This window comes from Pinus tabuliformis, chromosome J, assembly GCF_031772625.1.
Source record: "Pinus tabuliformis cultivar Carrire ecotype Pingquan chromosome J, CPIR1, whole genome shotgun sequence".
In the NCBI taxonomy this organism is placed as follows: Eukaryota; Viridiplantae; Streptophyta; class Pinopsida; order Pinales; family Pinaceae; genus Pinus; species Pinus tabuliformis.
The window spans coordinates 1,084,144,046-1,084,216,134 of NC_142295.1; positions in this window are offsets into that span (position 1 = coordinate 1,084,144,046).

Consider the following 72,089-nt stretch of genomic DNA (forward strand, 5'->3'; position numbering starts at 1 on the left):
TCATCTATATACACAATTAACCAATCAAAATAAGGTTTCAAAACATTATCCATGACTCTCTGGAACTTTGCAGGTGCATTTTTCAGTCCAAATGCCATGACATTCCACTCATAATGACCTACTGGGACATTGAATGTTGTTTTTAATTTATCTTCTTCTTTCATAGCAACCTGCCAAAACCCATATTTTATGTCAAATTTTGAAAATATCTTTGCCCCAACGATTCTTTTCATAAGATTGGATTTGTGTGGTATGGGATAGGTATCATCTGCTAATACTTCATTTAGGGTCTTGTAATTTATGACTAGTCTTGGAACTCCCCTAATTTGATCAAAATGCTTACTTACATAAAATCCATAACAATTCCATGGAATTTGGGATTCTCTGATAAGACCCCTTTTTAGGAGTACTCTGATTTATTCTTCATGTAAATTTTGGTATTGGGATTTCATTGGAATTTCTCTACTCTTGCAAGCCTTTCCTATATATGAATCTTTATAGGGTAGTTCTACAAAATATTTTTTCTTTTCCCAAAATGTTATAGGATATTCTGGATAGACTTCTTCTTTGAATGTTTTCCTCAGGCTATAGTTTTCATGTTTGACCCTTTCTGTTTTAAGTTGTTCTTGAATCTTCATATTACTTCTCATGTTTTTCAGCTCCTTTATTTTCCTTTCTTTTTGAGCTATTGTCTCATTAACTTGAACCGTAGTGGACAACTAAGGAGTTGAAATAAAAGGAAGGACACTTTTCTTTTCTCTTATGTTTTTTTGTTGTAGATCTAGAACTATGATGAAATATCCAGCTTTTCCCTCCTTAGTTCTCATTGACCCATTTGGTTCAACAACTACCAAAAAATGTCTTCCCGGTATGCAGTGTATGGGAATTTATGCAACCAAAAGTTTTAGATCCAAACGTTTCTTTCCAAAGCACAAATTTCCTTTGGGGACTGCATACTTCATATTCATGGATTTATTTCCAAGATCAATTATAGAGTGGTTAGTGTTGTGCCAATATATTGAAGGAATGATTTCTTTGTGTAAGAGATTCAAATCTGATCTTGAATCAATGAGAGTTTTTAGCTCAAAATTCTAGCCTCTAATTCTTAATGTAATATGAATATGGAACTTGTGATGCTAAATGGCCAATATTCTCATTGCATTTAGTCCCTCAATATTTGATATATGGAACATATTAATATTGGGATTTTCTCCCAAATCAAGTGCATCTTCTAATGGAGGAGTTTTCAAGATAGCAATTTGATCCTTTAGAGTCCCAATTGATGAGCCTAGGCATTGCAACAATAATGCTGCAACTCCCAGGGCTACCAGCTTTACTTATCAACCCGAGGCTCGTATAAACTTGGAGATGACAGTGCTATATGCACAAGTAGAAGTGAAGGTCCTGCCTGTTGTCACTATTTGTCTCGCAAGAGACCCCAAGGGTTCCAAGCCAAACTTTTATAGGGTCAAAAGAAGCTTAATTCTTTGATGGAAGGAGAGCAAACCTATTCTAAGAGAGAGCTACTCTACTGTAGTAATGAAGAAAACAACATGAAATACTAAACTTACACCATAACCTAACTAACCAATTAAAAATCTATGCTAAGCAGAATTGCTAAATTAACACTAACCTAATGTTAATTATCTAAGTTGTAGAAGTAAAGAGCATCAAAAATAGACTAAGGTGTAACAAAGAAACTTAGGCTAAATCGGGTTTCAAGCAGAAAAAGCAATTGGAGTTGAAATTAGGGAAAGGAGGACGTGAGGGAGCAACAGTGCATAAGACCCATTGGATCAATCGGGTGAAAGGAAAATGAACGGCGGAGATTGGATCACAGGAGGTTACGTAGATAGATGGGAGAACAGGGTTAATGAACATGATGAATGGTGGAGATTATATCGCGGCGGTTGAGTGAATAGATGAACGAACAAGGTTAACTAGAGATGAATGGCTGAGATTAGATCACAGGCAAAAGAAACGTGCGGAAATGATGGAGCAGGTTTAGAGGGCAATAAGCTATTTATCAAGCACCCTCAAAGCTGTAAGTGATTTTCTAAAATTTTGCGCGATTGTAGCACGGAGAAACCACTCTCATAGCGTGCCCTCAGGCAGATAATGATTAGACAGAAATGCACCCGATATTGCACGATAGTCATTGGATCAGACGGGGCTGATCAACGGTGGAGATCACCTGAGCTAGTTGGCGATCGGGAGAAGCGAAAACCGTCGGATTAGGCAAGCCAAATCAACGGTGGGGGTTTAAAGCACCTAAAGGTGTGGAGGTGACGGAATGGCCATCGGATCAGGCAAGGCAGATCGATGGTGGGGACTTAAAGTTCATAAAGTGAGTGGTGGACTCCACACGAGGTAGCAGTTGGAGAAAATAGTGAATTAGACAGTGATTATGAAGGTTTGTTGGTGATCGAACGTCGATGAAGCGATGGATGAGGAACGTGCTCGAGGTGGTTTCAAATGAAAATGACAGAGAGAACCAATGCGGGTAAACAAACAACTAATTTAAACAACGAACTCCATAGCCCATGCGAGAACCACAAACTGTGTTTTTGGGGTTGTTGGAGGGTCCCTTCCTCAATTCATGGTCCTAGAGGGAGGAGATGAGGCCGAGACACCTGCACATAACCTTATAGTGATCTTTTTCCTTTAACTAACATGTGAACTGAAAGAAGGCATAAATGAAAGTAAACTGAATCACAACGTAGATGAACAAAACCATAAAGCTACTTTAGCAAATAACCAATGAAAAACCATGAATCTATTTAAGCAAATGAACAAGTAAACTAGAAAGCTATTTAAGCAGGTAAATAGAACCAGGAAGCTACTTAAACAAATGAACATAACAGAACTCTATGCTAGCATAAATTTATAGTAAAGAGGAGCTGTGGCTACTTGGGTTGGGCCCTAACCCAAGAGCTTTAGCCCTCGAAGTTAACTTAGAGCTGGGTTAAACAGAACTCATTCTTATTGTAGAAACCATGGAATACAGAACAAACTGTCGCCAATCTTTGCAACTGAAGAATAAAACAGAGTTTTACAATAGAAGTCCCAATCCTAATGAGGTCCTAAGCCTCTCTATTTATACATCTGAAGTCTCTAACAACTTCCTTCCCATTAAGGAGGCTTGGCTCCCAACTTAAGATAAATTGTTTTCTGTCCTTTTCACATGCTCGACTATCTTCTAGTCTTCATAGTGATGGTTGTGTGCACTCCAAGTTGATGGTGCAATATCTGAATGGAGGGGTCGTAAATGAGGAGAATTTACCTACTATAGTTACTCTCCCTTGTCCCATTCTGGTTTTACCCAAGGTATTTTCCATAGTTCCTTTCATTTATCCTTTTATCCTTTATCTTTGTCATAGTTCCTTGCATTCATCCCTTATTCCTACATTATATGCACATTAGACCATAAAGCCAAATATCCAACTATAACTCATTTCATAAACCAAATATAATCAAAAGTATGCTATAAGTTGTGGGAATAGTTGGTTCGGCTAAGCTAGGAGGTGAATTAAGGCCAATTAAGGCCCATATAATTACTCAATAATGAGGCTCATCATCACCCCCTACTGAAAGTGTTGCTCATCCTCTGAGAAACTTAGTCAATGTCCATGTCCTTCATGGCTCTGGTATCCTCTTTGACATCCTATTCTTCTACTGTGGTCTCTTCTTCTTGTTTATAGAAGTCTGCTTTCCTTTCTACTTCTTCCCACTGCCTCTATTCCTCTTCTTCTTTTCTCCCTTCTAGCATCCCTAGGAGTAGTGATGGACTGAGTTTTATGCCTATCCAATTGACCTTCAACCTTTGCATTGATTGCTTATACATAGGTGTCCTGTTGAGTGCCTCTCTCAACCTTTGAGGGAAGTGATATTTTCTGATCTTTAAGCTGTGTGGCAGTGTTTCATCTCCTTTAGCAGGCATGCATATTATCATCTCTTAGCAGCCTAAACATATCCTCAAAATGTGAAATTGCTTGCTCTTGGGCAACAAGCTATCTAAGTGATAGCTAGGGATTATTTTCAATTAGATTCTAGGATTTGATTGTTCAACTCTGATGAAAAGAGGTTCATTTTGCTCTCTGGCCAATATTCTTTTTGTCTCTACAGCCCTTGACTTCTCATGGTTCATCCATGATGCCAAAACCATTAATTTTAGGTCTCCTAGCCCTGCATTAGGATCCCAAATATTCATATATGTGAGGGCTATGTTATGCAAGTAAACTCAGCCATTTTGGCCCCATCCTTTAGTGCACTTTGATCACAAAGGTCAATAAACTATCTGCAGTCCTGAAATGGAATGTTGCTCCTTTGTGCTAGTGTTTTAATATGAAATTGTAGCCATTGTTCTCTAAGGAAAAAAACATACGATTTTGCTGGCATCCTACACTGGGTGGCCTCCAAGGAGAGGCTGGCCATACATGATAGCTGGTTTTCCTTTTCCTATAGCTGTCCTCTCTGTTTTTCTTATCTTCTTCCTTCTGTTGTTCTTTCTCATTTCCATCAGTTTCTTCTTCTGTTTCAACATCCTCCTCCTTGTGTTTTAGCATGTTCCTCTGTATTAATTTCTTCTTTATTCATCTCATCCCATCTAGCTCTTTATCTTCTTGTTGTTTTTCCTCCTTGTCACTGACAGAAGGACTAACATCATAGATGAGGGTTTTGATGTCATCCTCTACTGGTAAGTCGTTGAAGACTGACCATTTTATAGGGATCCTGAGATTTTGGAGGGAATCCTTAATGAGGATCCTGATCAACCCATGGTGAACTAACTGCTAGGAATTTCCTTCCTTTACTTTGCTGATGGAGTTTATGAGTGATTGGATCAAGAAATAGGGTATGCTAAGTCTTTGGTGCATTGGTGTTTCTACCCCAAATCTTAGTTCTTCAATCATTCTCAAATGGTTGCCATAACAATACTGTATCTATGGACTCTTGCATTCTCTTTTGCCTTATTAAAGAATTTCCTTTTTTCCACCTTTTCGCTTATAAACCAACTACCTCTTAACCTTTACAAATTTTGATCAAATGCCGAATATGAGTGAGTGAGTGGGATACTTACCTGTGGCCTTGATGCCATGTTGCAGTTGTCAAAGATCAGAGGTGTTGCTAATGGTCAGTCTTCTTCCTCCTCTACTGCCTGCTGATGGTTTATTAGCTTTTGCAGGTGTCTGTGACTGAAGATTTGATGTTGTTGTTGATGTCGTGGAGCTCTTGGATCTAATGATGCTGCTGCTGTGGAGCTCTTGGATTTGATGTTGCTTCCACTGTGGAGCTCTTGGATTACCACTTGGCAATTTTTGGTGCCTCCCTTAGAATTTCTTGATCATGTTGTTGGATGGTGCTGTGAGGATGTTGTAATGAATGAATAGAGGGAGTAGGAGTGTATGTGGATGCAGGGATGATGGTAATGGTTGAGGTGATTCTACTAGAAAACAAATTCTTCACCTGAATTGAAGCAATGGAGTGAAAAACAATAGAATTGATAGAGGGATGCATGGTAAGGAGTGGAGGAGATGAATATCTTTGAGGCAAGGTTCCCTCTGGATCTTCTCTTTGCTCCTTGATTGTCTTTTTCACCCTTTGCAAATAACAATTATTTTTTCCATTTTATTATATATATATATATATATATATATATATATATATATATATATATATATATATATATATATATATATATATATATATATATATATTAAAGAAACACCTATGCTGCTTCAGAGAGGTTTTCACCCTAGATATATGCCCTGTGTTCCTCAAGGAAGGTTTTCAACCAGGGATCTTCTTACTCTTTTTCATTTTTCTCATCCTTGGGCTGCCCTATGAGGTTTTCAACCCAAAGATGGGACTTAGGCACCTCATGGAGGTTTTCACATGAATCCTTATTCTTTTGTTTTTTCCCTTTTTAGCGACCTGATGAGGGAGGATCTAGAACTTGCTCTACCATCATCACTATTTTATTGATACTGTCAATGAACTCTTATTTTGATAAAGGCCTCTTGTACATTTTCAATCTGTGTCCATTAACTAGCAATGGAATGGTTTCTTCATCAATAGTTCTGATTTGCACTGAACCATTCTCATGGCATCTTTCCACGACATAAGGTCCGAGCCATCTTGTCCTTAGCTTGCCCTTGAAGTCTTTAAACCTGGAATCATATAACAATGCCCAGTCTCCTTCTTGAAATTTCTTCTCCTTGATGTGCTTTTCATGCCAGATCTTCCTTTGAAGCTGAACTATCTTTGTATGTAGGAGGGCCTAAATTCTGAATTCATCCAAGCCATTCAAATGTAACAACCTTTCATTTTGTTCATGACTGAGATCTAAATCTAGTTGGGCTACCATCCTCAATGTGTTATATTCAAATTCAATGGACAGCACAGCCTTTTTACCATAGACCAGCTCATAGGGTCTAAATCTAGTGGTGGTCTTCCATGTTGTATTATAGGCCTAGGTGGCCTCAACTAGTCTCTCTACCCAATCCTTCCTGTTGTTGCTCACTACCTTGGTTAATATGCTCTCCAATGCCCTATTGATCACCTCCACTTTCCCATTATCTTGTGCATGATAAGAAGTGGAGGTCCTATGCTTGATTTTGTGATGGCTGAGCAGTTATTCAATCATGTTGGAGGTAAACTGGCTGCCTTGGTCTATGACTAGCTCTCTAGGGTACCCATATTTGTAGAATACATTCTCACTTAGGAACTCAACCACCTTCTCTTCTTTTGTTGCCTTAATTGCCTTGGTTCCAGCCCACTTAGTCAAATAATCAGTGCACACAATGATGTGTTTTTTTGCTTTGAAGGAGGATTGATAGGCCCAATGAAGTCCATGCCCCACTTGTCAAATGGCTCGAAAATCACTTGAGGTTGTAGCGGAATTTCATCTCTTGGAGTAGGTTTTCCCATCCTCTGGCACCGATCACACTAACTAATATACTTTTTCACATCCTGATGAAGGGTAGACCAATAATAGCCTACTTGCAACACTTTGAATGCTATCCTTTTTGCTGTAAAGTGACCTCCACAAGGTCCATCATGATAGGTCAGGAGGATGTCAAAGACTTCCTCTTCCCTTACACACCTTCTTAAGATTTGATCTGGGCCAAGTTTGAATAGATTTCCCCCAATCTAGGTGAAGAGGGTGCTCTTTCTGACTATCTTGCTCTTTTCTTTGGAGGGCAAGTTTGATGGGAACTGTGCTGATACGAGATAGTTTGCTATATCAGGAAACCATGGGGAGAGAACTGAAATAGCAAGCAAATCCTCATCTGGTAACTGATCATCCACCATTCCTTCTTCACCTGCAGGCATATTCATTTTAGATAGAAAGTCAGTAACAACATTTTCCTTGCCAGGCTTATCAACAATAGTTAGATAAATATGTTGTAATAGAAGAAACCATCTTATGATTCTAGCATTCACATCTATTTTGTTCATTAAATATTTGATTGCAGCATGATCAATATGCACAAATGTGTGATAGCCTGTAATGTAATGCCTAAATTTGTTCAATGAATGTACAACAGCCAGGAGTTCCTTTTCGGTCACCATATAATTTAGCTCAATCTTTAATAGGTTCTTACTAATAAAATAGATGGCATAGGGCAATTTATCCTCTTCCTAACCTAAGTTGCTCCTATGGATTTGTGTGAGGCAACAACATGAATATGAAAAGGGAGGGACCAATTCGGGGCTCTAAGGATTGGTGTAGTGGTTAACTTACCCTTTAGAATGTCTAAGGCCTCTTGACAACTCTTTTACCATATAAACTCAGAATCCTTGGCCAACAATCCAAACAAAGGAGAGGCCAACTTGCTGAATTCCTTTATGAATCTTCAGTAGTATCCATCCAATCCTAAGAAACTTCTGACATCTCTCTGCTTTTGTGGAGGTGGGACCCTTTGGATGATTGCTATTTTGTTTGGGTCCACCTATAGTCCTTGCTAAGATATTGAATGACCTAGAAAAGTCCCTTCAGTAATTAAGAATTCACACTTTTCTGGACTGAGAGAGATTCATTTCAATGCATTTGTGTAATACCTTGCCTAGGTTAGTGAGGGCTTATTGGAAATCACAGCCATAAGGTGTAAAATCATCCATATAGATTTCCACAACATCATGTACTAATTCAGCAAAAATACTTAAGACTGCTCTCTAGAAAGTGGCAGGAGCATTGCATAGGCCAAAAGAAAGGACCCTATAGGAAAAAGTACCCAAGGATAGGTGAATGTGATCTTATCTTGGTCTTTTGGGTAGATTTGGATTTGGTTATACCCACTGAATCCATCTAGGAAAGAAAAGAATTTCTTCCCTGCCAGGCCATCTAGCACTTGGTCAATGAAGGGTAGGGGAAAATGATCCTTCTTTGTGGCTTTGTTCAACTCCCTATAATCAACACAAATCCTCCACTTACCATTTTTCTTGGGAACTAACACTAAAGGAGAGACGCACTCATTGTCTGAGATAGGGTAAATGAATCCTACATCTAGCAGTTTTTGCAGTTCTTCTTTGACTATGTCTTTAAGAGCTAGATTCATCCTCCTTTGTGGTTGCCTGACTAGCCTACAACCTTCTTTGATGTATATGTGGTGAGTACACACTGAGGGGTGTACTCCCTTCATTTCTTTATAACTCCAAGCAAAGGCTTCTAGGTTCTCTCTCAACATGTGGCATAGATTTTCCTCTTCTAAAGCAAAAAGAGATGGGTTAATGTTCAAAGTCTTCTCTGGGCCAAATTCTATGGTTTTGACACGGAGTGGGTTGGAATTGGCCAAACATAAGTCAATTGGATGATTGTTCTAGGCTTCCTTTACTTCATCTTCTAATGCAAGTGAACTAGGAGTTGGACTTTGAAGCAGGTGTTCAATTAAGTCATCCTCATCTTGCTGTCCTCCTCCTATGGTTGTTTCAAAAGCATAAATTTGGGCAGAATAAACTTCATCTTCTTCCTCCTCCTCTAACCATAAAGGTAAATCATGCTCTAGGGTAGGTTGAGCAGGAGGGTATAGGACTAATTGTTTGGACATATGCCCATTCTTGATGGTCATATTCTTAGCTCTGCAGCTAATGTACGCATCAGTTGTGGCCAACCATGGCCTCCGCGGGATGAGAGGATAACCAGTGAACTTAGCCTTAGGCTGGAGAACTAGGAAATCTGCAGGGTACTCCTAGGAGTCAATGGAGACCATCACATCCTCCACAATTCCCTCAGGGGTGACTGTGGAATGGTCTACAAGTTGCAGAACTATTGTGGTCTTCCTTAATGACCCTTGGAAGTTGAGCTTGAGCATGGTGTCCTTGGTCATCACATTAATGGCAGCCCCAAGATCAATCAGAGTGTGTGGGAAAATGGTGTCATTGATGTGCACATCTACTACAGGGCTTCCAGGGTCCAAATATTTTGGACATATTACTTGCCCCAGCATTAAGTCAAATAACTTCCCAATGACATTAATGGTAGGGGCATCCCTTTTTCTTCTTCCTGGATGTTTGAAGCAATTCTCCTTAATCAACTTATTGTAAATAGGAACATCTTTGATTGCTTGGAGAAGGGGGATCCTTACACATAGATTTTTCAATTCTCCGAGAAGTTCAATTTCTTCTAAGCTAGGCTAGAGTGGTTGGGTTAATCTTTGAGGAAAGGGTGGATTTACTTTAAGGTTACTTTCCTCTCTTTCTTCCTCAACCTCCCCATGTGGAGAGGGAGGTTGGTTGTCTGGGAGAATTCTCCCAGATCTTAGGTTGATCTCCTGGATTTCTACAACATAAGATGGGTATGATGTTTCTCCACTGTATGCTTGTTAAGCCTACCTATTGTTTGGGTTTGGATTTGGCTAGGTAGGCATCTGGGGTTGCTTATGTGGAGTAGTGTGTAGGAGTTGTGATTGGGTAGGTGGTGGAGGAAATAGGGTTGGAACATTGTTGAATTGGGGCCTCCACCCCTGAGGTGGGGTATTCCACTGATGTTGTGGCTGAACATAAGGTTGAAATGACTGGCTGGCTGGCTGGGGTTGATACTGAGATGCATAGGACCAAGGAGGGGGTGTAGACCAAGAATGATGATTAGGGGGTCCCCAAGAAGGTATAGTTGTGGTTTGGTTGGGGTTGTAATATGCATGGGATGGCCCTTGCATACCCTACTAGTATGGTCTAGGCCCAAGAGGTCTCCTTTGGTTGATGTAGCAAAGCTGCTCAGTGACCCCTTCAGCTCCTTGATATACAACTTTGAGTCCAGGTAAAGAAGGACACTTGTCTGTGGAGTGGTTTTCTTCACAGACTAAGCAAATCTTAATACAATTTAATGGACATTCATTCCTAGGATGCCTCCTAGTGCATCTAGGACAAAATATGGCCAAGGCTCTCTTTGCTTCCTCTTTCTTCCTTTTGATGTTCATGGTGTCCAATTGCAAGGCAAGGGTTTGCATCATGTCACTTTTGAAATATTCCATCATATTTCCAATTTCACCTTTGATGGATAAGTTAGAGGATGATGTACTAGCCATAGGTTGACTACCCCTACCCTTTTTCCTGGCTGCCATAGAATGTTTTCTAAAGACAGTCTTAATATCCTCATAGGGAAATTGGTAGACATCTCCTCCTGCTATCATATTTAAGGTATCCAAAAGATCTTCCCTTACTCCGCTAAGCAATACTAGCTTTAGTGACTCAAGGTCAAGTGTGCACCTGGCCCTTTTGTAACTAAGCTGGAATCTTTCTTCATAGTTTTCTAGGGATTCATCCTGGCCTATGGTCATCCTAAAAATATCTTCTTTAGTGTCCTTTTACCTACAGCAGTCCCTATATTTGTTGTTAAAATTCTGTTGCATCTAAGCCCAAGTTGTGATGTTATCTCCAGGTAAACCCATGAACTAGTGCAATGTTGCATCCTTGAGGGTAGATGGGAATAGTTTTAACTTTTTCTCATCATCTGTATAGTCATAGGTTTGGCATATAACATAAAATTCAAATAGGAAAGTGTCAAGGTCCTTTGTGTTCAGACCATGGAAATTAGGTAGAGCAGAGGGGCTTATATTATTCATCTTGGTGTCCCCATTGGTTTCCCTGATGGGGAAGGCACTTTCAATTCTCTCTCTATCTCTCTTGTCATTTTGGTTTCTAGCCATTGGTTCAGTAGGAATGGGTTCTTCCTCTTCTTCTTCTTCTGTAGGTTCCTCAAATAGGTAAGGTTGCTCACCTAAAGGGTCTTCCAATTCACCGTCACTGAAGAAGAGAGAAGGTTTCCTATTGGATGCAGTGGGGGTATTTGACAAGAATTTCCCTGAAGTGTCCCTAATCCTACGAGGCATGAAAGGAAATGTTTTTGGGTTGGATTTTGTAAGATTTTGTTAAAGATAGAAAGTACTTGCAGAATGGAAAGGAAAGAAGATAATGATAACTAAAAGAAATAAAGAAACTAGACTACTTTTGCATAAATAAACTAATGGAATAAAGTTGAAGACTAGAAGTAGAAGAAAAGAAAGTTTGGACACTAGAAATAGAAGAAAGCAATAATTACTTCTACCTAGACACCTCCCCGACAACGACACAAAAAAGTGATGAGCGTAGGCATTGCAACAATAATGCTGCAACTCCCAGGGCTACCAGCTTTACTCATCAACTCGGGGTTCGTACAAACTTGGAGGTCACAATGCTATATGCACAAGTAGAAGTGAATGTCCTACATGTTGTCATTGTTTACCTAGCAAGAGACCCCAGGGGTTCCAAGCCAAACTTCTATAGGATCAGAAGAAGCTTAATTCTTTGATGGAAGGAGAGCAAACCTTATCTAAGAGAGAGCTACTCTACTGCAGTAATGAAGAAAACAACATGAAATGCTAAACTTACACCATAACCTAACTAACCAATTAAACAGCTATGCTAAGCAGAATTGCTAAATTAGCACTAACCTAATGCTAGTTATCTAAGTTGGAGAAGTAAAGAGCATCAAAACTAGACTAAGGTGTAACAAAGAAACTTAGGCTAAATCGGGTTTCAAGCAGAAAAAGAAATCAGAGGTCGAAATTAGGGAAAGGAGGACGTGAGGTAGAAATAGTGCATAAGAACCGTTGGATTAGTTGGGTGAAAGGTAAATGAACAGCGAAGATTGGATCACAGTAGGTTACGTAAATAGTTGGGTGAATAGGGTTAATGAACAGGATGAATGGTCAAGATTATATCGCGGCGGTTGAGTGAATAGATGAACGAATAGGGTTAACCAGAGATGGAGGACTGAGATTAGATCACGGGCAAAAGGAACATGTGGAAATGATAGAGTGGGTTTAGAGGACAGTAAGCTATTTATCGCACACCCTCAAAGCTGTAAGTGGTTTTCTAAAATTTTGCGCGATTAGCCTAACTAGGTGACACGTAGCATGGAAAAACCACTCTCATCGCGTGCCCTCGGGCAGATAATGATCGGACAAAATTCCATGCGATATCGCGTGATAGCCATTGGATCAGGCGGGGTTGATCAATGGTGGAGATCACCCAAGCTAGTTGGCGATCGGGTGAAGTGATAGCCATCAGATTATGCAAGGCAGATCGACAGTGAGGGTTTAAAGCACATAAAGGTGTGGAGGTGACGTGATGGTTTTCGGATTAGGCGAGGTAGATCGACGGTGGGGACTTAAAGTTCATAAAGTGAGTGGTGGACTCCATGTGAGGCAGCAGTTGGAGAAAATAGTGAATCGGACGGTGATTGTGAAGGTTTGTTGGTGATCGGACAACGATGAAGTGATGGATGAGGAACATGATGGAGGTGGTTTCAAATGAAAATGACAAAGAGAACCAGTGCAGGTGAACAAACAACTGCTTTAAACAATGAACTCCATAGCCGATGCAAGAACCAGAGATTGTGTTTTTGGGGTTGTTGGAGGGTCCCTTCCTCAAGTCATGGTCCCAGAGGGAGGAGATGAGGCCGAGACACCTACGTACAACCTGATAGTGATATTTTTCCTTTAACTAACCTTTGAACTGAAAGAAGGAATAAATGAAAGTAAACTGAAGCACAACGCAGATGAACAGAACCAAAAATCTACTTCAGAAAATAACCAATGAAAAACAATGAATCTATTTAAGCAAATGAACAAGTAAATTAGAAATATATTTAAGCAGGTAAATAGAACCAGGAAGCTACTTAAAAAAATGAACAGAACATAACTCTATGCTAGCATAAATGTACAATAAAGAGGAGCTGTGGCTGCTTGGGTCGAGCCCTAACCCAAGAGCTTTAGCCCTTGAAGTTAACTTAGAGTTGGCTTAAGCATAACTCATTCTTATTGTAGAAACCATGGATTACAAAGCAAACTGTCACACGTATTTGCAACTCAAGAATAAAGCAAAGTTTTACAATAGAATTCCCAATCCTAATGAGGTCCTAAGCCTCTCTATTTACACATCTGAAGTCTCTAATGACTTCCTTTCGATTAGGGAGGTGTTGCAGGGAAAAGTGTCTATATAGAACTGCTCTATCCCACTAAGGTGTGACAGCTGCCTTAGAAACAAACAGAGAAAAGCTACTTTCATTTTTCCTTTATGAATTATAGATAGAGAGGAACAGAAAGAACAACCTCCGTCTTGCGCTAATCTCCTGATTTGATCCCTCTCTTCTTTGATAGTCTTCAGCTACCTGCTCCCTTGCATGCCCAGCTTCACAAAGTACCTGTAAGATCACAGAAGCATAGCACAATACAAAGACATGGATCTATAATCATAAACAATCTAGGATCATATGTAAATTGACCATACAAATGTAGCAAGCATCAATGACATAAAAGCATGGAGGAAAACTTGAATAGCTTTTATTGATAAACAAGAAAAGAGCCAAGAGGAGTTACAACCAGTTGTTCTGACCCAACATCAACCTCCCAGCAAAGAAGCCCCTCTTCACCTCAAACAAAGCTTATATTACCCAACAATCAGATGTTTGCCTCAAGAAACCAACAACAATTCCTTACAACATGCAAAATTCCAACCTCTGGATCTCTGAGATGAGGGATCCATATATAGATATCTGTAAGGGGGATGAGTCAGCTTGTGATTTGATTAGTGTCTTCCCTCTGATAGTTCTTGCTTCCACTTGGAGATTGATGGCCTCTTACTCATCCTTGGTCGAATTCAGTGAGGCAAGTGTCACAGGAGAAGATTCTGGAAGCTTCCATTGCCTCTACACCTCGCGGAATGACACTGCCATTTGTCATTTCTCGCCCATCGCACCCCACAGAAGGGATTTTTGAAATGCAACGCACCCACACAGTGTATTTAGGTGAGATGCAACGCACTTAGCCAGTGGAGCAGCTGAAATGATCTTGTTTTGACCAATTCTGAGCAGTTTTTCATGGGGAACTTCTGGGAGAAGCTGTAATCTGTTGACCTTGTTCCTTTAGGGGTTAGAACAACACTTTTAGGGACTTAGGAGCCCTTGGTTTATCGACATTTCATGCTTGGGGTTGTAGGGCCCAAAAATGTCTATAACAGTTGCCCCCTAAAGCATGAGGTCGTTAATCTTTTGATGTCGGGTGAAATGCTTTATTATGAGGATCCGAAGTTCTTTCAATGCTGGGAGGAGACCTGTAATAAGATATAATACAATACATTATCTTCATAATATTTTCATGATCTAGGTGAGGTGGCCATTCCCATGCTCAGCTTTATAAATTCATTTTCATGTACATAGGACAGACAATCGTCTGAATGTAGACTGATGATTCTGATAGAGCCATCATCCTTTTGATTGGATGATTATCTGTGCGGTAATGATGTACATTTGATGTCTTTATTTTCCCTGAATATATATCACAGCCCGGATGGATGAAACTAGATCCGGAGTCTTCAATCTCGTTCGATCTTCACTCGGAGTACAAGTCGATCCATGTGAGAAATGTTCTGAAGTCGAACATGGAGAGACATCGCTTGATTACCAGCCAATGATGTAAACTATTAACAAGCGCGAGAGGAATCACCGATAATGATAATGACCCTCAAGGTACTGCAGTACAATTTACGTGGTGTGAATAAAGGACTTGGCGTCGAACACCACGCAAAATCTTTCGGTCGAAGGCCATTGATGTAAACCTATCGCCAGAAGTAAGAAACTTTCCATTGAGGCATGCAAGCTTCAAAGTACTGAATGGGGTGTTCCTAGATCAACTTCTTGGATAATGAGCTGATGTCGACAAGAAGTGATCTGTCACAGGAGGGCCTTAATGAATCCCACATCAATGACATGGAACAGAGCAAATGATTTTAATAGAGGTGAAAACGATCTGGTGATATAAGGTTCAGGGTGGCGGTCATGAAAGAATGGAGTATAATGTATGGTAGTGGGTGAGACACAGGTGAATTCTCTGAATGACTTCTCTTGAACATATCGGCGACACTGTTGTGATGGATTGGTAGCATTAACCCCAAATGTGGATGGTATGATGGGACCATGGTGATGTGACCGGTGAATGAAACAACCCAACCCGACTCGGACACGGAGTGGAAGTGTCATGTTCAAGAGCGACTTGCTACCAACAAAGTTTCTTCAAGTTTTCTTCCCAATTTTCCCCAGTCATTGCTGACCAATACCTCTTTATTTTTTTTCAAGCTTGAGGAGGATAACATATGCTTGTTCTATAATTTTCCCTTCAGGCAAACCCATCTCTATGTTTTAATGAGCCTAGCGATAGTGAAACTCGTTCTCGTCTATAGACAAGTTTGTCGCTATTACACTTTTAATGAGTTTAACGACAAAGATAACTCGGTCCTTTTCAATTTTAGAGAGTCCGAAAAGGAACGTAAAGGTAACTCCAAAATTCCTTTTTCGTCATCTAATCCCTTAAGTCCGAAAAAGTATAAAACAATACAGAAGGGATGAATTTTCGATACTTTTAACGAGCCGAACAAAACAAGCACTCGATCTTTTTTTGTAATAATCCCTTAGGTCCAAAAAGATTAAAATCTAGAGGAGGGATAGCACTTCCTGTCCCTTTAACGAGCTGGAGAGGCCAATGGCTCGACAATTTTTTCATATTTTACGAGTCAGTTGAAAAGAGCTTAAAGGAGACTCGTCTTTTGAGGAACGAGTGATAAAATGGGTAGCAGCTGATTCCAGGTAAGGTTTGTAATTTTCCAATCACGACAGTGTTACAAGGATGGCTAGTGAAATCACTCTTCACAGATGTTCCTCAAAATGGGTAAACAATCAAATGGGGGTGAATGATCGGCCAATGAAAAAGTGGAGGTGACGGTGCAAACACGGCCAAGGCTTTAATGGCTGAAGTACTACATTCACGATGGTTATTTACCGGGGGGAATAGTTCATTTTTTAACGAGATTAAACGCGGGAGGAAACATTTGCTCATGGCTTATGTTTATTTTTTAACGAGCTTGAACTATGTGCTAAAACTGCTCGATTAATCTAGTCGTGTGATAAGAATGTCTCATATAAAATGGCAACTTTTAGAGTTTTGCCCCATATCCTTTCTTTATGCAAGTTAGGAAATGACCAATCCTACGAGTTTAAAGGGTTAGAGGACCTACAAATTTAAAAAATAAATAGTCGCTCTTCGCTTGCACGCCAAAGGATTGCATGCCCCCAGGTATAAAATAGAGTTTCAAGGTTACCCCTTCTTTAGTCCGTTAAAACATTTGTTTTACCGAGAGAGGCCTACCTCTTACAGGTTACCAAAGATTGTTCTATTTACGGCGTAAACAAAACACCTCTTCGGCGATGTCTACCGAGATAAACAAAGGTGAGCGGCGATGCCCGCCAACTCACATAACTTTGACAAGAGGATCTTATTCCAGTCCAACTCCCTCTTCCAATCACGGACAGGAGTACGGAGGTCATATACTCTCGCGGAAACCTACCCTATACTTGAGGTTTTCCTGTCGAAGCAGACCAGGGTGCATGCCCCCTGGGTTTCAGTCATGTCCCCCCTAATCACTTGCGCTCATCGGGTGGACGGACTGGAGATTGAGACATTTCTTGCGTGAAAAGACCATTAAGGGATGGTATATGACTATTTGCTATGTGTGATCCGGGAAATGAAAGCTGGTCTACGAGCTTGACCACTCTTCCTTCGTGCGGAAAACACATCACTCTAAAGAGTGATGAGACAATGGCTCTCATGCAATAAATATAGTCTCGTCCAAGGAGTAGATCATAATCTAGGGGTCCTTGAACTACCATTACGTTCATGTGAACGGTTTTCCCTCTCAATGTTATGGGCACATTGGGAAGGATCCCTAACGGTCAACTGGTTCCTTTATCAAAACCTATTAGATTTCTCATCTCAGGCAAAAGCGATGGCGAACCAAGCGCTTTCCAAGCAGTTGAGGAAAGGATACTCACAGAAGCCCCCTCATCTATGATGGTACCAGCCATAACCATTCTATATATTTGAACAATGATTTGGAATGGTATACTAGCTGGTAAATGGGGTTTGCCTAGTTGATTCCAGTCGAAGGAGACAACTAGGTTGCTTGGAGGTGGGACCGAATAGACAGCCCGGTACGACTCTGATGAACTTCCTTCTTGCGGTAAAGGAATGGGTAAATTGCCCCCATGTTCGTTGGAGTTTGTGCTTATGAAAAGAACTTGGACGGTGTCGTCCTTGTTCTCTTCAGTGACTGTATCATCTGAATATGGAACCTCTGAATCCAAGACCGGGTCAACTGCCGCCTTGACCTTTTGACTTTCGTCTGGTATGGGTTCAGATGGTTTATCTTCAATGATAGATGCTTCAGCTGACCACCTGAGCGGGCCAGCCGGATTTTCAACTAGTGACGGACTTGGCAAGAGTTTTTTATATCCAGGAGGAAGTCGTAACGGTGAAACCAGACGATCATCCAAAACTCTTTTAGCTTCGTCTAAGAAGGGATAACGGTGGACGGCATGATCGCCTTCGCACAGTTTACAAGGAAATCTAAATTTTCCTTTTTGTCCTAGGGCTTCACTTTCACTAGTTGACGGTGTCTTTTCAACATGATCATCAGAGGTTGACGACACCGGGTTGTGCAAGCGAGGAGACCAGTCCCTTAAGATCCGAGGGATTCAAGGACAATCTCTGTGATAGTGGTCTCCTTTTGCAGATGACACATGGCGATTTAGGCCTGGTCGGTGCAGTGTGTGGATTTTCGCTAGACGACACTCGTTTGCCCCCATTTGCTTTTGGCTCCTTCTTCTTCTTCTCTTTCTTCTTCTTTTCCTTCTTCTCCTTAGGTAATTGATTTTTGGCTTTACCAGCCCCATCAAGCGAAGAGGAAGGAGAAGAGGAAGAATTAGAGGAAGTCGAAGGTTGGTGGGTAACTCTGGACTCATCTAGTTGCTGATTCGATTGTTCAGGAATTGCGGTGTTCTGAATGACAGAGGTTGAGAAGAGCCATACAGGCAAACCAATTTTCAGTCCTGGAAGCGACAATGTGGCCATATGGGGTGCACCAACATCTCCCCAAGAAGAGAAGGGACTAGGATTTCATCCAAGGGGAATTCCTTGGTTGGTGGGTTCCATTTTCTCAACCCAAGATCAACGTAGGAAAGGGTAATGAATATTCCGTTTAAAATAAATTTTAGACGCTTTGACACAACTTGTTTTTTCAATTTTTAAGAGTCGAGAAAAAACAAAAGATGACTCTAGTCTCCTTCGATTTTTAATGAGCCTGAAGTGACAAGTGCTCAGATGGTCCTTTTCTATTAAGGAGTCTGAAAAGGAATGAAAGGGATTGCTCTGGAAATCTAGGTAGAGGGATTACCAAACCAATCGTAAAACTGCATAATACTTTTTACGGTACGGCAGTCAATCTTCCCGAATGCTGTGTTCAGTGCATTGCAATCGATAGGGCGGCAGACACGGCTTCGTATGGATAAAGGATTAAGCCTATTAGGGTCTCCCAAAATATACTCGACGGTACGTGGGAGAAAAAGTCCGTACTGGCACTTATCGTCTCAAAGTGGAGGAATCACCCAACCATCAGTGAGAACAACAGATACCAGGCTTTACGACACCGGAATACGTCTCTAGCCTAGACTTCTAAATGTTGTGCGTTAAGTTCCAAAGCGTTGTTAGATTCATTGAATTTATTTTAAGTTGATCTTGTTTATGAAGTTTGCCTTTCAGGTTCACCACGAGATGTAGATGTAATTCCTAAAATTCAATCTAAGATGATAAACAAACTTTTTATCTTCTTTGTGCAATGAAAATCCTAGCTACTAAGGGAAAGAAAGACAAAATCTTTTCACAAAGAGCAAAGAGCACACTCTAAATGAACTTTCCTAAATCAAGCCAATCAGACTGTCTATATGCAAATGCACATGCATGTATTTGTTTTCGACTTTCTTAGTATATGAATGCTAAAAAGAAAGTTGATGCACAAATTTGAATTTCTTTTCAAGCGACAAATATCAACAAGTTTCTTTTCGAAATCAAAAAATGGAGACGATCACAACACTTTACGATTTTGAACTGAATACTTGTTCTCGACACTAGAAAATTACAAATTCAGACCAAAAGCAATAGTAACAGGATAATCGACCATCAACAGCAATCAAACTCTTTCCTACGATTGAAATCGACACTTGCGACAGTTTCAAATCAAACGACGACAGTACGATTACGCTACTTTTGCAAAGGAGAACTATAAATGACTCAACAAACACAAAAAAACATTTACAGTTCTTTTGTACAAAGGAGGCGGAATAACAGCAAGGAAAAGGGGTTTCAAACAGACATATACTGATCACAGGTAGCAAAATTCAAGAATAGAACTGGAAAGAATGAATCACAGAAGCCACAACTGCACAGAGCTAGTCTGATCAGCGTACTTGTAACACAAATAATTTGAAATGCAGCGCAACTTGTCCACTCGGGAAGTGTGCTGAAGTTCAGAATCTCTAAAAAGTACCTGCGCTGGGCCAGAAACGAGACTCTGTTCGGGTTCCGGGTCACAGTTTGCAGTTCAATTCTTGGGTTTTGGCCGAGCAAAAAGCAATCAGTAATGCAACAATCAGGGGTAGATCTAAGGAGGATCTAAGAGCTATCACAAGGGCAATCAGATAGTTTGTGAATCAGTTGTTTAAATCATAAACACATCCAGTAGATGGATTGAAGCAGCAGTTATCTACTTTGCATTTGTTATGGCAAATGCAGTTCGAATGCTACTTGTAAGTTTATGAAACAGACAACAAAGAATGATAAACAAACAAACTAATTTGCTCCCCAGTGGAGTCGCCATTTTGTTACAGGGAAAAGTGTCTATATAGAACTGCTCTATCCCACTAATGTGTGATAGCTTCCTTAGAAACAAACAGAGAAAATCTACTTTCGTTTTTCCTTTATGAATTATAGATAGAGAGGAACAGAAAGACCAACCTCTGTCTTGCGCTAATCTCCTGATTTGATCCCTCTCTTCTTTGATAGTCTTCAGCTACCTTCTCCCTTGCACGCCCAGCTTCACAAAGTACCTGTAAGATCACAGAAGCATAGTACTATACAAAGACATGTATCTATAATCATAAAAAATCTAGGATCAGATGTAAATTGACCATACAAATGTAGTGAGCATCAATGACATAAAAGCATGGAGGAAAACTTGAATAGCTTTTATTGATAAACAAGAAAAGAGCCAAGAGGAGTTACAACCAGTTGTTCTGACCCAGCATCAACCTCCCAGCAAAGAAGCCCCTCTTCACCTCAAACAAAGCTTAGATCACCCAACAATCTGATGTTTGCCTCAAGAAACCAACATCAATTCCTTACTATATGCAAAATTCCAGCCTCTGGATCTCTGAGATGAGGGATCCATATATAGATATCTGTAAGGGGGATGAGTCAGCTTGTTATTTGATTAGTGTATTTCCTCTGATAGTTCTTGCTTCCACTTGGAGATTGATGGCCTCTTACTCATCCTTGGTCGAATTCAGTGAGGCAAGTGTCACAGGAGAAGATTCTGGAAGCTTCCATTGCCTCTCCACCTCGCGGAATGACACTTCCATTTGTCATTTCTCGCCCATCGCACCCCACAGAAGGGATTTTTGAAATGCAACACACCCACACAGTGTATTTAGGTGAGATGCAATGCACTTAGCCAGTGGAGCAGCTGAAATGATCCTATTTTGACCAATTCTGAGCAGTTTTTCGTGGAGAACTTCTGGGAGAAGCTGTAATCTGTTGACCTTGTTCCTTTAGGGGTTAGAACAACACTTTTAGGGACTTAGGAGCCCTTGGTTTATGGACATTTCATGCTTGGGGTTGTAGGGCCCAAAAATGTCTATAACAGGAGGCTTGGCTCCCAACTTAAGATAAACTTTTTAATGTCCTTTTCACATGCTCAGCTGTCTTCTAGTCTTCAAAGTGATGGTTGTGTGCACTCCGAGCTGATGATGGAATATCTTAATGGAGGGGTAGTAAATGAGGAGGATTTACCTCCTATAGTTACTCTCCCTTGTCCCATTCTAGTTTTACCCAAGGTATTTTCCATAGTTCCTTGCATTTATCCTTTTATCCTTTATCTTTGCCATAGTTCCTTGCATTCATCCCTTATTCCTGCATTACATGCACATTAGACCACAAAGCCAAATATCCAACTCTAACTCATTTCATAAACAAAATATAATCAAAAGTATGCAATAAGTTGTGAGAATAGTTGGTTTGACTAAGGTATGAGGTGAATTAAGGCCAATTAAGGCCCATATAATTACTCAATAATGAGGCTCATCACCAATCTCTTGTCTTGCCCAATGATCTGCTATGTTAGCATCCTTTTCTTCCTTCTGAGTTTCTAGATATTTCATTTTTTGTTTGATCTCACTTCTTTCTTCAAAATATTAATTTTCTTTCCTAGATCATTCATATTTAAAGGTTGTAATATTTCATTTCTATGATCTCTCATGAATGATTTAGTATTATTTTCAAAAGAAGCATCAACAAATAAAGGCTTCTTACATGATGATTATGCCATTTTGTGATCTCTTGCCATTGTTTTGATAAGTGTTTCTAATAGGGTTATCTTGATTTCTCCTTCTTGTAGTGATTTTATTTGTGCTAACATTAGTGCATCTCCATCCTCTTTGACCTAGGCCATGCAAACTTTTATTTTTCCTGTCACATCATATTCTTCTTCTTCATCTTCACTACTTGAACCACTGTCATCTTTAGTACTGCAATTGCAAATTTCCGGATCTTTGCAATTGCAAGAGTCTGCAATCATTAGTGCTTCCTCTTCTAGATCAGACAATTCATCAGTATTGTAATCAAAGTCAGAAGTTTCTAAACTAGAACAACATCCTTCTTGTAGTAGGTGAACTTCTTCTATTTTAACAAAAGGAGAATGGGGACAATGGTTTGTATCATGTTCATTAGAGCCACACATATTACAATGGAAAATTCTTTGTTGTTCTGCTTTTTATTTCCTTATTTTTTCTTCCTTTTGGGCTTAAAATTGTCCTCTATTTATTTTTGAAGCTTCCCCTTTTCAACACTTATTTGAAAGTTGACCTGCTTCCCCACAAAGCCAACATACTATTTTTTGGGTAGCTTGATGTTTGTGGGTCTTTAACTTAATATCTTCTGGGGAATAGTAATGGGTTCTTTCTACTCTCCTATATCTTTTTCATGCAGAGTTATATCTTTTAGGATAAGACTTCTTTTTGGCTCTGAATCTTTGGATTTTCTTCAAGATTTTCTTAGCTTTCTTCTTTCTTCTTACAGGATCATCTATAGTTAACCCATATCTTTCACAAATGGACTTGTTGTCAGGAAGCCTAGACATATTTTGAATTGACTTTCTCACCTTCATATTAGTGCATAGACCTACTAATGCACTATTGATCAAAGAATAAATTTGTCCCCAGGTGTACAATTCATAGGGATGCTTAAATACATCACTTGTTTTCAGATATTCAACAAACTTGCTAGGAATAACAACCATATAAACATGTTTCCATAAAAGGTTATTACTATCTTTAACCTCGTAAAGTCTTTGAGTCCATTATTTGAGGAATTCATCATAGTGAGACATTTTCTTGCATTTCAGATTCATGAGGATTAGAGCATGTTTATCAGATTTCTTTTTTTTTCCCACACCAATGCTCTACAATTAAAGTAGTAAGGGCACCTATCATATTGCTTATGGGGCTACCATCTTCATGGTAAACTATGTCACCATTTTCATCTTTTGTAATTTCCTTTTCCATTTTCTCTATCATGGTAGGAGAAGATTCTACCTCCCACCATTTGAGTAGGGAACTTGTGAAGCATTGGATAATTACTTTGAATGCTTCTATTTCACTTTTTCCTTTGGTGCACATGATATTATAAGAAACAAGCATTCTATCTAAAACTTGTTTGATTTGTCCCACATACATATCATCAATATATATAGATGCCTTTCGGATTAATCACATAATCATGAATTGGTCGACGTTTCGAACCAACTAATGTGGTCCATCTGAGGATGGACCACATTAGTTGGTTCGAAACGTCGACCAATTCATGATTATGTGATTAATCCGAAAGGAATCTATATACATTATGGATCACAAAATTCTTATATCTAACATATCATCAATGTTCCATTCTAGATACCAATCATCAACAAAGGTTGGGGATTCAGGCGTTTTTAGTTTTCCTTGTAGATGATGTGTTGCTTCTCTAATAGGTAGGACTTGGGTAACTAGATAATGTTCTTCTTCTTCTGAAGAGGTTCAATTTGTTTTTTTGCAAACATTGCTAGAAATATTCTAATAGAATTTTCGGGGCTACAATTGAGAGATGAGGAGTAGCATGGGGGATGAGATGAGAGATGGGAATTTTTTCTGTCTTCTTTTCAGGAAATTTTTTCTTTATACTTTCAGTCTTCTCATCTATCTTTACTAAAATTCCTCCCATTATTTCAAAAGTAGTCTCTAAATTTTTATCCAACTCTTTGTAATTTTCCTCTGATTTTTCTCTTGCATCATAAATGGTCTTTTTGGTATCCTTTACTCCATATTTGATCTCTAATACTGATGGAATCATTTCATTTATATAATATGCAATAAAATTTGTTGATACTTGAAGATTATCAGTATGCCTTTTGCAGGCATAATCATTTGTAACAAAAGTATTTACTTCCATACCCCTTAGAGCAGTATTAGTCCAATGCAGCTGCTCACTAACTGTCTGGATTCTACCTTTTGTTCCATTCAAAGGGGTTTCTTCACTCAAGACCAATGGGATTGTCTTGGACTATTTACTCTCATGTTCTAGGATGATTCCTTCAAAAGGGGGAAAGTGGATTTGGACTCTATTTTGTTTCCATCTAAGCTCTTCCATTTATGTTTGGGGATAGGACTTCAATTTCTTAAGCTTCTTTTCTGCCCTCCATTATTTGAATAGAACCATTCATTTACTTATATCTCCATTCATAGAAGGAGATCCAACATTTATTTTCTGACATAAAAATTTTCCAATTTTCTAACAAAACCTTTTTCTATTCATTTGATATGGAAGCATTGAATTGTTATTCTTGTGGATGAGTATATAGATCCCAATTTAACATTTTCTTCAACCATTTAGAATTTACTTTCCATGTATAACAACCTCTCGTTAAAGAACAAAAATCATTTCTAGAATTGCGGTCTTCTACATTCTTGGGGGAAGTATATTTTTAAATCTGCTTTGTGTAATCACATCATCTCCTAGTTTCTTGTATCCTAGACCATATCTTGGAATACCAAGTTTTCTCAAATTTTTGAACATTTCTGTAAGCCTAGGATCTTCCTTTTCAAATGAATGCATCATTATCATATGATCATCATGGGGAAAACTTATATCTGCGCATCATGGATGTGGACAAGGTTCTTGTGTAGTTGAGCTAGGAGGAGGAAGATTTGTTCTTGGATTGTGGTTTTGATGTTCAAAAGGAATAATATTCTCACCACGATGGGTTGCAAAGTTCTGTAGAGAGACACTACTAGAGCAATCGGGACAAACAACAGAATATGAAGAATAGTCAAGTGATTTGGCTAATGCAACGAATTTATTATTGGCGCAAGGTATTTTTACAAAATGAGGAAATGAAATAATATCAGAGGAGGGGGATTCTTTAATGAGCACATAAGTAATAAATTGTTTCTTTGGGATTTGAGGAACATCAATGACCCAAGTCTCTCGGAAGGAGAGATCTTCCCATTTTATAACTTGGTGTTCCATCTTTTGGTTTGAGGGATCTGTTAGGACCATTGTGTTGGATTGAGAATCCTAACTTAGAGTATGGAGGATAGCAAGACACATGGTGTTAGTATGTCTAAAACAATGTTGGGTCTGGATGGAAATATTAGTTCGCTTGGATTTCACATCAAAATCAATAGTTTTGATCTGTAACTTAAGAATGTCCCCGAGATGTTCATCAAAAGCATAGATTGAGAAATTTGGGTAGCAGTCGAACCAGAAGGGACCATTAGACAGTGGGGCTACTATCCCTCCAATCAATGAATTTGTAAACTTATGATGTGTGAGATATCTTACAATACATAGAACGTAGACATTGATGCATCTATGAACTAATGCAAAACTCCCAACCATTATACACCCAATATGTAAATAATTTGTGCCATGCTTTTGGGCTTCTCTCTGGATTTGTTTTGGATCAATAAGTGATATGGTTTGGGTGACTTCACAATTCTATTGTATTTGTGACACAGATTCTTTTACTATGACTCTGCTAATAACTTTCAGATGGAAACAATTTAAATCGGCATAGACACTAGATGGAGAGATGACTGGTAATTTCCATGCAACTTGAGGTTTATATTCAACTACTTCTATCTTAACATCATTCACAAAAGATTTACGACAACTATCAAATAGACTATCAAGACCAGAACTAGAAGATTCTTTAAATTTATTTATATTTTTAAAAGAGATTGATCTAAAGTGTTTCTCCATAACTTTATCACAACAGTTAATATGTACCTGAATTTTTGGCTTTGATACAAATTTGACCAAATAATCAATTAAAAAAACTTATTATAAATAATCTAAATTATATATATATATAAGAAAATAACATAAATGTTACAACTAACATGATGATATATTATTATTATTATTATTTTAAGGTCATAGCCAAGCCAGACACCAAATTGGTGTATGAGACCCCCTTGTTTGTGGGACAAGGGACCCACCTCCGTGCAACTATTTGACAATGAATAAATATAAATATTAGAAATAGAAATAAACAACAAGGAATATAACAAATTATATTATATAATTTAAAGGAATTTCTAATATTTATTAATGTCTATTATTCTTATACCAAAAGGATAATTATTACTATTATTATCCAATTTTAAGGTCACAACCAAGTCGACACCAAATTGTTGTATGAGACCCCTTGTTTGTGGGACAAGGGACCCACCTTCGCACAACAATTTGACTGATAAGTCTATGAAGGCATACATACTCCACCCCCCTCTAGTTTTGAACTTGTGACCTCCTGGGAGGAAGCACATAAACTGATTAAAAAATCAAAGTATCAAATATTATCTAAAATTACATAACTACATATTATTATTATGTATATGATTAATCATAAATTAATATTTCACATCAGAAGACAATTAATTAAAATTGTATTTTAGAGTTATTTATATTTATGTAAAGGAGATCTTTAATATTAATTGTAAAACTTAATAATAAAAACTAGGATCATAATAAAAAATCAAACAATTAATATGAGACACATATATATATATATATATATATATATATATATATATATATATATATATATATATATATATATATATATATATATATATATATATATATATATATATATGACACACACACACACACATGTATCTCTCTCTCTCTCTCTCTCTCTCTCTCTATATATATATATATATATATATATATATATGAATGAAAAATGAAATATAAAGGAAGACAAAACAGGGTGGATTTTCAAGAACGAAAAAATTACAAAGAAATAATAGGAATCCAACTCTTACTAATTTTCCACCCCTAGTTTCAATTTAGGTTGTTGGCCAACCTCTCAATTTCTATAGCCTCCCTAAACTTCCTATGATGAAAGTAATCAACCTTGGCAATCACCACATAATCCTCAATACATACGTGGTGTTTATTTTTTTCTGCATGCTCAACTAAATTTTAGGAGTAAGACCTATTATGTTTGACATCCACTGCATGCTCATGCATCCTCTGATTTATTGAGTGGCTAGCTTCCCCAATGGATGGTGTTAGCTCCACTATGCAGTGCTATCCTTCTAAAGCCATGGAGGAGCTCCAGTCTGTTTGGTTGTGTCCAAAAGAGGGTTTATACTCGCCATTTTCCCCTCTCCTCCTGTCCTACTTTCTACCCGCCACCTCTATTCCTCTATTTTTCTCCTAAACCCGACAGATTAACCCTTTGGCCTTAGCCCTAAGCGCAAAACCCCAAAATCACCATGAAACCTTACCCACATGACCCCACGCTTTCATAACCCATTGCCTCATCTCTGTCGTTGATCTTCCCCACCGATCTAACGGTTCCTGTCGCGCCCAATAAAGAAACCTGTGTGATCATTCCTCCACCATCCGATCATTTCCATGAAGATCCGATGGCATTCACTCTCCCCGCACCCATAACCCGGTTGAATGTTAGCGCGTGATGAGGAGCGGTTTTTCTCTCTCATCTGCCGCTACGTGTCGATCGCTGAGTGGCATCGCACACCCCCGCCCTTTTACCACTCTACTCCCAAAAGCGGTGCGATCAATACCAAAACCACCCGACCAGTCTGCCCCCGCTCGTTAACGCCCACACAAATCCACCGCCCGAACACCGTTAGATCTGGCTGCCTAAGATCTAATGGCCCAAATTCAACCCGCTCCCACCTCGACCGACATCCTTTACCGAGCCATCTCCGCTGTCCATTTCCCTAATCCGATGACCACCCTTTATGCTCATCCATATCGTCCACTCGCCCATGCAGTCCACGTCCTTTGAGCACTCCGTTTTCCCGAAGGAGGAAGGTGACCAACTTGCCAGTATCAGTCACAATAAATCCTCAACAACCATGTTTAACAGACAGTATGGCTAAGGGAGAGAAAGGACAATCACGACCCTGTAACTGCATTTATCAGTTATGGAACTTCACTAGTACGAGCACTCAAACTGCCTAAGAGGACATCACAACACCTGAACAAATTAGATTCACTCACTGAAGCAAGCAAGCATGTTCAGAGACTCCATCAGGCAGTTAAATGTAGTTGGTGGTCAATTATGACCCCTCCATACCTAAGCGGCCAAGTGCCCTTGTAATGTAAAACCTATAAAGACCCAGAAGCAATATGTAATCCAGGTTGATGATTGGTATTTTGATGTAAGGTTCAACTTCTAGAGACTATAGATATTTTGTCACTTGCAACGTCTCGTCTACATTTTCAGCTAATACAAGCTTCTTTTGCTATTAATTGATCACTTTCCATTTTCCTCTATTCTAAGTTGTTCCTGATATGTTGTGTTCCTGATCTTTAATGTTTCGCACTAGAAAGCTATCATCCTATCTATGTGTTAGATTGTTGAATGCATCATTGAATAGGTTATTCAGGTTTCTTTCTATCTAGTGTGAGAGAGCTGTCATCCTGTCTGTGCATTAGTAGATTAGATTTACAGGCTTCTTTACTGGTTGCAGCCGGCCATCACATGGTCTTGTGCATCTGCTGGTGTGGTCAGTATTCTCCATATTCACCCAATATCTAAACTATGAGCATTTGGTGGTCTAAATCCTTGTAGTCTGGGGGTGCTCACGCATGTCTAGAGTGAAACAAAGTAGAAGTGGTTATCTGGCTTGGACAAGCATCATTCCTTCCATTCATCCATTGCAACAATAAGTTGAATTTATATGCTACCAAGCATCTCCGAGCTACAACCTAGGAGAGTTTCTTGGAGTGATAACATAATTAGCGTTGTTTCCGGGGAGATGAGATTGAAGCTTAGCTTCCCTGGGAGAACGACACAGATCCAACTTTGATGATAGAAAAAGTCTGGACACATTTCTTATTGTAATCATCTATCTGGCGACTCTACTCGAGGACCAACCTTTTGGTGACTCCACATTACAATTCTAGCTCAGTTTGTGAGGCATACTCGAAGAAATCCTAAAAAATTACCAGCTGACCCAGTGCCTGACCCTGAGAAGATTGTCAAGCAGAGAAAAGTATCACAGAAAGGAGCATCAGGATCAGGTAAGCCTAAACAATATTTTGTATCTCTGCAAGAGAGGCTTGTAACTAAGCATGTACATGTTGAAAATATAGAGCCTGGTACTATTAGTAAAGAAATATTCTCAGAGATTCATGAAGCTCCTTGTTCAATAAGTTCCCCTTTGGATCTCAATCCAAAGAAAACTCCCCCTATAGTCCATCAGTTTCCTTCTGCCCTATAATTCATTTCTCAGCCTTCTGTCATCCAAACGACCAGTACCCTTCCATCTACCCCAGTCATGGCAGGCCAGCAACCACCTACCAAATGGAAAGAATCATAGCCGCTAGATATGGACCCTTGGTTTTGCCTGTTCCTTTGAATGCCATGCTTGTAGGAGAATATAAAAAATATATGCCAAAATTCACTGGTACAGAGGGAGTAACAGCTGAAGAACACCTTGAGTCTTTTTATAGTTATGATGATAACCTGGATGTCAGTGAAGATGATGTGTGGATGAGAGTTTTTTTCCAAAGCCTTGATGGAGAGGCTAGAAAATGGTTCAGAGAGCTGACCCCTAAGTCGATAGAAGACATTGAAGCATTAGATGATGTGTTTTTAAAGCATTGGGGGGATAAGAAAGACCTACTATACTACCATACTGAGTTTGGCAACCTGAAAAGGGAAAATGGGGAATCGTTGTCTGATTTTAATAAAAGATTCAATTGTATGTATAGCAAGATACTAGCTGAGGTAAAGCCTACCCCCACCTCTGCCAAACTCACCTATGCCAAGGCTTTTGATTCTGATTTATGTCTGCTATTAAGAGAAAGAAGATGTGCCACTCTAGCTGCATTGCAAGATGCAGCCTTAGAGGTGGAATCCAATATCATGGCTGTAGAGAAACTCAAAGTCAATGCTGAAAGAAGAAGGCCGAGAGGTGAGGCTTCTTCTTCTTCTTCATCTTCAGAGCCTAAAATAGATAAAATGACTAAAATGATAGAGTCATTGGTTGCTGAAATATCCAAACTGAAGGTTGAGCAGAGTTCTGGGAAAGCAAGGCTGCCTAACACATTTGCTCCAAGAAATCCAAACCCAATCAGAAGAGCAAATGAACAATTGCAGAACATACAAAGGGGCAAAGAGGCCAGTGAAGAACAAAGGGTTAAGGCTCTGTTGTGGCCAGCAACAACCCCCCCCCCCCTTTGTTCAAACTAGTATCGACCACGATGCTAAAATGAATGGGGACCCTTAGTTACATTTCAAAAAAGAAAAATAATAATAATAAAGATTTCTTTTGAAATTGCAAGCATCAGCTTAGAAAAGGTTTCTTGGACAACTTAAGCCTAAACCTGTGTTCATAAAAGCAAATATTCAAGGTCGCAGCACGAAAGGGTAAGAAACGCCCGCATTTCCCTTCTAAAGGCCAATATGCACATCATCTCGGAAAAAATAAACCACGTCGCATCGCAATACGTTAACATCCATAGACAAAACCTTACGAGTCCGCTGATTTGCGATATTGCGATGGTGCGATCGCACAACGCAGAAATGAGGCGCGGTACGTTAGCAAACATTGAACCATTGCGATCCGCGATGTTGCGATGCTGCGATATGCGATATTGCGATCGCTACCGTTTGCGATCGCGCGGCATGCAGGATGCGTTGGCAGGTCATAAAAGCACCTTGATACGACTCCTTCGGGCACACCACCCAAAGAAAATCCACTTACTATAACCTGACTTGGAAATTATTGCGCTTTTAATGTTAGTAATAAATTAGTTGTCAGTTATTAAGTGGCATAAAGACGCGTGCCTTAATGCGGATTTACTTCACGTAAGGTGGCGTATCTGATTTATCTCTTGCATTCAAAAACTCTCCCATCACCTTTTTGATCAATCTTTCTATTTCTCTCATAACCTGTAGGAGCGAAGTGCGAAGGCAAAAAATCAAACAGAAACGATAAGCAAGATGGGGAAGAAGAACAAAGCTCAGAGCTCAGAAACAAGAGAAAAGACCAAGGAGATGGCGCCCCTTTACACAGATACCGCATGCAATAAAGATGCAGGAATTTCCACATGGGAAAGCATGTATAGACTGTTGGAGGAAGAGAACCCTAGAATAATCAAGGCAACTGCTGTTGTCGCAGATGCACCACGCTCTTCAGAAGCATCCCTGGAAGATCTAGCGTGCTCTTTCCTCCACAGAATAGCATCAAGGCCAAAGATCCTACCGTATACGGACATGATCAAGTGGGTTTTAGATGACGCAGAGCTGCATCATAGGCAATTCAAAGTCAAAGGACATGGGCTCGTAGGATCGTTCGCGGCTCAAGACCTGAAGCTCGTGTATCACCTTCCCGAACCTCAAACGATCTACAATGCAGATTTTGTTAGGAAGTTCGCAGCAGAGAATCCGGACCTATTAGACACTACCAAAGAATGGTCGAAAAGGGATGAACCACTGAAGAAAGATAAGAACGGTATGTATAGCACCGGTTCCCTTACTTCTCCGTATTGTTTTGCTGCAACCATGCTCTGTAGGCTATTCGGTAAGCCTGATATCAATAAATTTCCATCTGAATGGCTACCGTTAATTGATGCTGCGACTAACTCCGAGGTAATAGATTGGGCCAAAATCCTCTCTGACACTCTATACACGGCCATTCTTTACTATCGTTCTAAAAGATCCTTCTCCCAAAGGTTTTATCCCCCTTTTTATATGTCTGCCTACATAATGGACTCTATCTGTTATGTGTCTAAATTCCCCACTATGGGCTGGCAATGGACTACCCAGGACCCATTGCCCATTCATGTCTACCATAAAGTCTTGTGGGATTCTCAGTTTGCCCCCCATTTTTACCAGATTTGCCACGGGTTCATACTGCCCATCCATAGAATGATATATGATAAAGACCCTCCGAGATGCTCTCCCGAAGCACAAAACGACATCACCTCTGTAGCAAGATGGTTTGGAGAAGAATGGTTTACCTACATTCGAGTTTTTGGAAGCACAGTACCTCCGCATGTCCTACCCTTATATATCCCAGATAAATTGTTGGCTCGAGAAATCGCTTATCAGACTTGTTCTGAAGGTGGTTTAACTAAGGACCTGAAGAACAAAAAGAAGGCCATTTGGCCTCAATTCCCAGTCACGTGTGGGGCCTTCTCTTTATTCGATGTGGGACACGCTTTTGGTGAGGTGGAGAATGTGACGTGTCTCCAACTATTTAAACTCCCACCAAGGCCATTCGACCCAAATAAAGTCGCCCAGGAATTTACAACTAGCGTCAGGATAAGTGTGTTCTCTGGACAGAAAGATCCGTTTGACGACCTCTTTCAGAGTAAGAACTCGATCAAAGAAGTTTTGGAAGAAGCTCAGTCAAGGTTGTCCCCAGAAAACCTCCGGAAATTCAAGTTGAATAGAGAAAGAAGGCTGGCTAACATTCCACTGGAAGTGCTGCGGATAGCTCCCAGAGAACTGACTCCAAGCGTCAGCCTCAGTGAACACTCCAGTGCCTCCAAACCTGATTCCAGCGCCGTGCAAGAAATGTCTCCAGATCTTGAGGAGTCTGTCCACAAAGAAGACAAGAACGAAGAAACAATCAAAGACACGGCTCAGTCAAGTTCGATGGCTCAGCAGCAAGTTGTCGTCTCGCCACCAAGCGGAATTCCCCCTCCCGTCACTGAAGCACCTCTGGTTACAGCAGAACTAGATAAAGAATGGGAGACCTTCAATGAACTAATAAATCTTGAAGGCCAAGTCCCACAAACACCTGTGAGCAATACTCAGGTGGTGCAAGAGGTCTTCTCAACCATAGTCAGTGATACCGTAGAGACGGAGCATCTCCCTATAGCTCCATCCTCAGAACTTCTACTCGGCGTAGAAGAAATCCCTCCACTGGACGTATTTTACAGTCCACAGCACAAGGTCGTTGTGAGAAGACAAAGAAAGAAAAGGAAGCTTGAAAATGCCCTATCATTGTCGGCCAGAACTTTCTTAAGGAAAGAGAATTTGACTTCCTCCCTGCTGAAGAAGAATGCAACGATTCAGGAGAATAACCCGAAAGGATGCTATATCTCGAAGAATAAGAGGTCTCATCACGAGCTGACTTATCATGATCACAGATATTATAACTTGCTGACTTTGCCAAAACTGTCTACCAAAACAGGGCAACGACTCAAGATTGTTGCGATCAAAAGACAAGGGGTCTCATCACGAGCCAGCTTGTTCAGCAAAAGTATAAATCAAGTGAATGACAGTGTCATAATTTGGCCACCAAACCAAGACATTGTTCTTTGAGGATTTGTCTAAAAAAAAAAAAAAAAAAAAGCATCAAGAAAGGTATAATTCTTCTGAAAAAGTTGCAAGAAACTGAGGTAGGATAAAGGATCATTCCTGGATAATAGGTAACCCTGTCGAGGCTATGGACGCCTGCTGGCAGCAGTGGCTCTACCTGTGACAAAGGAACATTCTTTAAAAAGGGGCTGATACATAGAGAACACTTTATTTTTATGTTCTACAAGACCAAGTAATAACTGATCTAAACTCGAAAACAACCTGGGAATGCAAGTAATTGGAATAGAATGGGGCGAAGACAAAAAATCATTGACGCTTTAAAGTATTATTTGTCTTATCCTTTTATAATAAAGTTCGAATTCCCTGAGAAATTTTTTCGAAAAGGGTCTGAAAACGTCAATAGAAAAAGAGCAGAGATAACTGGTTCTCCCAAGTGAATCGCCAATTGTTGTGGCCAGCAACAACCCCCCCCCTTTGTTCAAACTAGTATCGACCACGATGCTAAAATGAATGGGGACCCTTAGTTACATTTCAAAAAAGAAAAATAATAATAATAAAGATTTCTTTTGAAATTGCAAGCATCAGCTTAGAAAAGGTTTCTTGGACAACTTAAGCCTAAACCTGTGTTCATAAAAGCAAATCTTCAAGGTCGCAGCACGAAAGGGTAAGAAACGCACGCATTTCCCTTCTAAAGGCCAATATGCACATCATCTCGGCATTAATAAACCACGTCGCATCGCAATACGTTAACATCCATAGACAAAAGCTTACGAGTCCGCTGATTTGCGATATTGCGATGGCGCGATCGCACATCGCAGAAATGAGGCGCAGTACGTTAGCAAACATTGAACCATTGCGATCCGCGATGTTGCGATGCTGCGATATGCGATATTGCGATCGCTACCGTTTGCGATCGCGCGGCATGCAGGATGTGTTGGCAGGTCATAAAAGCACCTTGATACGACTCCTTCGGGCACACCACCCAAAGAAAATCCACTTACTATAACCTGACTTGGAAATTATTGCGCTTTTAATGTTAGTAATGAATTGGTTGTCAGTTATTAAGTGGCATAAAGACGCGTGCCTTAATGCGGATTTACTTCACGTAAGGTGGCGTATCTGATTTATCTCTTGCATTCAAAAACTCTCCCATCACCTTTTTGGTCAATCTTTCCATTTCTCTCATAACCTGCAGGAGCGAAGTGCGAAGGCAAAAAATCAAACAGAAACGATAAGCAAGATGGGGAAGAAGAACAAATCTCAGAGCTCAGAAACAAGAGAAAAGACCAAGGAGATGGCGCCCCTTTACACAGATACCGCATGCAATAAAGATGCAGGAATTTCCACATGGGAAAGCATGTATAGACTGTTGGAGGAAGAGAGCCCTAGAATAATCAAGGCAACTGTTGCTGTCCCAGATGCACCACGCTCTTCAGAAGCATCCCTGGAAGATCTAGCGTGCTCTTTCCTCCACAGAATAGCATCAAGGACGAAGATCCTACCGTATACGGACATGATCAAGTGGGTTTTAGATGACACAGAGCTGCATCATAGGCAATTCAAAGTCAAAGGACATGGGCTCGTAGGATCGTTCGCGGCTCAAGACCTGAAGCTCGTGTATCACCTTCCCGAACTTCAAATGATCTACAATGCAGATTTTGTTAGGAAGTTCGCAGCAGAGAATCCAGACCTATCAAACACTACCAAAGAATGGTCGAAAAGGGATGAACCACTGAAAAAAGATAAGAACGGTATGTATAGCACCGGTTCCCTTACTTCTCTGTATTGTTTTGCTGCAGCCATGCTCTGTAGGCTATTCGGTAAGCCTGATATCAATAAATTTCCATCTGAATGGCTACCATTAATTGATGCTGCGACTAACTCCGAGGTAATAGATTGGGCCAAAATCTTCTCTGACACTCTATAGACGGCTATTCTTTACTATCGTTCTAAAAGATCCTTCTCCCAAAGGTTTTATCCCCCTTTTTATATGTCTGCCTACATAATGGACTCTATCTGTTATGTGTCTAAATTCCCCACTATGGGCTGGCAATGGACTACCCAGGACCCATTGCCCATTCATGTCTACCATAAAGCCTTGTGGGATTCTCAGTTTGCCCCCCATTTTTACCAGATTTGCCACGGGCTCATACTGCCCATCCATAGAATGATATATGATAAAGACGCTCTGAGATGCTCTCCCGAAGCACAAAACGACATCACCTCCGTAGCAAGATGGTTTGGAGAAGAATGGTTTACCTACATTCGAGTTTTTGGAAGCACAGTACCTCCGCATGTCCTACCCTTATATATCCCAGATAAATTGTTGGCTCGAGAAATCGCTTATCAGACTTGTTCTGAAGGTGGTTTAACTAAGGACCTGAAGAACAAAAAGAAGGCCATTTGGCCTCAATTCCCAGTCACGTGTGGGGCCTTCTCTTTATTCGATGTGGGACACGCTTTTGGTGAGGTGGAGAATGTGACGTGTCTCCAACTATTTAAACTCCCACCAAGGCCATTCGACCCAAATAAAGTCGTCCAGGAATTTACAACTAGCGTCAGGATAAGTGTGTTCTCTGGACAGAAAGATCCGTTTGACGACCTCTTTCAGAGTAAGAACTCGATCAAAGAAGTTTTTCAAGAAGCTCAGTCAAGGTTGTCCCCAGACAACCTCCGGAAATTCAAGTTGTATAGAGAAAGAAGGCTGGCTAACATTCCACTGGAAGTGCTGCGGATAGCTCCCAGAGAACCAACTCCAAGCGTCAGCCTCAGTGAACACTCTAGTGCCTCCAAACCTGATTCCAGCGCCGTGCAAGAAATATCTCCAGATCTTGAGGAGTCTGTCCACAAAGAAGACAAGAACGAAGAAACAATCAAAGACACGGCTCAGTCAAGTTCGATGGCTCAGCAGCAAGTTGTCGTCTCGCCACCAAGGGGAATTCCCCCTCCCGTCACTGAAGCACCTCTGGTTACAGTAGAACTAGATAAATAATAGGAGACCTTCAAAGAACTAACAAATCTTGAAGGCCAAGTCCCGCAAACACCTGTGAGCAATACTCAGGTGGTGCAAGAGGTCTTCTCAACCATAGTCAGTGGTACCGTAGAGACGGAGCATCTCCCTATAGCTCCATCCTCAGAACTTCTACTTGGCGTAGAAGAAATCCCTCCACTGGACGTATTTTATAGTCCACATCACAAGGCAGTTGTGAGAAGACAAAGAAAGAAATGGAAGCTTGAAAATGCACTAGCTCAGAATGCTAAACACCTAGATGTCTTGTGGAAAGATCCGAATAACAATCCAACATAAAATCTCACGAAATTGTCTCAAATTGCGGGAGCATATGCTTCTGCAACTATCGACAAGGCCTCTGAAGTTCAATAGCTTCTAAAAGAACGTGAAAGTCAAATACAACTGCTGCAACAACAGTTGCGACAATCCAATGAGAACGCTGAAGCCTCCAAGAAGCTTGAAGAGTTACAAGAAAGCTTTCGCCAGATGCAGGTGAGCCTCCAAAGAAGTATTGAAGAAAAAGAAAAACAGCTGCAGACGGTGCAAGAAATGCATAAGGATGAACCCAGGCTGATAGAGTTTATTTCAGAGTCCATTGGCTTGAACGACCAATTGTCACAGCAACAGGAGGAAATGGTACGCAAAATATCACAGTGGAGGGAGTTTTGTGAAATAAGCGACAGGATCACCAGCCAAGTAATGGAACTACAGAATGACTATGACCAGGCCAACAAAAGAATAACAGAATACCTGGTTTGGCAAAATGACGAGGAAGGGAAAAGAGCAGGGGCACCCAAGATTAATGAAAATCATAAAGAACTGCTCTTTAACAAGTGGGACGAGCAAATAACACAGGCGGAGTAGGCGGCAGAGTCAGCGGCAACACAGGCGACCATACTTATCGATTGTGTAAATGAAAATTTACACAGGGCCAACTTAGTTTCAGAATCCACTCCGGGGTACCTACCAATCGCATCGCAACTGGAGGCTGAATGGAAGCAGAAAGCACAGGCAAATGGGGAGACAATTCGAGCATTATCGAGGCTAAACTGGGAAAGTTACTGGACTTACTTAGTTAATCCCCACAGCCAATGCATGACAGTAAGGTGCATCATGAACACGGCCGAGAAAGTAGCTCCAGCTCTTATGGACGCTGTTTTCACAGCCCAACTAAGCACGGAAGTCGGCCAACCGACTCTTCTCAAGCCCATGCTTGAAAACTGCAATTTCAGAGACCAGATTAAGAAGTAATTTCAATTTAGAAAGTTGTTTTTCTTTTTGTTTTACAGAATTAGAAAAGGACGGTCATTTGAGAGCCGTATCCTAAAATTTTGTAATAATACTATTATTAGGATTAGATAGTAGTATTTTAACCCTTCTCATTGCATTGGAGAAGGGTCCAGATATTTGTCAAAAACTTGTCCTCAGAACATGCACTTCTGCACCCTCAGAGGAGGTTTTGATGAATGGAAGGATCGTGATTTATTTATGTTTGCATTCTTATGTCTGCTACTGATGTTGCACTTCTGTACTCTTGGTAGATGTTAGAAGCAAGTAGAAGTAGATCGTTATTGTTTGAAGTCTAAGGGTAAGAATTAGTCATCAATGGTACTTTTATCTCTTGATTAATTTCTGCTTGTATTCTTAAAACGATATACAGCTGATATTGTTTGCATGTTAGTGTATGAATATATAAGTTATCATTTGGCACTTCTGTACGGTGGATTTGTCTATTCATGTTTAATATGCGAATGATTTGATTATGCGATGTGTTGTTCACAACCGCTCTGCCTAACTTCTTATGCAGAATGGTTTATCTTTATTGATTTATATTCTGATATCAGTTGAATGATCTTTATCACCAGCTGCTGTTAGAAATCTTTCTAGATCGCATGATAAAAGAAACATCCCGGGTTAATGTAAATTCTGTGTGTTGTTTTCATTTGATTATGGTAATTTAGGCTCAAGTTTGTAAGATAGATTTACAGTAGTCTTTAGAACGTTTCTTAGAAGTAACCTAACCAAAATTTCACACACACACACATACACATCCCATGCATCGGGAAGCTGGTCCCGTTATCCCCAGTCGGACCCGCTACTCCAAACGGGCAAGGAGCCGCTAACCAGGTTCCGGACCGAGTGGGTATCCCCCTTGTTGTTGACCCAACCTCGGGGCACTCAACAGGCTCCTTTCCAGAATGTAGTCATGGAGGAAGAAAAGCTAAACGAAGAGGATGAGATTCACTGCATGGAAGACAAGGGCATTGCTGCCTTCTTGACATTGGCTGCCTACGAAGAATCATTACTTAAGGACCAGACCAGTCAAGAGTGGGACAGAGAAGCTGTTCTACAGACTGAATATCAGCAAAGATATAACTTCAGTTCAAGAACAAGCAATGTCAAAGAGAATCCTGCCCAAAGAGCTACTGTCCCCACAGAGTAGCAGAGCAGCAAACAGAAGAGACCATCAGCTGATCCTATCATCCTCAAAGCACCAACTCAAGAGGTAAGAGGTCCTGACAAGTCCCCTTCCCCTTTCAATTTTGAATTAGAAGTCCAGAAGTTGAAAATATATGTGCCTTTGATTGAACTTGTAAAGAGTGAGGTTTTTAGAAAGCCTATCCTAGATGCCCTCGTGCTGAAAGCCATACAAGCCTCCACTGACTATGTGAATTTACAAGATGATAAACCTGCAATTGTGTTTAGCCCAATGACTAAACCTGCTGATGATAGTTCTCCATCATTTTATGTTTCTTTGACCATTCATGACAAAATACTCCACAATTGTATGTTGGACACTGAAGCCAACCATAATCTGATGCCCAAAGCTGTCATGGAAGAGTTAGGCCTTGACATCACTGACCATATCATGATTTATTCTCCTTTGATTCAAGGGAGGTGAAATGTCTGGGGTTGATTAAAGACTTGGCTATCACCCTAACTCAACTGTCCATGAAAAGCATGATGATGGACATTATGGTAGCAGATGTTCCCCCTAAGTTTGGTATGCTACATTCTAGAGGGTGGATTAAGAGGTTGGGTGGGACATTACAAAATGATTTATCTTATGCCACTATCCCGGTTTTTGGAGGAGAAAGCATAAGGCTATAAATGGAAGCCCAACTGGCCTACATCATCAGTGATGAGAAGAATCCCACTAATCATCCTATCTACGTTGTGGACACTGATTTCGGAGCATGTTTTATCCAAATTAAAGAGTCTCATAAGGACCTATTGCAACTCAAGAAACCAGTAGGCCAAGCCATGGAAGAGGAAGGCCCACAGACTTGGGATATGTTCTTTGATGGAGCTTGTTCGAAAGAAACTGCAGGAGCAGGAGTGGTGCTAGTGTCTCCAAAACAAGAAAGCACACATCTGTCTTTTAAGCTGACTTTTCAGGCCACCAATAATATAGCAGAGTATGAGGCTCTGATATTGGGCTTAAACACTGCCAAAGACAGAGGAATCATAAATATAAAGGTGTTTGGAGATGTTGATCTCATCATTCAACAAGTGAACAGAATGTTCCAAGCAAGGCACCCAAGGCTAAAAGCATATAGAGACGAGGTATGGAGACTTAAAGACTCTTTTGATAGATTTTGTATCTCATATATCCCTAGAGTAAAAAATCAGCTTGTTGATTCCCTTGCTGTGTCTGCTAGCATGTTCATCCCTCCCATGCCCCCTAGATTGGCTTACGAAGTCCAGATAAAATAAAGACCATCCTTGCCTGATAATGTCCAGCACTGGAAAGTCTTTGAGGATGATGATGAAGTAAGCAATTTTCTGCAAGTCATCGATGAATTCTCTGAAACACAAATTGATCAAGAGAATGAAACCTTGGAAGAATGTCCCCAGCCCAAGCTAAAAAACCGAATTGGCCATGACAACATTGTTCAATTGCCTAGCAATTACATACCTAAAGGTCTAGTGCCTCTAGAGAAGCTGTTTGACCAAAACGTTGTGCCTCATAAGATTGCCCAAAAAGAAGATCAATCTGCAGTCCATAGGCATAACATAGGGAGTTCAGATCATCCAAAGTATATAAACTTGTGCAGTCATTTATCTGCTGCCCAAAGCTCTCAATATTGCACCTTGATGAAGCAATTTGCTGATGTTTTTGCCTGGGAATACAATGACCTCAAAACGTATGATAAAATGATCATCCAGCATAAGATCCCTTTAGAGAAAGACACCATCCCTTTCAAGCAGAAGCTGAGACCCATTAATCCTCTGCTCCTCCCTTTGATTGAAAAAGAAATTATGAAGTTGTTGGCTGCCAAAATTATAGTCCCTCTAAGATATTCGAAGTGGGTAGCCAATTTGGTAGTGGTGAGGAAGAAAAGTGGAGAAATCAGGCTCTGTGTTGATTTTAGGAACCTAAACAAATGCTCTAAAAAAGACAATTATCCTCTACCCAAGATGGAGCATTTGCTGCAGAAAGTCTCAGGAGCCAAAGTGATGTCTTTCCTGGATGGATTTTCAGGATATAACTGAGTTGTTGTGCATCCAGATGACCAAGAGAACACTGCTTTCACCACTCCTTGGGGCACTTTTATGTATTCCAGGATGCCTTTTGGACTGATGAACGTTGGAGATACCTTTCAGAGAGCTATGGATATAGCATTTGTAGGTGAGAAGGATAGGTTTGTCCTTATCTACCTAGATGACATAATAGTATACTCCAGCAGCCATCAAGACCATTTGCAACATTTGAAGAAAGTGTTTTTGAAGTGTAGAAGGTTTGGGATATCAGTGAATCCCAAGAAGTCACAATTTGCTTTAGCAAAGGGTAGGCTTTTAGGACACATTGTTTCTGTTGCAGGTGTCAAGATTGACCCAGAAAGAGTGAAAGCGATACAGACATTGTCTGTCCCAAGATCAAAAAAGGACATACAATCCTTTCTGGGCAAAATAAATTTTGCAAGGAGGTTTATTCCTAATTTTGTAGAATTGGTAAAACACATCACCTCCATGCTAAAAAAGGGATCATAGGTAAAATGGACTAATACAGCAAGAAAATATTTCGAAGCCATCAAGAGAGCCATTATGGGAGCTCCCACTTTAATCAGCCCAGACTACAGCAAGGAATTCCATATATTTTCATTTGCCTCAGGTGACACCCTTGCAGCAGTTCTATTGAAAAAAGATGACGAGGGTTCAGAGCATCCAGTGGCATTCTTTAGCAAAACATTAAGGGATGCTAAACTAAGGTATGATATCATCGAAAAATAGGCTTATGCTCTTATCAAATCCTTGAAAGCCTTCTGAATATACATTCTGCACTCTAAGGTGATTGCATATGTGCCCTCTACTTCAGTAAAGGATGTCCTAACTCAGCCAGATGTTGATGGAAGAAGGGCTAAATGGATTGCAAAGCTTATTGAATTCAATACAGAATTGAAGCCCACCAAGCTAGTCAAAGGTCAGGGTCTTGCCAAGCTGATGGCTGAAGAAAATTGCAGGATGCTAGACATGAATTGGATAGGCACACACTCAGATGATAGACAGACAGGGGAAGAAGTAGTTGAATCAAAGCATAATCAGTTGTTGGTAGAAAATCTAGCTTCTTGTGAATGGTATTCTACAACAACTCAATTTTTGCTGAAGCTAGAAGTTCCTCCAGGCCTTAGTCCTAGCCAAGCTAGAACTATTAAGCTCAGGGCAACCAAGTATTGCATTCATGAAAGCTTGCTATATTGGAGGGATCCATATGGAATCCTTCTAAGGTGTCTAGACAAAGAACAATCCATGGAGGTCATGCATCAGTTTCATTCTAGCATCTGTGGAGAACATCACTACTAGAAAACCACAGCCCACAAGATCCTCAGAGTTGGGTATTATTGGCCCACCTTGTTTTCTGATGTCTTTTCATTTGTTAAATCTTGTGACAGGTGCCAGAGGTTTGAAGGAAAACAACAACTGAAGTCATTGCCCTTGAAACCAATACATGCTAGTGGCCCTTTTCAGCAGTGGGGTTTGGATTTCATAGGAGAAATTAATCTACATTCCAGTGGCCAACACATATGGATCATAATAGCTACTGACTACTTCACTAGATGGATTGAGGCCATCCCTACTAGGAAAGTTGATCATCAAGTGGTCATGAAGTTCTTGATAGAGAATATCTTCACCAGGTTTGGCTGTCTACACAAATTGGTTACAGACAATGCGCAAAAGAGTTGGTGGACATGTGTGACTCAATGGGCATAAAGCTAGTTCATTCCACCTTATATTACCCTCAAGGTAATGACCTAGCAGAATCATCTAACAAGAGCCTGATTAGGATAATCAAGAAGCTGCTAGAAGACAGTAAAAGGAACTGGGATTCCAAGTTGAAGTATGCATTGTGGGCTGACAGAGTGACTACCAAAAAATCCACAAGGGACTCTCCATTCAAGCTGGTATATGGCACTGAGGCCATATTCCCAATTCAGTTGACCCTCCCTGTGGAAAAATTCTTGCAGGAAGAGCAGAATGAGGAAAATGACATGGAAAAAAGGATCAGTGACTTGGCAGAAGTTCATCAAATCAGAGAACAACTGGTTGAAAAGTCTGCATCACACCAAAATGGAATCAAGGAAACCTTTGACAGAAAGGCAAAGATAAACAATTTTCAAGTTGGGGACTTGATTCTTAAATGGGATGCACTGAAGGAAAAGAAAGGCAATCATGGGAAGTTTGATGCTCTGTGGACTGGACCTTTTGTCGTCTCTCAGATCCAGAGGAACAACACTTTCATGCTGCAAAGTATGGAAGGAGATATAATTTTTGATGGCCCAGCTAATGGGTGATTCTTGAAAATTTACGTTGTTTAAGGTTTTCATGCCTTAATGTTGTAAATATGTTATTTTTACCAAGTTTTAGTATAGGCTTAATTAGAATCCATGCCTAATGGAATACTAAGCAATGTTTTTAATCTTGTTTTTATGTAGAAGGCAGTGGTCTACGGTTCTTGAGACCTCACAGGGAGGATCTCATCCCCAAAAGGAGCTAATGTTAGCTCTGCTATGCAGCGCTATCTTTCTAAAGCCATGGAGGAGCTCCAGTCTGTTTGGTTGTGTCCAAAAGAGGGTTTATACTGACCATTTTCCCCTCTCCTCCTGTCCTACTTTCTACCCGCTACCTTTATTCCTTTGTTTTTCTCCTAAACCCGATAGATTAACCCTTTGGCCTTAGCCCTAAGTGCCAAAGCCCAAAATCACCATGAAACCTTACCCACATGACCTCGCTCTTTCATAACCCATCACCTCATCTCTGCCATTGGTCTTCCCCATCGATCTAACGGTTCCCATCGTGCCCAATAAAGCAACCCGTGCGATCATTCCTCCACCATCTGATCATTTCCATGAAGATACGACAGCATTCGCTCTCCCTGCACCCATAACCCGATTGAACATTAGCGCACAATGAGGAGCGGTTTTTCTCTCTCATCCACCGCTACGTGTCGATTGCTGAATGGCATCACATGCCCCCGCCATTTTACCGCTCTACTCTCAAAAGTAGTGCGATCAATACCAAAACTGCAGTCCGCCCCCGCTTGTTAACGCCCGCGCAACTCCACCGCCCGATCACCGTTAGATCTGGTCGCCTAAGATCTAACAGCCCAAATTCAACCCACTCCCACCTCGGCCAACATCCTCCATCGAGCCATCTCCACCGTCCATTTCCCCGATCCGACGGCCACCCTTTCCGCTCATCCATATCGTCCACTCGCCCATGCAGTCCATGTCCTTTGACCACTCCATTTTCCCGAAGAAGGAAGGTGACCAGCTTGCCAGTATCAGTCACAGTAAATCCTCAAAAACCATGTTTAACAGACAATATGGCTAAGGGAGAGAAAGGACAAGCACGACCTTGTAACCGCATTTATTAGTTATGGAACTTCACTGGTACGAGCACTCCAATTGCCTAAGAGGATAGCACAACACCTGAACAAATCAGATTCACTCACTGAAGCAAGCAAGCATGTTCAGAGACTCCATCAGGCAGTTAAATGTAGTTGGTGGTCAATTATGACCCCTCCATACCTAAGTGGCCAAGTGCCCTTGTAATGTAAAACCTATAAAGACCTAAAAGCAAGATGTAATCTGGGTTGATGGTTGGTATTTTGATGTAAGGTTCAACTTCTGGAGACTATAGATATTTTGTCACTTACAGCGTTTCATCTTCATTTTCAGCTAATACAAGCTTCTTTTGTTGTTAACTGCTCACTTTCCATTTTCCTCTGTTCTAAGTTGTGCCTGATATGTTGTGTTCCTGATCTTTAAGGTTTAGCACTAGAAAGTTGTCATCCTATCTATGTGTTAGATTTTTGAATGCATCATTGAATAGGTTATTCAGGTTTCTTTCTATCTAGTGCGAGAGAGCTATCATCCTGTCTATGCATTAGTAGATTAGATTTACAGGATTCTTTACTGGTTGCAGCTGGCCATCACATGGTCTTATGCATCTTGCTGGTGTGGTCAGTATTCTCCATACTCACCCAATCTCTAAACTGTGAGCATTTGGTGGTCTAAAGCCTTGTAGTCTGGGGGTGTTCACACATGTCTGGAGTGAAACAAAGTAGAAGTGTTTATCTGGCTTGGACAAGCATCATTCCTTCCATTCATCCATTGCAACAATAAGTTGAATTTATATGTTACCAGACATCTCTAAGCTACAACCTAGGAGATTTTTTTGGAGTGATAACAGATGGCGCTCCACACAAGCATGGGATTAAATATAGCTCCATCTTAAACATGGATCTAATATGAGTTGAGAGGGATCAAATTTCTTCATCTGAAAGCTTATTTTAGAGTGTAAAAACAATGTGTAACACCTTTCATGTCCTTTGGTTCCGCTTGGCCTTTGACTGATCTAAGAGAAGTACGGATAGTGTTAAGCAACTTAAAGGTGGCATGCACCTTACCTTTTTCAGAATGCGAGCAATTTTGTTTGTGGTCTTCGACTGATCTAAGAGAAGTACGGATAATGTTAAGAAACTTAAAGATGGCATGCACCTTATTCTTTTTCAGAATGCGAGCAATTTTGTTTGTGGTACAATTTACTAAATCAAAGGGATCCTTCCTTTACCTTGGTCCTTTACACGATATTTGGAAAGCCCTAAGACCTAGGTGTATAGCCGTTATTTTCAAAAACTTCAAGGAGATGGGTTTTTCTCCTTCCATGTGACTATCATCAGAATCCCTCGGAGTCCGAGTGGCTAATATGTTCAACCCAACAAACTTTTGAGCAGGATAATGATGACAACTTGCATGAAGGTATTGCTGAGTGTGAGTTTTTAATGAAAAACCTAGTGAGCAAATGAACCATCTCTTTTCTTAGAAATAAGAACCTCAAGGAAAGAAAGGTTGTTATTGACTTTTGTCTCCATTATAAAGTTGATGGACTCAAATTGATTATTAAGATGTGACATAAAAACATCTAATTTGTCACGACCATTAACATTATTAATTTGATAATAATAATAATTATACACATTTTCTCCTTAATTAATTATTAATTATTTAATAATTATTATTATCAATAATTAATCTTATTAGTTATTTAATATTTTTCTAATTATTAATAAGTCAATTTTAATAGTTATAAGTCTTATTAGTTATATAATATTAATATTTAAATAGTTTAATCATTATTAAAAATACATTTTTAATTATTATAACTATTTTAATGGTTATTTAATATTAATTAAGCTTATCAGCTATTATTAATTCTAATTCAACTTTTTAGTCATGTATTAATATTTAATAATTGATTATTATTTATTACATTACCTTATATACTAAATTATAGTAATTATCGTCTTATTTTAATAGTTAAAATTATTTTGAATAATAATAATATAATAAAAATAATAAAGGATAAAATCTAATTATATATTTTTCTATAATATTATTAATATGCACCACTGCTCTTTAAAGATAATTCTCTTTCTCTCTTTTCAGTAAGTAATAATTGGCTTCAATCTGGGGATTTTTTATTTGGGTGGCTAATATTATATAGTAAAATTATATGTATTTTTTTGATGCACTAATATAAAGATCAGCACTATATAAAAAAAATGTAATCTTATTTAAATTTAATTAATAAGTTCATAATAGATTTTTAACCAATAATATTTACTCTTATTTTACTTTGGGTATTATTAACTTGAAAACAAACTCTGTTACAATATCATGGGCCAATACTAAAGCTTATCAATACCATATGCCCAAAATCCATAACTCATTTATAAATTAAAATATTTTATTTTATTTTAATTTAATTTTATAATATTTTATAATTAAATTTAAAAGTAAAAAAGTAATAATTTCTTTTGAGATATATTTAAACCTCTCTTCTCAGTACTACAAAGTTAAGTTTTGTGAATATTTTATAGAGTTTAAATCAATTTTTAAAAAAATTAAAAATATAATACTTTTATATATAAAGATATAAAATTTATATAGTAAGAATAATATTATAAACATTAACACAGGTCTATCTTAACTTAGGATCTACCAAGCTAACAGAATCAAATTTATCAAGGCAATTATTTCCTCAAGGCTTTGTAGTGAAAAAGGTTTGCATCTTGAGATATTTGATTTCCTAGTTGGTAGATCCAAAAGTAATATGAAAGGCAATATTTTCCTCTAAATTTGTAGTGAAAAAAGTTTGCATCTTGAGATATTTAATTTCCCATTGGTAGATCCAAAAATAATATGAATATATATTAAGGTAAACATTTTGACTAAATCAAATTATATATAAATACAAATAATAAATTAATTTAAAATTTAATAATAATTATAATTTCAGATTTATCAAAAATCTAAAAACTTAGCTGTTTGCTTTGATAAGAAAACTTTAAATGTTTGGCCTGCTTTTTAAAAATTTAATTATAAAGATACCTGAACAAAGAAGCATTTCCACTGCAATAGTTATAGAAGAAAGAAGCTTTTGGATTACATCTTGATTATTTCGGAGAAAACCTGAAATGTTTAGACTGCTTCTTAAAAATTTATTTATAAAGATACCTAAACATGAAGAACAAAGAAGCTTTTGCAGCTGCAAAAGTTACAGAAGTAGGCGTAGATTTTTCTGTCGAAGCCTAAAAAATAATCGTAATAATCTACAGCAATGTTACTCCAAATTAAAGATAACCAGGCTTGAGCAATGCCACGATCAGTATTGTCCATCCCATTAGGAAAAAATATATCCATCCTGGCTGAGGGAGGCGTTCTATGGTATTTACAGTGCTTCGAGTCTTACCCTTTGTCGTTTTTTTACTTAGCTTATGCCCTGGCTTCTGCGTTTCTTCTTCATTAATGGGATGTTGGTGTGCAAACTTGGTGATGAGTTCCATTAAAACTCCATTCTGCATTTTCAAGTGCTGTATTGTCTGAGCCATGGACTTCCTCTCCTCTACCAAAGTCTGCATCCTCCCAAAAATCTGTTGAACATCCTTATCATGGGCAAGACGATCAGATACAGAAAAATCAAATCCAGATCCTACTATGCAAGTATCATTATTCTCATCATCTTCTTCCATAAATTGAGGCTGAGCTAAAGCATCAGCAGCTTGATCTGAGACTTCACTGGTGTTTGATTCCTTCTCTGTTATCAAAATACAGCGTTTCTTATTCATATTCACATTCATACTGCTATTTTCATTTGCATTTTCGGAATTTGTACTTTGTTTGTCCGCCGTACTTATATTATTACCAGTAAATATCTCTAATTGCTCTGCCCCCCTTTTCTGGCTAGTAGATTCCACCAGTGGAATTAAAAGGGCATGGTCGTTTACTACCTCCTTAACCTCAGAAAAATCATCAGCGGGATTCGATGATCTGATCTCATGATTAACATTACTATTGTTATGATATTGGACCCTAACCGACTGCTTCAAAGATTGAATCTCAGACCGCAGGGTTTCAATGACATAATCTTTTTCATCGAGGAGATTTTCCAGAGACAACTTTTCCTGCTCAGCGCATGCTTGTGTTTTCTTGAATAGAGAGGCTTCTCTTTCTTTGTCATGCTTCTCTTTCTGCAGCCGGTAAATCATGGCGAGAGCTTCCTGTGTTGAGTCCGCAGAAGCGTCCCTCTCTTTGTCCAGCTCATACTGGAGTTTCTCATTTAATTGGTGTTGCCTCCGAAGGGCCTCCCTCAGTGATTTAATATCACAAGTCTCTGAATTAATAATATCCTCCTCAACCTCCATTCCCATTTCTGCTTCAACGTCCTCATCTTTTATATCTTCAAACTTTCGCTTCACCCTTCTGCGGGATCCGCTTTCATCGGAATCTTCTGAATCCATCCCTTTGCTGGAATGTCGCCGACTCCATTGATCATTCTTTGAATTCAAATTGATTAAGTACTTCTCCCCCTCCTCCTGGTCAATTCCGACGCATCTCTTCATTCTGTCCTTTAAAATTTCAATACGCGTCTCTTCATTCCGTCCCGCCTTTAAAATCTCCATCTCTGTATTTTCTGAAATTTCCCGGGATCCTACGACGATATATATATCCAAAACCCCCAATTCAGTTATAAAGCTCCCCGCATTGGAAAGGATATATATATATATATATATAATTGAAAGAATATAGACATTTATACAGAGTCAGCTTTTTGGTAAAAACCGAATTTAAGATTTATGGTAAAAAACAAATTTTTCATAATACATACATCATGTGGAGCAGGCTTGTTTGGCACAAACCAAATTTAAGAATTATGGAATACAATATAACTTTTTTTCTGTTAGGAATTTTTTATTTTTTATTTTACATGTTTATGTATTTATTTTGTTAGGGAAGGATCAGTGATCAAATTTGAAGGTCTCTTTTTAATTTCATTTGGAAGTGTATATATTCATTTAACCCTTTAAAGATAAAAGGTCATAAAAAAAATTCACTTTTATTGAAAAATATATATTAAAATAGTGCCATTCTAAATCTTTAAAATTTAAAGAGTAGCTTCAATAAAACATTATAAAATTTCAATATAACTAGTAAAAAAACAAAAAACAATCTCAAATTCCATTAAAAAAAAGGTAAACGTATGTTTCTTCTATTCATTCGATGATCTTCAAAAGTAATTGTACTTACATAATTGAGAATATAAATATATTTTCCCAATGGAAATGGATTTCTAGTTTTCATTTATTTCCATACATCATAAGTAACATTCCAATCTACCTCATTTACAGCATGATGTGCACTCAGAGATAGAAACATTAACCTATCTAGCGTCTCCAATGAAAGTCTTTATCTATCATCATTTTTTATCCTGTTTAATTTTCAGAAGCCAGTCTTTATCTATCATCATTTTTTATCCTGTTTAATTTTCAGAAGCCTCTTTCACACACTGATGTGGTTGTTGGGATAACAAGAATAGCTTGTCATAATTTCATCAAATATGGAAAGTCTTCAAACCATTCATGTTCATATACACATAGGTCTCATGCCATACATATGTTTTTTATGGTATGATTTACATATAGCACAAATAAATTCATTCATTTCACCCAAACATCTAGCAGTTTCCACAATAGATGATTCCCCAATAAAACATTTTCCCAAAAGAATACAATCATATAGTAGCCCCGAATATTTTCATCTTTGGAAAACTTTCGAACCTCAATGGATGTAAATGTACCATACCTATGCTATCTGCAAATTCAAGGGTTCCTCTTTATGCTTTAACTGAAAAATACGACATATGCACTGCAACTACACCTAAAATACTTTCCAAAGATCATTTACAAAGCATGCTAATAGAAACATCTAAAGTAGTTTCAATATATGTAATATCAACATGATCCTCTTTGAACTTTTGATTCAACTTATTTAATTCAACGAGCATGTTTGCAAGTATATGGATGCAAATTTGCACTTGAAATATTGTTGCCAACTCATACATTTTTTTCTCCCCTAACGCCCAATCCTAACAAATAATGCATGAGTTTAACAAGTCTTTCCATGACTTATCCTCTTGAGAACCACCTAATTGGATGAATTTGTAATACCACTAACTTAGTGATTTGAAATGTATACATTAGCTCTCTCAATTTTCCATGTCCTTTAGTTGATTTTCCAAGCCATGAATAAACTTTGTTTCAAATTTGTTAATATATTTTAACTCTAGAAAATGAGATGAAACCTCATTGATTGTTAATTCTTCCCTGTGAAATATGCAATGGATAACTAATCAATCAGGGGCATGCGAAGCTTAGGAGATAAACCTTCATGAATACCCCTCATGGAAGATGCACCATCTGAACCAAAACCAACAAACTTAATTAAATATAAATCCATTTATGTTAAAAGAGTTCTCACTAGATCATACATACATTGATCTATTCCATCCTTTATTTGAAGTAAACATATAAACTTTGTTAAACATTGACCTCTTCCTCCATTGTCAAATATGTAATATAAACAATCAATTGGTGTTCCATAATTTGATCAGTGCTTTCATCAACTGAAATTGAGTAAAATGACCTATGTAAAATCTTCTCTTTTAGATTGTTCCAATACACCTCTTTAGCAACTTGAAGAAACTATTTTCTTGGTGTTGTATTTGTGTATGCAAAAAATTCATCTGTTAGAAGCACGCATGGAGTGCATTTATACCAATTCAAGTCACATATTGATTTATACATTTCTAAAGATAAATCATGTATAGCAACAAAATACATGTTTTCAATCATTGATATAATTTTCTCCTTCCCAACATTTACCATTAGTTCTACATGTTTAGTGATTGGAATATTGCTTCAATCGCTTTTTCCCTCCAAAAATTGTAAAACAAAAATTAAGTTTTTGATTTTGCATGGCCACTTATACCACTAACTTGAAGAGTGGTAGTTCCCTCTTTTGAAAACGCAGTCTCACTTTTAAATTTAACACGTCAAGAACATTTTATCCTTTCATTACCATTAGATGTTTTAAAACATAAGCCCATGGAAACCTTGTATTCCATTTAGATTTGAATATTATTTTGTGTTTCTTTGATGGGTTTTATATTTCAACATGCTCTACACTATTTGATTCATCATATTCATGTAGATGAGCATCAACTTCATTTTGAATATTACATGGTTGATTAAAATGTTGTGTAAGACCAAATGATTCAACAATTGACAATTGCATTTTATCCTTCTTAGGACGACCAATATGAGACATTTTTCAAGATTTACACTATTAAATAAAAAAATAGAATAAGTAAATACATAAATTAAAAATCCCTTAGCAAGGTTGAGATAGAAAAAATTCAACCTTAGCAAGATGCCATAGGATTTGACTATAGATTTCTTGATATGTTATTCATTGATTTGTTGAATTATGTTTTGTAACATTCAAGGAAACTTGTAGCTTTATGATAGAGAGAAAACACTTCATGAAAAATGGTACTTGGACAATAAATATGTATGGATTTAAGGAACGAAGCAAAATAAGCAAGAGTTTGAATGAGAGCGTTATAGTTGTGGAGTCCAATACCCTCGATATAAGATATATATTGTTTTCATAGTTGGTAGGTTCATATAATTATGACAATAAAAATTTTCACCATTAACAATGTAGAAAACAACTCGACCACCCATGCTTGGAATGGAAGGATGACAAGCAATTGCATTCAGGGTATCTAGCCACAATGTTGATTTCCTCGGGCGTGGATTCTATAGTGCCCAGGATACATTGTGTGACCACAAAGGCTGTCATTACTTCAAGGAGTGTTGCATTAAAGAATCCATAGAACAAAAAACCAAATGTTAATGAAGATATGAGGAGGATAATGAAAAATACCTTATAGTCTAGCATCGAACGATAACTTCCTTCCGTGGATGATGGGTTGCAATTCAAATGAAAATGGAAAAAATGGATGCAGGGAAAGCGCACTCAAGGATAATCACAAAGGAGCGAGAGCACATGCATAGTTGTTGATTGGTTATTCAATGTGATCTACCACCCTATGCTAGGTGTAATAGTACCATGACTGTTGCATGTCTTATTTTTGCAAGTTGCATCATGTTGGCGTAAGTTGGGGGCCTCAAGGAAACATCCCCAAATCATGAAATCACTATTAAATTGTATGAGGTCATTTGGACTTTGACTGGTCTCTTCTACCAAACTATTACTAATCAGAGTGATTTATGGCTAGTATAGACTCGAAATTATCGTAAACTTAAAAAAGTATTGACAGGTTATTAAAAATATCTCCCTTCTTTTGAAATTTAAAAATTTAATCTAACCTTTGTAATTGACGAGTGATTTTGATATTTTAAATTTTTTTCGAATTGTAATTTTTTTTTAGCCCTTCTAGGAAGGGCCAAGAGCCTAAGGAAGGGCTAGGAAGGGTTCAATTTTGAACGTTGAGGAGGATAGTAAAAGAGTACAAGTTTTTAATTTAAGATTTTTGGTTTGGTAAAACTTCATTCCATAATCATTACCACTTAAATTACCCAAAAATAAACACAATATAACCTATTTTTAAAATATGGAAAATTAAACAATTTTTTCAAAATATATCCATTTATATAGAGTCAGCTTTCGGAACCAACCAAATATATGAGTTATGGAATAAAATATAACAAATTTTAAAGATATGGATAATTAAATTCCATCATTGAAAATTAAATATTAAGTATATGATTTTGAGACATTATAATTATATTTTAATAAAATGAAATTTGATCATTTTAATTATGGAAAATCAAACCATTTTTCATTATTAGAAATTAAATATATGATTTTGAGACTTAATAATTAATATTTTAACAAAATGAAATGTTAAAATCCTAAATTAAATATATGATTTTGAGAGATAATAATTAATATTGTAATAATATGAAATATTACTGAAAATAATAATAATAATATGAATTTTTTCTCATAAGGATATAGATTTTTCTATATTAAAATTTTAATCTGATTTTTTCTTTTTAAATAATAAAAAATATATATTTTTAAAATAAATATAATTTTTTGGGAAATAATAAAATCATGGTTAGTATTTTAATAAAATGAAATATTACAATTTTGATTATAAGATAAATAGAAAGAAAAAAGTTGTGAATCTTTTTATATCATATTTTAAGGTTTTTTTTTAACGAAAACGGATAGAGTTTGTATTAAAAGAAATCCAAAGCACGTTGGCCGGTTACGTTTAGGAAGCCCATGAACCGACTATCCTCAACATATAGAAAAACTAACTTCCTAACCTTAATGTTCTGAATCTTCTTAGCTCCCTTAGTCAAGCCTATTTCTCTAATTTCCCCATGCTTGTGAATACAGTCAAATTGCTAAAGTAAAAGACAATAATATATGAGAAACAGAATTAAGGGATTGGATCCCAATCTTCAACCCCATCTCTTATCCAGGTGCCTACAGGAAGGAGGAATGCTTTGTTGGCTTCCGCATCTGCTTCCTTATTATTCTGCCAAAAATGTGGAAAATATTCACCTGAAGAAAGGAACCAACTAGCTTCCTTATTCTGGCAACTGCTCTTGCTAGCCGAAAGTCCCTCGGGGACTTGTTATCCACAAGAATTTGAATCAATGATTGGGAGTCACCAAGAATATTGGCTTTCTCAATACCAAGAACTTGTAAATGCTTAAGACCCTGCAATAAAGCCATGGCCTCAGCTTGCATGTTTGTATAGTGACCCAGGCCCCAGGCATACCTGTTCTCTATGCAGCCATTCGCATTCCTAATGACACCTCCAGCCCCAGCGGTCCTTGGATTGCCTTTGACGGCCCCATAAAAAAAAAAGGAATAATTGTCATAGTTATGGAGCCAAATGCGGAAATCGCCCTCAGCAAGCCTGATCTACCAGTTTTTTGTAGTTTGGAGCTGTTTCTCATCCTCATAAAACTGAAGGCCAAGTTTGCTCCCCCACGCCAGTTCTTTAGGATTTAAATTATTTTTTTCCAGCTTCTCAAATTTCACACCAAGAAATTCCTTGAGCAAGCCGTTGGCTTTTGACAAAACAAGGTTACCCTTCTGCGCTTTTTCTTGAAAAAGTCTGTGATTGCACTCAATCCATATTTTCCAGAAAATGAATTTTGGATAAACCATACAAGCTACCTTGAACCAATTGTTATTGGGGAGTTTTTCGGGATAAAGATTAACCCAATCAGCAAAGTATCCAGCAATCGAGTTTGGCAGATGAACATAGGATCCCAATGAGGAAAACGCATTAGCCCAAATGCTCTTGGCAAACTTGCATTCAATCAATAAATGAGTGGCATTTTCCTCATTTTCCAGACAAAGATTACATCTGGAAGGGCCCAGGAAGCCTTTCTTTTTCAGTCTATCCTCAGTTAAAATGTTGTTGTGGCACAAGAGCCAGCTGAAAAAAATCGATTTTTGGCACACATTTCTACCTCTAGAGTCCTCGCCAAGTCGCTGGGCAGCAAGGGACGTGGGGAATTTTTCTGAGTTGTGCATAACCTTGTTCAACAATATAAGAACCAGTTAGAGAGTAGTATTGAGTATATTTTCTGAACTGGTTCATGATGCAATGGAAATATATATGGATGATTTTACTCCTTATGTTTCTAACTTCTAGGAAGCTTTATCTAAGCTAGGAAAAGTTTTGGACAAGTGTATTGAAATGAACCTATCCCTCAGTCTGGAAAAATTTGAATTCTTAATGAATGAAGGGACCATCCTAGGTCATGCAATATCTAAACAAGGATTGTAGGTGGACCCCAACAAAATTGCCATCATCCAAAGGGTCCCACCTCCTCAAAAGGTGAGATATGTCTGAAGTTTCCTAGGTTTGGCGGGATATTACAAAAGATTCATTAAAGATTTCAGTAAGTTAGCCTCTCCATTGTTTGGTCTTTTGGGAAAAGATGTCAAGTTCATATGGACTGAAAACTGTCAAGAAGCCCTAGATACCTTGAAAAGTAAACTTGTGACTGCCCCAATTTTGAGAGGCCCAAACTGGGCCCTACCTTTCCACATTCACACAGATGCCTCGAACAAAGCAATAGGAGCAGCCTTAGGGCAAGTTGATGAAAAGTTACCTTATGCCATATACTTTATAAGTAAAAATTTGTCAAAGGCAGAGTTAAACTACACAATAACCGAGAAGGAACTCCTAGCTATAGTACATTCCTTAAATAAATTCATACATTACATCATAGGCTATCAAACCTTTGTACACATTGATCATGCTACAATTAGGTATTTAATGAACAAACCAAATGTAAATGCTTGCATTATTAGATGGTTTCTTTTATTGCAGCAGTTTGATTTAACCATTGTTGATAAGCCTGGTAAAGAAAATGTTTTTGCTGACTTTTTTCTATAGTAAATCTACTTGCAGGTGAGGAAGGAATGGTGGATGATCAAATGCCAAATGAACACCTATTCACTATCTCAGTACTCTCTCCATGTTTTGCTGATATAGCAAATTACTTGGTTTTAGCACAGTTCCCACCACACCTATCCTCAAAAGAGAAGAGAAAGATCGTGAGGAAAAGTGCCCCTTTCACCTGGATTGGGGGAAATCTCTTCAAAATTGGCCCAGATCAGACCTTGAGAAGATGTGTCAAGGAGGAGGAAGTTTTTGACATTCTCCTGACCTGTCATGACGGACCTTGTGGAGGCCATTTTGCAGCAAAGAGGACTGCATTCAAAATTCTGCAAGCAGGTTACTATTGGCCCACTCTTCATCAAGATGTGAAGAGATATATCAGCCAATTTGATTAGTGCCAAAGGATGGGGAAACCTACTCCAAAGGATGAGATGCCCATGCAACCTCAAATGAATTTTGAGCCATTTGAGAATGGGGCATGGACTTTGTGGGTCCTATCAACCCTCCTTCAAAACAGAAACAATACATCATTGTGTGCACCAATTATCTGAAAAAATAGGCAGAGACAAAGGAAATTAAGGCAGCAACAGAAGAAAAAGTAGCTGAGCTTTTAAGAGAGAACATATTTTATAAGTTCGGGTATCCAAGAGAATTGGTTACAGATCAATGCAGTCAGTTCACTTCCAATTTGATTCAAGACCTACTCACACATCATAAAATCAAGCACAGGAATTCCACCCCTTACCATCCACAAGGCAATGGGCAGGTGGAAGTCACTAATAGAGCTTTGGAAGGAATTTCGACCAAGGTAGTGAGCAGCAGCAGTAAAGATTGGGCAGATAGATTGGTTGAGACCACCTGGGCCTACAACACCACATGGAAGACCACCACTGGGTTCACACCTTATGAACTGGTCTATGGGAAGAAGGCTTTGTTGTCAATAGAATTTGAATACAATATACTAATGATGGCAACTCAGTTGGACCTAGACCTCAGCCATGTACAAAGGGAAAGGTGGCTCTAGCTCAATGGATTGAATGAACAAAGATTACAGGCCCTTCTCCACACAGAGGTAGTCTAGCTTCAAAGGAAGATATGGCATGACAAAAATATCAAGGAGAAGCAATTCTAAGAAGGAGAATGGGTGTTGCTCGATGACTCAAGGTATAAATATTTCAAAGGCAAGTTGAGGACAAGATGGCTGGGACCCTACACTGTAGCAAAATGCAATAACAGTGATTCAGTTCTGATCAGAACCATTGATGAGGAAACCATCCCCATGCTTGTCAATGGACCTAGGTTGAAAATTTACAAGAAGCCTCTCTCCAGGCAAGAGTTCATTGAAGATCTGAATAAGACAGTGTTGGTAGTGGAGCAGGTCTCAACCTCCACTCCACCCACTCACTGAGAGAAAAACAGAAAAAATAATAAGGACTCAAGTGAAAACCTCTATGAGGCACTTGAGTCCCATCATTGGGTTGAAAACCTCTTTCGAGGCGGCCCAGTGATGACAAAAACAAAGAGAGAGAGAGAGAGAGAGAGAGAGAGAGAGAGAGAGAGAGAGAGAGAGAGAGAGAATAAGATCCCTGGGTGAAAACCTCCCTTGGAGGCACCCAGGGCAGGCAAGTAGGGTGAAAACCTCCTGGAGGCGCCCTAGTTGTTTTAAAAAAAAATAGAGAAAAAAGGAAGAGAAAATTGACTTTTCAAATGCATTACAGGTTACAGGCGGACCACAGGAAGCAAGAGGAAATGCCACAAAGCCTATTACTCATCCTTTATCCTCTTCTCCATCATTTTTGACATTTTTTTCCACCTCTCTGTTTTTTTTTTTCTGAAGACAGTATATCCTACAGGAGGCCTTGTGTGTTCGACAAGAGGCTCCTGTATAAATCACAGAGAGTCTGAAATACCCTTTAAAAACAATTTGAGCAGCTAGGGATTTTCGTAGAGAGAATGTGGGCCATCTTACAGCTATCCACCATCCTAACAATCCATCCCACACCTGCACCACCTCATTTCCATTGATTTCTTTCCTTCCTGCAAGAACAAACATAGAAACCAAATTTTTCAAAAATAAGGAAATAAAAAGAACAACACCTCCACAACTCACCTGCAGCTTACCAAATCCCTCTCCGTTGCCATCGGTATCTTTAGTAGCATCCTCACAGCTCCCAGCACAAGAATCAGCTAAAATTTTTAGAGGGAGAAGCAGCTACAGGAGCCCTTGTAGGATTTCCTGTAGCAGCTGATCCCCTTAAAATCAAGCTCCAGCAGCAAAATAGGTGCAACACCAGGAATGCAGAGGATCTTCGAAGCAAGATTCAGCTAAAGGGTACCTATACAAAACAAACGAGCCATATATCAAGGAGCAAAAAGCATAACGGCAGAAAGGATAGAGGCATGCAGCCACTGAAATCCGAGCATGTAGCAGCAACAGAACCATGAAGCACCACAACACGAATATTCGACCTACCGGTAAGTGTCTAACCCTCTCCTCTATTGCATCTATATAATTCAAAAATTACATGAACGAATGAGATGGTTAGGGTTAAACCAGAAAGGTGGCCAGTTAACTGGCCACCCTCATCCAATTCAACTGCGCTCATCCGGAGATCCCACACATGTGTGCCTAGTCAACTCACAGAAAATCCAAAAAGACAGGTAGTGGCAGGTGTATAAACTCCGATGCAAATGATGGGAAGTGATTGTGGGTAGAAGTCATGAGGAGTCATGATGACACAGCAGTGAGGACCAACGGTTCAAATAATGGCAACGTGCCCTTTTGCCACCTCACATCGTCGCCGAAAATATCTCGAGTAAACATAAGTACTCCTCCTCGAACTTATTCACCACCTTTGTTTTCATTTTATCATCGTCCTCGCGGCTGCAGCAAGCTCCATACCACCTCCATAGCCTAGAAACTATCATTCTATATCTTTTTCAGTCCTCCTCATCCTATCATGGTTCTACAGGAGCATTATCGGGTTCTGCAAGAGTAGTAAGAGGTTCTACAGGAGAACCTACAGCCATTTCTACAGGAGGGGCAGTGAGTAGTTTTACAGGAGAAAACACGGGGTTTTTGCTCAAATTCGGACCTGAAGAGGTAGGCTCTGCACAAACCCACCTTGGATATTCATATGTACAAGGAATGATGCAATTTTAAGGATGAATTAAGCCTGAAAATAAGAGGAATTGCATTAAAAAAGAAATAAAAAATATCTGCCTGTTTCTTAAAATAAACACAGTTTTTTTCTTTGTTTCCTATTTCTTCAAAAATTGTTGTCTCCTTCTCCACCTCAGGTGTTCCAAAATATTATAAACATAATAATAGGGGGATTCATGAGGAAGGAACCCATAAATTTAGTCAAGCTCCATGAACATTCCGAGGCAGTAGCAATTTTTACCAGAGTTAATTGGATGCCATTTTTCGAAAAATTTAGAGGGTATGATGAAGAAGTGACTCAGGATTTTTCCCTTTCCTTGGTACCCCACTCAAACCCATGTCATTGTTTCTTTCAAAGGTCTCACCATGGAAATTACCCTAGAATTTATCAGTAGGGTTACCAGTCTTCCACTTGGATTACCCTGGAGCAAAGATGAAAAGCCATTGGGTCAAGTTGCCAAGAAAACCTTCTTCCAACCAAATGAGCATCTTGTAGAGGACAAAAATGGCATCAGAAGAACAAGCATACCTTACCCTTGGGATGAGGTCAATTACCAAATTATCAAGTACATTTCCTGTGAAGGGAGGTATAGCATAGTTTATGGTTACCATTTCAGACTTCTGCATGAGCTGAGATATGGCATGGATATTCCCACACCCCAAAAACTCAGCATTCCCTATTTTCTCCTACAGTCCCTTATAGACTCCAACATTAAATTGAAGGCAGGAGGTCTAGATCAATTGGCTCACCATGGACTAATTAAACTGCTAGTGGAAGAAGCCCTCCACACCTTCACAATCCCCATAGCCTGGGAGATCTTCAGAAATATGATAGGAGAAGATGATATAAAATCCCTCACATATGACCTCAGTCCTTCTGAAAGTGAGGGGGAAGAACAAAAAGGGGAAGATGAGGAGGAAACCAAAACATAGAAGGAAGAAACCAAAACAGAAAAGGAAGAACCTAAAACAGAGAAGTAAGAACCTAAAACGGGGAAGGAAGAGACTAAAACATAGGAGAAAAAGACAAAAGAAGAGAAGAAGGAACCTAGGACAGAAGATAAAAAGACTAAAATGGAAAAGAAAAAGACTAAGCTAGAGAAGAAAAATACTAAAGCAGAGAAGGCAGAAAGTATACAAGATGAGAAGGAAACCAAAATAGAGGTAGAGGAAACAAAGCTAGCAGAGGCAGAAAAGACAAAAGAAGAGGAAAAAGGGGTAAAGAAGACAGAAGTGTCTCTTGAGGCACTAGAAATGGAAGCAGCAGTTGTTCTTGCTACCCTCAACACCCCAGTTAAACCCAAACACAAGAGGAAAAGGCAACCATCAATGTATTTCAGGGCTCGAAAAAGCATAAGAATAAAAATAGAGAAGCCATAACCATCCTCAAAAGAGCCTATCATAATTGAAGATTCCCTTACTGTCAAAAGGGAAGAATCTCCATCCAAAACCCCCATTACTTAGGAAGTCTTAGATCTTCCACTTGGAAGGAAAGAATAAAACTACAGGACTAAAAAACAGTCCTACAGGAGGCACAGACTGCTCTACCGGAGACCCTAACAAAGTTACAGGAGACTGAGAAACTTGAGAAAAGGGTAGACGAGTAGAACAAGGGGAAGGATGAAACAACAAATATTCAAGAACCTGACCCCCAGCCTAGTTTGGGCTCTTATTACAATCTCCTTGAGCGGGGAAAAATCATCCCATAGAAGTTTGCAGTCCCACTTTTCTTTGAGCTAGAGAAAGAAAGAGTAAGGAGCCATAGATGGATGAAAATCACCAAGCCCAAAAGGGTGGAAGACATTGGCCACATGGAGAACAAGCTGAGAGAAATGGGTAAGGAGTTGAGCACTGTAAGGCATACAAAAGCAATTAGAACATCTCACTTGGAAGTAGAAAATGAAATGTTAAGAAAATAGCTGCAAGAAAAGGACACACAATTGGCATGCATGGCCAGCTGGTCTATGGAGGCACTATAGTGTAGGCAACCAACAAAATCATATGGAGTATACCTCAAAGACCAGTGGCTACAGTTTTAGATCAAGACCTTGGCACAGAGAGGCACCATGCCTTTTCAGGATTATAAATAGTTTACAGACCTATGTGACCAAAGTTCAGCAGAAGACAAGGCAAAGATAGCAGAGTTTTATTTGCATAACTTGGCCCTCACTGATATGAACCTATGGGACCCCAATGCTAGGCTAGGGGACTTGCAACTGATGGCCATGGCATCATGGATGAATCATGAGGAGAAAAGGGCAATAGAAATCAAAAAGTTGATGGCAAAAGAGAAAAATGAACCCTTAATGATCCGAGCTGAGCCAGCAGACCCCATGGCTCTCATCAGTGTCCACCAGCTGCTTGCAAATAATCCTCAAAGTGCCCCTAAGTATATCAATGAGCAGGCCCAAGCCATTGCACATTTTGAAGACATGGAAAGATTACTTGGGGAAGACTATATTCATGCTTGTATGAGGAGGTGGAACACTCTCCCACACAGTCTACAAATCAGGGAGTATCACTCCCCAACAAGGATGAAAGAAGCATTAAGGAGAGTGCCACTATATAAGCACTCTATGCAGAGTTTGAAGGCCAATTGGATTGGCCTCAAATTGAGTCCTCCACTGCTGCTAGGCCTACTGGAAGGTGGAAAAGAGGAAGAAGAACAACAGCAGTGGGAAGAGGTGGACAGAAAGGTAGGATTCCATGATAAGGAAGAGGATCTCACATCAGAAGCATGGGATGTCAGGGAGGCCATCAGGGCCATCAAAGATGAGGAGATGGACTAGTTGCTCAGAGGATGAGCAACACATTCAGTAGGGGGGTGATGATGAGCCCCATAAATGGGTAATTATATGGGCTCATTTGGCCTCCTAACATAGCTTAATACACCATTATAATTAGTTTATTTCATGTCTTTTATTATATTTATGCTAATAGAGTGAGTTGGGTTAGTCATTATGCCATGAAGTCTAATGTGTGCTTTATGCAAAATTTTGGTCAATTTTGAGACAAAGTCAAAGGTTTAATGAGAATTTGGCAGCCAATATTCAAGGAAGACAAGGGAGAGGATTTATAGGAGGGTGTCCCCCTCATTGATGACTCCCTACTTCGAATCCTCCTTCAGAAAGCTCGGAGCACAAGCAGCCACATCAATGCATCAAATAGGAAGTCAAGCAAGTGAATGTTAACTGTTGTCTATCTCAAGTCCTAGGATCCAAGCCTCCCTGATTTTAGGAGAGCTGTTGGGAGCTCCAGTTGTATAAATAGAGAGGCCTAGGGCCTTAGTAGGTTGTTGGATGTTAGTCAAATTTTTGCACTTTTGTTGCAACTTTTGCTCAGCTCATTTGGAGCTTACTTTTGTGGACAATTTTATGTAATGTGACTATTATTTTGATAATGAAGATGAATTAATTTCTGAGCCAGCACTGAGTTCTTCCAGAGGGCTAAAGATCTTGGGTTAGGGCCCAACCCAAGCTGCCCAACACGTCTTTTTTTGTATTTATATGTCTTGTTGCAGTTCATGAATTAGTTGTTGTTAGATAGATTTCTTCCTTAGTAAAATAGGTTGCTTTTTGGTGATTTACATAGCTATTTCCATTTCAGTTTGTTGAACTAGGTTATGTAGTGATAGGAAAAATATACAAAAAGGCCATCAATAGAGTCTTGACCTCCTTTCGTCCCTTTGGGACCATGAACTGAGGTCAAGATCTGCTTGTTGTCACAGAACATAGTTTTGCCTTCTCCATGTAATTTCTAGTGTTATAGTTTGATTTAGAGGTTAATTCTTTGCTTCAGATCCATTTTGCCATATTCATTTTTGTTTCTGCAATAAATCTCCATTCATGCTTTCCTTTCCATATAGCATTGTTCAACATTCTATTTTCCTAGATCAGAATTTAGGTTAACATGAGATACAGTTCTATTTTTTGTGCAGCTAGTTTCTTTTCTTGCTCAGTTTCAGTGTTTGATTTGCAGCTCTTTTGCAGTACATCTCTGCTCATAATAAGTCAATAAATTATCCATCACCATCTCTTTTTCTACATGCTCCACAAGTCATTCACAGCCCCTCGTAAATCTGCCCAAATTTGTTGTGTTTTTCTCATAAACTTTCCTCTCGTCCCTTGAACAAATCTAACCATCATTCTCTTTCCTAATCCTTCTTGATGAAACTTGGACACATTAACACATCCCTATAGTCTTCAGCTACCCTTTCCCACCATTTTTCCACCTTCAAAACCTCTAAAACAGCTCTCGGCATCCTCCTGTAGATCCTCCTATAGATCCCCTGCAGCCTCCTATAGAAATTCTTGTAGGTGACTTTTTGAAGTCCAATTGCAGGGAAAGCCTCCAGAAGGTTACCAGAGGCTTCCTAGGACCCCTCCACACCTTCCTACACCTCTGTAAATCTTAAAGCCACCCTCCATTGCCACCTAATCATTCCCACATCCACAAGCGAATAGATTACATGCATAACAATTCCACATAAAATACATAAAAATCCAAAAAATATGTTTTTTTCTTATTTCCTTCTAGAAATAGCTTGAATAGATGTTGTTTATTTCCTAAGTAGGTAATGGCATGCATTTTATGGTTTTTCATCCCTCTTTCTGCAAGAGTAGGGTTAGTTGGTTAATTAGGGTTTGCTAGGGTTACTTTACATTTCAGTCTTCTTTTCCTTTCTGCAACTCCTGGGGCTTCCTAATTTACTTTTATCAACCTGGTAGTTCGTAACAAACTTGGAAGCGACAATGTTGTATGCACAAGTACTGGTTCTTAATATAGGTTGTCACTTGGTCAGCTGGTGCAAGATCACTAGGAGCTCAAGCCAACTTCTATGATTTCCAGAAGAAGCTTCATGTGTGATGAGAGAAAGGAAAGCTCGCTCTACAGAGGCTACTCTATTTGCAGAAAGGAAAAGAAGACTGAAATGTAAAGTAACCCTAGCAAACCCTAATTAACCAACTAACCCTACTCTTGCAGAAAGAGGGATGAAAAACCATAAAATGCATGCCATTACCTACTTAGGAAGTAAACAACATCTATTCAAGCTATTTCTAGAAGGAAATAAGAAAAAAACATCTTTTTGGATTTTTATGTATTTTATGTGAAATTGTTATGCATGTAATTTATTTGCTTGTGGATGTGGCAACAACTAGGTGGCGATGGAGGGCGAATTTGGGATTTGGAGAGGTGCAGGAAGGTGTGGAGGGGTCCTAGGAGGCCTCTGGTAACCTTCTGGAGGCTTTCCCTGCAATCGAACTTCAAAAAGTCACCTATAGGAATTTCTACATGAGGCTACAGGGGATCTACAGGAGGATCTACAGGAGGATGTTGAGAGCTGTTTTAGAGGTTTTGAAGGTGGAAAAATGGTGTGAAAGGGTAGCTGAATACTAGAGGGATGTGTTAAGGTGTCCAAGTTTTATCAAGAAGGATTAGGAAAGAGAATGATGGTTGGATTTGTTTAAGGGATGAGAGGAAAGTTCATGAGAAAAACGAAACAAATTAGGGCAGATTTATGAGGGCCTGTGAATGACATATGGAGCATGTAGCAAAAGGGATGGTGATTACTGATTTATTGACTTATTATGAGCAGAGATTTACTGAAAAGAGCTACAAATCAAACACTGAAACTGAACAAGAAAAGAAACTAGCTGCACAAAAAACAGAACTGTATCTCATGTTAACCTAAATTATGATCTAGGAAAATAAAATGTTGAACAATGCTATATGGAAAGGAAAGCATGAATAGATATTTATTGTAGAAATGGAAATGATGTGGCAAAATGGATTTGAAGCAAAGCATTAACCTCTAAATCAAACTATAACACTAGAATTTGCATGGAGAAGGCAAAACTGTGTTTTGTGGTAGCAAGCAGATCTTGACCTTAGTTCATGGTCCCAAAGGGAGGAAAGGAGGTCAAGGATCTTTTGATGGCCTTTTGTATCTTTTTCCTATCACTCCTTAACCTACTTCAGCAAACAGAAATGGAAACATCTATGTAAATCACCAAAAAACAACCTATTTTACTAAGGAAGAAATCTATCTAACAACAACTAATTCATGAACTGCAACAAGACATATAAATACAAAACAAGAGGTTTTGGGTAGCTTGGGTTGGGCCCTAACCCAAAAGCTTCAGCCTTCTAGAAGAACTCAGTGCTGGCTCATAAAATAATTCATCTTCATTATCAAAATAATAGTCACATTACATAAAATTGTCCACAAAAGTAAGCTCGAAATGAGCTAAGCAAAAGCTGCAACAAAATTGCGAAAATTTGACTAACATCCAACAACCTGTTGAGGCCCTATGCCTCTCTCTTTATACAACTGGAGCTCCCAACAACTCTCCTAAAATCAGGGAGGCTTGGCTCCCAGGACTTGAGATAGACAACAGTTAACATTCACTTGCTCGGCTGCCTCTTTGATGTATTGACGTGGCTGCTTGTGCTTCGAGATTTCTGAAGGAGGATTCGAAGTAGGGAGTCATCAATGAGGGGGATGCCCTCCTATAAATCCTCTCCCTTGTCTTCCTCAAATATTGGCTGCCAAATGCTCATTAAACCTTTGGCTTTGTCTCAAAATTGACCAAACTTCTGCATAAAGTACACATTAGACTTCATGGCATAATGACTAACCCAACTCACTCTATTAGCATAAATATAATAAAAGACATGCAATAAACTAATGAGAATGGTGGATTAAGAAAATTTAGGAAACGAGTCCATATAGTTACCCATTTATGGGGCTCATCATCACGCCCCTACTAAATATGTTGCTCATCCTCTGAGCAACTAGTCCATCTCCTCATCTTTGATGGCTCTGATGACCTCCATGACATCCCATGCTTTCGATGTAAGATCCTCTTCCTTACCATGGAATCCTACCTTTCTGTCCACCTCTTCCTACTTTTGTTGTTCTTCTTCCTCTTTTCCACCTTCCAGTAGGCTTAATAGCAGTGGAGGACTCAATTTGAGGCCAATCCAATTGGCCTTCAAACTCTGCATAGAATGCTTATACAGTGGCACTTTCCTTAATGCTTCTTTCATCCTTATTGGGGAGTGATATTCGTTGATTTGCAGACTGTGTGGGAGAGTGTTCCACCTCCTCATGCAAGCATGAATACAATCTTCCCCAAGTAATTGTTACACTAAAAAATGTCACCTTGACTACTTACAGTTGGTATGGCTCAAATCAACAGTCATGCTACCCTCTTAGGCAAGTCTCATGCCTCTGTTATCCATCTCAAACTCAAAGAAGAGAGAAAGTCTTGTAAAAATCATGTTTATCTCTGGGGTCGCAGGTTCTCTCTAGTCTTACCTGCGGGGACGCGGACCTTGTTCACAAAATCTGCGTCCATGGACGCTCTGTATGTTAAGGGACAGGTGCGTCCCTCTGTAAAAGGCAAAATGCGCGAGTTTTATCTTGAAAAAGTTACTTGTGGTTACTTCTAGAACATTCTAGAGGTCGGTTTGATGAAATGGATGCGCCTCCAGTTGGTTCATGTATCTCTATTAAGGGGGAACTTATCCCATCAATAAGGGAGCTATCCCACCCAAAGAGGGGGATGATCCCATTGATAGTGGACCTGAATAACCTCTTTACAGCACTATAAATAAAGGCATTGAGCCAGAAGGAGAAGAGGTTGGAGCTATACATTTTCTTTGGGTAAATGCTGCAGGATTTAGGTCTTCCATTAGAGCCTTTGTGAGGAGAGATTGTCTTCACTTGATTCTACTTGGGAGAGGGTGAGCTTTGTCAAAGTAGAGGAAAACCCTTGATGGACCCTGGGAGGAACTTGCACAACACCAAGGCCAGGTTGTAAGAGTTTCTTTGTTTCGTTATTAATACAAACTGGTTTATTTTTCTCAATAGCTTGTGTTAATGAGTTATTTCATGTGTTCCTTGGTCTGCATGTTGAATATATGTTTTATTATATGAAATGCAAGTGCTTGGTAATTGTTTGATTGTTTGTGGTTGCAGGAATTGACTTGAAGGAGGAGCTCATCCGGATCGTCAAGAACGGACTTCAACAACAGCGTTTTGGAATAAGGTAAGCCTAAACACTTGTAGTTTTCATGTTGTAAAAGGTGTATTTAGAGAAAGATCACTCCATTTTGTCTTGTTTGTCATTAGAATGTCTTAGACTTCTAGGAAGGTCAGTCGTGTCCGCACCCTTGACAGATTCCGTGTGACAAATTGGCGACTCCGCTGGGGAATCCATTAATGAGAGAGTCTTTTCCTTTATATGAACTTTGCTTTGAGAAAATCATTTTTATTTTCTGGTTTTTGACTGTGAGAATTAGTATTTGGGTGGCTTAGCTGTAGATTTAGTTGGCTTTAGTTTTTCTTCCTTTTTCCAGAAGGACGCAGTCTCTGTGTGCTGCACAGTGCGTCCTTGGACGCGCTGTTGTCGACTGCACAGTGCGGGGCCGCACCTGTGACAACGGGTGGCCTGCGTCTTCCTGTAAAAGTTAAGAAAATTCCATTTTTGCTTTAAATTACTTTTAGATTTTGTTTTTCCTTAGTGTTTTCTGCCCAGATCCTTTAGTACCCTGTCAAGAATTCTCACCTGAACTAGTTTTGTGAGCTTTGAGTGTTTTAGTGGTTTTCAACGAAGTTTAGACCTAGGGTTTGATTTTTGGAAAGGCTTTGTAGTGACTTTGATAGTAGAAAGTTGTCCAGCCTTAGATATCTCTGGTTAGTCAACCTTCTTAGAAGTTGAGCCTGTCGTAAAGTCTCCTTGTTTGAGCAACTTGTCATTTGAGTTGTTTTGGGTCAAATTTCGCATTGCTTGTTTATAAAGTATTGATTTCCATTTTACAAAAAGAACAAAAAGATTAGAGTTTTGTTTTGGCTAGTTTTTGATTCTGCAATAAGCTAGTCCTTGATTTGATTGTGATCAAGTAAAACACCTTAGAAATAATCATTGTTAGTTTTGGCCTCCTTAAGATTGCTTAGAGTAAATTTGCCTTTAGTTTGCTTATGAGTGCATTTTCATAGATTTTAAGAGTTGTTAAGATTGATTTTTGGTTATATTAGATTTATTTGCTTTATTAAAAGAAAAATACAAAAACATCTTCTTAAAAAGTCTTGTTTCAAGTAGCTTTTTGTTTTCAAAAGAAGAAAAGAGTTTTTTCGTGTATGTAAAGAGAAGTTATGTTTTTATGCTTGGAAAAGAAAAACGAATTGTTTCTTTGATTGTCTTCAATTAAGAAGTTGCTTTTATAAAGATTGCATTCTCTCAACTTTTTAGTTAAGCAATTCATCGAAAAAGTAAAGTAGTGGATAAATCATTTTAGGTGCATTTTGTAGTGGTTTCGAGTCGAGTCAACACACCACTAGTTTCACTTCCATCACCTTTTGACTTAAGAAACAACCTTAAAAGTAACGCTTAAATTAAAATCAATCTAGTAATCTTTATTTTTCTAGGGCTCTGAAGCACCAACATAGCTTAGGCTAGGGTCTTGGAGTAGGTGAGTACTTAACTCTCCAAGACTACAAAACCAAACAGATAGTCTATCTTGAGTAGAACAAATCCAATTGTTTCAGTTACATTCTGGGAAAGCTCCTCTTAAAGGAGAAACACGAGCTCGTGTCCGAACCAGTGAGGGGATCATTCCTCCCTCGTTGGGAACGACGCCAGGCAGTACGTATTACAAACGGTAAACCTCGGATTAACCATTGTCGAGGAGCCAGGGGTCACTTATCGGTAAACCTTGGATTGTTGTCAAGGAGCCGGTAAGGGGATTGGAGCTTGCTACTCTGCCCTTGCGTGCTGTCGGAGTTTAGACTGTTCCCCCAGGTGTAATTGTTGTGATTGGTAACCTTAGTGGCCATAATATCTAGGATTCTACCCAAGGTGACGGTGGAGGGAAGGTCCCACTGTACCTGGAGCAGACGTCGGTTATACTCACTTGGATTTTCTGGGGGGTTCGCTTCACTTCGAGACGGTTAAAGTGGAGGAACTTGGTCCAGTCTATTCATTAAGCAGGTTGCCGGGGTAACTGTTCCACCCACTATTTCTGTACTGAATCCTGCGAGGTTGGGCCTAATCACCAACTAGCGCTTTTGGTCCGGAAGACTACTGTTTGTGTGTGGTTTGACGCTCTAGATTATTTAGGCGTGTGCTTCAAATTTGATTGGTTCTTTAGAAGACTTTAGGTGGTTTGATTTGAAATTTTTTACTTTGTTTTCGTGTGTTGTAGTTAAAATCTTTAATTGTGGCGGAATTACCGAGAAGGTCCCGTCGATTGCGGGCCAGTCTCCTGAAGTTGTTTCTGTGGCCGAATTGTTGAGAAGATCCCGTGAACTTAGGGGTTCACCTCCTCGAGACGACCCAGTCATTTAGAGGGTTTAAAGGTCCTTGTAACTCCTAGTGGCAGTAGAGTAGGATCACCTGAAGAAGGAGAATCTTCCTTGGTAGTCCATCCAGATTACCAAAGATTAGAAACAGGTTACAATCCCGAAGCTGTTACAGTTTCCGAGCTTGCTGGTAGTTTTTCATCTGCCAGTGAAACAGGCGAAGAACCTGAAATTTCAGAACCTGTTACTCCAACTCCTAGTGTTCCTGATTCACCAAGAATAGAAAGAATTATCACCGAAAATCTTCCTGTTGGATTAATTGCTATAGAAGAACTTGTTCCAGAGGAAGAAATAGGCGTTTCTGATTCTGAAGATCTAATTACCCTTGATCTAAGGGAGCGTGAATCCATCTTTTACAGTCCTCCTAGAAGTGAATCTTGGTACCTTGCATTAACCAATTTTTTAGACAACTCAGTAGGTTTTTCTACACCTCGTACTCCGGTTCCACCTAGAGGAATTCATTCTCCTGTAAATATGTCTGGTCAGTCATCTGTGTTTTCACAAAGTCCTGAATCATTTTTACATGGCGGTCCTTCTGTTCCTACTGGGTATCAATCACTTTCTGGTACCTTTGCGGGAGCATCTCCTCAACCCATTGATCATGGGTTATTAGTTGGAAACAGTGGTAATGTACCATTGAGTATAGGTGAAGTTTATATGATGTCAGGTTCAACTCCCATTAACCAACCTCAAGGATGGCAACCTCAAGGATGGCAACCTCAAGGATGGCAACCCCAAGGGTATCAACCCCAAGGGTATCAACCTCAAGGATACCAACCTCAAGGTCAAGGTCAACCCCAGTATTCGTATTTACCTCAAGGTTATCAACCTACGGGTCAATACCCTGGTCAAGGTTATCAACCACCTCAAGGGCAATCATATGGGACTACACCTTACAGTTATCAACCCTATCCTCAATACGGCTATGGATCTCAGTATCCTCAACCTGTTACGAGTCAATACCCTGGAATGTTAACATGGGATCCGTCACAGGGTCAACAGATGTCGCAACCAAGTATACAGTCGGTACCTCAAGCAGGACAACCTGCAGTTCCTGGTCCACCCCAGCAACCGCAACCTGTCCAGTCAAGTGTTCAGACCCCTGTAACTTCTGTAGTTACTCAGCCGCCAATTGCACCTAGTACTCCACCTCACACGGCTGCAGCAACTACCGCTTCATCTACCATGCTTACTTCTGGAGTATCGGCAGCTCCGGTTTCTACTGTCCCTGTAACCACTCCTCAGACATCTGTACCGTTGTCTGGACCCACGGTTCAAACCACAGTCCAGATGCCTGCAGGCCAACCTGGTACAAGTACGGTTGTTACTACTCAACCTCAATTTGTTCAACCTCCGTACCAGGGACAGTATCAACCTGGGCAAGCTGCCCAACAACCGGTTTACCAGTATCAACCGTATCCTGGGTACACTTATCAACCACCTCAGCAACCCCAGTACGGTCCGGTTAATCCTGGTTTTCCAGGAGGATATAATATCCCAAATGCGACTCCTGTTCCTAGTTATCCTGGATATCCTCCTCCTGGGGCTGGTATTGTGACTCAGAGTTTTAGAGATCCTAACCGGCAGTTACCGTTTATTGCGACTTTAGATTTACCCGACTTGACGCGCCTAACGAACGATCCAATTCAATATCTTCCGTTCTGGCCGCCAATGCCAAATAAGTTGCCCAGCGATATACCCAAGTTCGAAGGTAAGTCTGGAGAGGATCCGTCTAATCACGTGATGACTTACCACCTCTGGTGTGCATCAAATTCCATCTCAGATGATTCTATCCGCTTACGTCTTTTCCAGCGTACACTCATTGGTCTCGCAGCCAAGTGGTACATTGAGTTGCCACGGGCTTCTTTTTACAACTTTAGCCAGTTAGCTACTTCATTCTTAACTCATTTTCAGTTACCAGTCAGATACGATAATGGTACAGAATTATTAACTTCGCTAAAACAATCGACATCCACGTACATTTCTGATCACATCCATGAGTGGAGACGTCGAAGAAGATTAGTGAAAGTTTTTATCCCGGACCAAATCTTAGCTGAATGGTTTGTAAAATCATTATTACCAAGAATTACTGAAGATGTAGCTAAGGCCGGAGTAGTTACTGAGGAGCAAGTCATTGCTCAGGCACAATACCTTGACTTAGTTTACACTCAGTCGGGTACGTTACACGAGAAAATTCCGGATCTTCCAAAGTCAAACCAAATCGCTGCTGCTCCTTCGGGATCTCATGCCGCTGATGGTATGATCGGTATCGTGACTACGAAGAGTAAGAAGAAGTCTTCCAAGACCTCCAATACTCCAATTATCACTTTGCCTGATTCTCCGACAGGAGAGTCTTCTCCTCCTGAACTTACCGCCGACATTCACGCTGTAGAGTCATCTACGGCCAAATCCAAAAACGGTGGAAAGAAGAAAGGAAAGAAGAAGGCTAAAGCAGACAAGGCTCCAAAGGAGAAAACGGAAAAGTCGGAAACCAATGACGAAAAGCGCAAACCTCGTTATCCTTGTCTCATTTGTGAAGAAGATCATTTTACGAGAGACTGCCCTCATCGGGCCGAGGTAGTGAAAATAGTTAAAGGTTCTCCCACTCCTGCTGTGTTAAAGAATCCATTTCCCGAGCAGGAAAATAAGATGATAGGTTCTTCTTCGAATGCCAGTGAAGAACCCATTTTGATGATGTCTCATGTCAGGATTGCGACTCGATCGCAAGATTATGGTAGTAAGGCTCCTGT